The 72089-nt window shown below is 41.3% G+C and overlaps 1 protein-coding gene across 1 annotated transcript; it reads left to right on the forward strand.

The window, feature by feature from the left end:
* Positions 1-18550: 18550 nt before the first annotated feature.
* Positions 18551-47991, forward strand: SPACA1 (sperm acrosome associated 1). Its single transcript, XM_025189773.2, has 7 exons — positions 18551-18784; positions 24263-24319; positions 29652-29753; positions 30150-30256; positions 31654-31789; positions 47145-47265; positions 47581-47991. The coding sequence occupies exons 1-7, from the start codon at positions 18628-18630 to the stop codon at positions 47921-47923; spliced, it is 1023 nt and encodes a 340-aa protein (XP_025045558.2). The 5' UTR covers positions 18551-18627; the 3' UTR covers positions 47924-47991.
* The last annotated feature ends 24098 nt before the right edge of the window (positions 47992-72089 follow it).

Here is a 72089-nt window from a genome sequence, read left to right on the forward strand (position 1 = left end):
CTCCATTACAGCTGCAGTTCTTCAAGCACGCCCACACAAGCAAGAGTCTGGGACTCTGAGTCCAGGGATGTGCAAACTCTGCGGTGGGATCAATATTGGCAGTGCAAATGCTAGATATATAAGTTCCAATTATTGTTGTGCACTTTTGTAATGTTATTCATTGTTAATCTGTTAAATCCTGTTTATTTAAGTTAAGTAAAGATTGTTTATTTTAATGTAATCTATTAGATGTATATGATTTGTAGTTGTTCTGAAATTAGATCCAGATTATTGCTGGAATGAGTTTATTCCTGGAGGCTCTCAAGACACACCAGTAAGTGTGTACAAGGCCAGCCAGGTGGAAGCACCGCCATTGTATGTTCTTTCTGAGCAAGGGACAGCAGTAAGGGGATGGATAGGGTTTTCCCAACTAAACAACATCCCCACTGGGGTGCTAAGGATCTCCTTTTGGGTTAAAACCATCAGGCGCCCAGGTACACCTGTGAATGTGACCTGCTCCTGAGTAACCCGGGGAGGAAAAAGGGGGTTACATATATAATCTATGGAGTATCACATGAAGTAATGTTTTCAGTGCCAATATGTACCATCATATGTATCATCCTTATTCACTGACTTCAGAAATGCATTGAGTCTCAGAGTCACTGAACTCATGCTTGGCTCTAGGACAGCACACTATTTTTTGAACGCTTTTCACATCTTTTTGTTTCTTGATCAATTTTGTTCTCAACATCATTATCTTGTGCTAAATGAGTGGTCATTTGTTCCTTCTTTTCACCCTTCCCTTTTCTTTCTAGTGTAATTCTCCCTCACTACTTGAGTCAGCCCATCTCTGAGAATATTGGTAAGGGTCGTCTTCTGCTCACCTTCCTCTCCCCAGAGATGGTAAATCAATGTTCTGCAAAATGAAAGCAACTAAAACTAGATATCTGGGACTCCTCTTCCAGCATAGTTCCTTTCCCCCAGGTTTTTGCAAGGGGTGGGGGACAACCGATGTGTACTGTATATATATTGGGCAACAGATAGATATATATATACCTTAAACTCTCTTTCCTGTTTATGAGATGCCATTGCCTAAACAGCACTGCTATAGCTCAGTACCTCAAAATAATCTCTTGGATTATTGAACTTCAGTTATACCCAAAGGATTTAACACCTACATTAAATATAAGAAAATGTATGCCCGGTTGTAAACAGCCAAGGTTGACACTCTATTTTACAGGAGATTCATTTGACTATAGAAGAGACTCATAAATTGGAACAAGATTGGGTTGGTAAAACTCTGAACTGCTACCACACCTCAAAATCTACAGGACTCTCTATGCTGTTCCAAAGAGAACTGGCAGTAAATATTAATGATGTTATCTTGGATACTCAGGTTATCTTTTGATTGGTTCACTCGTTCTATATAAATTCAGTACAGGAGCTTAAAGTTATCCATGCAACTGGGATCTCCCTGCTTAGGACTGTTTTCCTTCCAATATCTGCTCCTTGCTACTGATCTCCAGACCTTGCATGTCTCCTGACCCCTGGCTCTTGGTTTTGCCCTGTGACTTCCCTCAGCCTCTGACCTCCTAATAGCTGACCTGGCATGACTCCTGCTCTGACACCTAGCACAGATTGCCCATGTCCTGCTTGTGATACTGAACTTCAGTTATACCCAAACCTAGTCATGTTGTTCTTGAACTAGAGACCAATCTCCATAATTAATTATATAAAAATATTGTCCAAACTGTTGGCATTTAGGCTGAAGAATGCTGTGCTCAGTAGTGTTTGTTAAAGGCCGCTTGGCTCAGATAACTCAAGCCAGTAGGTGTAATAGCATTATGGCATGATGGTGCTGAAACCCAAGCATTTCTAGCCTTGGATACAGAAAATATCTTTGTTCAGTGAACTAGAAATACATATTATATACCCGCCACCAGAGATTGAGTCTAGGGCCCTTTTTTTGTAGCATGGGTTACTTTTATGTAAGGGCTCCACATCACATTGCTTAACCACAATCATAATTTTAGACTAATTTAACCTCCTGAAAGGCACTAGATAAGGTTGTCCACTGTCCCCGCTCCTGTTTGATCTGGCCCTCAAGTCCATGGCAATTGCCATATGCTCTCACCTGTATATTTGGGGCATCAATATTTGCCATTTGGAGCACTGTTTGATGCTATACACCAGTGATGGCCCCTTGTTTATAATGGACCCACAAACCACATTGCTTAGCCTTCCATTGTTAATCCAAGATGTTGACTCACTTTTAGGCTAAACTATAGAATTAACAGAGAGAAGTTGGAACTATTTGAAATCTCCTGGCTGTTTTATAGTGGGGGCTTTCTTTCAATGCACTTTTCAGAGGCAGTCAGAGGAAATGAAATATCTGGGGATAAAAATAGTAAGGAACATTTAAAAAAAAACTTGTAAAAACTAATTTAGAACCATCCATCCCACAGTTAGAAGAAGACATTAATCAGTGGCAAGAGCTTTCCCTGAGCCTCTGAAGTAAAATGAATACAGTTTAGGTGAATATTCTACATAGATTTTGGTAGACTTGGAACAGGTCTCCTGTCATTTTTAAAAGATCAAAGCCTTTATATGGGGCATAACTCATTGTTTTATGCGGTGCTGGAGAAAGCTTTAGCCCACCATTGTTGACTTGGTTTCAGACACCTGGTCCTTCAGAATTATTACTTTGCCTTTGTCATGTTCCAAGCCCCTCACTGGTTCCAACATGTAAACAATAACACCCCCTTTCAGGAGGGCATCAAAAAAGAAGTCATGAAACCAATCCCCCTAGTGGGGCTTTTGGGATCTTCAACCTGGTGTGGCCAAAGCTCCAGAGTGCTTCAGCAGCAATAACAGCAATAGTGGGTGCTACCAGTAGTGGACTACAAATTGCTACGTGTTGCAAGTACTTCCTGGTTCCCGCCTGGAAGTATCCTTTGCCCTCCCAGAAGGAAGATTGAGTACTGAAGCTGGGAGCATGAGAGGCAAGCAGAGAGGGGGCCACCGGACTGTGATCCTGTTTTTGATTTCCTTATAGGTAGGACCCAAATGAAAAGGACTTAAAGAGTACCCTGAAAGGAGATTAAATGATGCAAGAGGACAACATTGGCTTGTCTGTTTTGGGGTTTAGTTATTGTGAGAGTCAGACCATGTTCATAGGGTGTCCATGTTATAGGAAATACACCATGCCTACCCTCCCAGTGGGAAGGCTGAACACTGAAGCTCGGAGCATGAGCCAGGAACGGAGGAGGTTGCTGGAACTGTAATTCTGGTCTAGGATTCCTAAAAGAATAAAACTTTGCTCCTGGTGGTTTGTCTAAGTGGATCTGCTCTGGGGTGACATGTACAGGCACACAACACAGAGGAGTCTCAGGTCTGTTCCCCCAAAATTGTATACAAAGCCATAGGTAGACTTACCCTGTCTTGAATTAACCTCATATGGGGATGGAGAAGAGGAGGGGTGGGTTTTATATTGCCACATAGAGAAAAACTATGTTCCCTCTGTAAAGGCTACCAGAAAATATGGATCATTTTGGCTAATAAGTTTCACTTTCAAGTCCACAAAAGCTACTTTCTGGGATAGTTCTGATTTATAGATTGCCAATCAACAAATCATATGGAGATAATGGCTGGTTGAAGACTGATAGTGAGTTCCATTCTAGTCCTACAGCATCAGGATAACTTCCTTGCCACACCAATTTGGCAATTCATACAGCTGACACACTGATTGACCTGGCACTTTGGCTTGGACCCTAAAGCTTGTCAGAAAGTGGCAATCATAAAAAATTACGCATTTTTGAAAATGTTTTTGTCCCATATTATGATGAGCAATTAAAATGTGAAATGTGTGTGAGAATGGATTTCCAGAAAAATTCCGTTTCGGGAGAACTGAAAGTGTATGTCTATTTTGAGCTCATGTGAGGTAGCTGCTGATTGCACTGAATAGGATGTAGCTGTCAAGAGACTGTCTTTTCATGCATTACTTGGCATTTCCTCTGTTTGTTTCTTTCTGTTTGACTTGTATTGATGAAGGATGCAGGTGTGTGGTCGGTTGCTGCATAATTGGAAGTGATGGTAAAAGAGCAGTGTACTAGATACACAGAGAGCAACAAGACCATTTAACTCCCCAGGGGACTAAGTAAAAATGAGTTGGTAAAAAACTGAGTGTATGACAGATACACCAAAGGTTCAAGTCATATGCTACCAATTTTCCCAAGAGGCTGGGCCAATGTGACCAGGAAGGTCATGTTAAAATACTGGACAACAGCAGTTGCCAAATATATGTTTCCAGGTTGCATAATTATTAGTCTGATTAGAGATGTTTGGTTCTATTTCTCTGACCATGTGTCTGTTGTTATCTTCTCTCTGTGAGCTAATCAGAAAAAATATCAGGTCTCTCTTTCCTGTCACACTGAGGTAAAACAGGAGTAAGTCTTCTGAAGTCTATGGAGCTAACTAGTGTAAATGTAGTGTGAGTACATAATTATGCTTGGTGTTGTTCTAGTCTTTTACTTTTATAGAAAATATCACCTTGCATAGGTGCTGGAACTAAGGGTGGTGGAAATGCAGCAGAATCCCCAGTTTTGAGTAGTTTCCATCATATAAAAGGTTTATAGTTTTGTTCAATGGTTTTCAATAGCCTCACAATAAAAATTGTTCCAGCAGCTGTGTCACCTTGATGACAACAAACATTCAATAGGAGATAGGGAAAATTTTTCTATTGAAATATCCTAATGATCTTTAAAGGATCTCTAAATGACTTCAGAATTTCAGATGCATCCTAGGGAATAACCATTGCATAAAAAAACCTCAAATGGATCTTCTAGAAGACAAAAGAATGAATTCAAAACCTAAACAACCTTCAGTAATGTGTTTAAAAGCCCAATTCTATTATTTCACTCAGTCTGTGCTTTCTTTCAAATCAGACTAATAATTATACACCCTGGGAACTGTTATATTTCATATATGTGGAACTGACATCCAGTATTTTGAGAATCCTTACACCTTCCATGTATTTTATTTATCATTTTTACAAGGAGAACAGAGGCAGCTTGATGTCAGAAAAAGATCAGAGAGACCAACTCTGTCTTGTTTAATCCTCAGAGAAGTGACTGAACTTTCCTTTGGACAGTATTATTTTATATTTCTGCTTCAAAAGTATTTATTTAGTTTGATTTATAAATTATATCATCATGTCTACAGGGCAGTAGTCCTCTGAGAATAATTTTAGTTTGCACCTCTGAGCTCATTTAATATCTGTGTTATGTGAGTGAGGATGGACTTCTAAATAAATCTGGACTTCTGCATTGTTTAATTTCTTCCCCCCTCACTTGATTCAGCAACCAGAAAACTAACTAGATAACATGCTTTTTAACAGTAAGCCTCACCTTTAATCTGGGACAGAAACTGCCTTTTTATTATATGTGCAGAGTGTCTAGCTTGATAGGTCCCTGGATGAGGCTTGTAGGCACTTCCACAATAAATATAACAATAATAATTAGAAAGGAGCACCCTGTAAAAGACCAAGTAACTTCTTTTTGAATGAGGCAGTGGCATAATTCCACACAAGATGAAAAGGTGGAACAGCTGGGGCAGAGAGGAGCCGAGTCTCCAAAAGAATCACCTGTACTGAGCTGGATAAGAGGCAAAGTCTATTGCTGATGATCCCAAAGCACTGTCACAAAGAAATTTGCCAAGTATAACTGAGGAGTAAGCAATAAGGGATAGAAGGCAGAGCTATTTGCCCCTCAGCTCTGAGTGGCAACCCTACCCATACCCCGACAGTGACAGTGGACACCTTGTGAGATCTGTAGGAAGGCATCCCATAACTATACAATGACAAAGAGCTATTTGCAAAGGTACATTAAGGATGCAGTTACAGCAGATAGCCAGGAGCTCCTTGCAGCCCAAACAAACCTGACTCGGATGAGCCTAGAGACAGAACCCATTGAAAAAGGGGAAGGAAGCTCAGGTAGGTGTATGAATGTATGTTTTTGTTTTTATAAGTTACTGCACAGTCCCCCAATTTCCTCCCCCAAACTCCATCTGCAAATGGCAACCAATCACATGGAGGTAGGGAATCCAGGAATTGCCATTTAATGTAGCTGGTTTATTTTAAGTGTGTGCATTAATCATACTGGGGAGTAAACATATATTAAATACTGAGCTTTGAAAACACATTCACAAATGCATATTTTTTGCCAGTAGATAAAATTTCTAGTAACGCAAAAATGCAAAAAATAAATTAGTGCATGGCAAACAGAAAAAATAATAATATCTGAGCATTCAAATAAAATGCTTTAAATACATTGAGAAATCTGTAGATACAATCCAGTAGCTGGGCAATCAGACTACAGGATTTTATAGGAATAACACTGTAAGCTAAACATATATAATGTAAACATTAAAAACCAGTATTTTGGTTTTCCCAACCAAAAGTCCAACACAGATTTCTTGCATGTTTAGATTCACCGGGTCATTGGCTATCACAAATTTCAGCAGCTGCTGAGATTCCTGTTCTTTTGCCTGATACAACTTCCCAAACATACTTGTCCAGGTGTTGTTATCCTTTCCTACCTGCATATTAAAGGGAAAATGTGGGCCTCAGCTGACCTGACAGTGACCTTTTTAATAACAGTAGTCAAAGTTAATAGACAAAGGACAATGTAAATACAAATGATTTGGTTACTGTAAATATGATCAAATAACATAGACAATCTAATTAGCTAGGGATTAAATTAAATAGAAGTCAATGGATTGAGTAATGGATAATTAACAGGAATTGTATTTACTTATTTTTCTTGTACTGCAGAAGGCACATCTTTGCCTTTTTTTTCCCTTCAATGCTGCCTTTTAATTAAACAAAATCATTCTCAATTTTTTACACTGGTTGGAGCATTATTTAAACAAAATAAATGGGAAGGGCAAAGACAGTAAATACTGAGATGCAGGGTTAGATCTATGTTATTAGGTAAGAGCTTGCCAGAATGGGCAGACATTAGACCTGATTTGCAGAGGTGCTCAGTCCTTCCCACACCAGCAGCCTGCAATGGGAGCTGCAGATGCTCAGCCCTTCTGAAAATCATACCTTTGTGTTTCCAATTTACACTTGGAGCGAAAAAACCAAGCAAACATTTTAAAGGCAACTCCCAATTGCTGCACGTGAGTTTATCAAGCTTCATATTTATCAGTCCAAATTCACAGTGAGGAACAGTGCAGAGCTGACTGGCATCTAAAGCAGAGATGCATCCTACGCTTTAAAAATCTTATCAGAATGTGATGTGGCTGTTCTTAAATCTAGATCACACAAGGAGACATCCTGTTGATTTTAATCCTATCCTTTTGGATTTTTGACTGTGGAAAATTAGGGAATGTTTAAGCTTCATCATTATTATATGGCAATAAAAAAACCATTGATTGCGTAAATAAATGTCAAGGTCCTCTAAAAATAGAGCTTGTCAAATAGTAGATGTCATTTTTATTTTTAAAATGTTTTATAAAAATTACATTCTGCAATGGCCTGCAGTGCTCAGTCACAGCAATCAGTATATTTTTCCAGCGTAGACACAAAGTTGGCTTTTTATATGTTCCTCTGTTGAGAATATCTACTGTTTAGTGAAAGATCTGTTATTTTCATATCTCTCACAGCTGTGAACTACAGACAGTCAAGCTGTCTAGGGATTTATCTTGCACTTATTACTATGGTAGTTGGTACCTCCAAACCAGTGGCTATCTGATTAGAAATCCAAGCAAGAATTAATAAGTATTAACAATTGTTAGGTCCCATGATGTTCCCAACTGCAAGGTACAGCAGCTAACAGCAGCATGTCTCTTCGATGCAATATGCTTCCTGAAGAAGGGAAGCTAGCAGGTTGTGTCATCTGGGGATTAGTGTCTGGCTGTGCATTTCTGGACAGGTGGCAACATGATGGCTTGTGGGCTCACATTTTCCTCACTGTACCAGAGAATGGAGACAAGCCAAGCTAGGGATATTGCAAGCAGTATGGTAATGAGGTAATGGTAATGAGGACACCAATGAGGACTATATGAAATTGGATGGCTTCCAGGATATAGAGAACAGGGAGATGGAACAAGAGACCCTGAGGCTGGAGTGCCGTGGTGGATTTTGGAAAAGATTTGGAGGGCAAACAACAATTGATTATTGGGTGAGAGTGTACTCAATTAGCAAACAGCAAGGCAACCTGACTAGCAGACTGCCCTAGACTTCTAAGTGAGATATGTTATGTTCCAGTTATGTGCCATGACTTAAAACACAACTAGCAAGGACTTAATAATATCTGAACAGGAGTCAAGTTAACAGGAACATCTATGAATAACAGCCACAAAATAAATCAACATCAATTTAGTTCTCCAGTGAATTATGTGAAACTGGAGGCAGAGTTTCCTTGTGGATTCCCAAGACTCTAAGGTTTTGCAGGCACATGTTCTTTGCTTCCTCCAAGGACTTTTAAATCCCTCTCCTCTGAGTGGAACATGTGGAGGAAAATCTGCAAGGTGATACAGAGTTTCCAGGGCTGTCTGTTCACTTGACAGCTTTCCACAGAAGGGTAGAAAACAGTTGACAGTTTGCCCACTTACCAGAGACAAAGACAATACAGTTTCAGTTACTTTCTTTGTGAAGAAAATAAAGGACTATGTAGCACTTTAAAGACTAACAAGATGGTTTATTAGATGATGAGCTTTCGTGGGCCAGACCCACTTCCTCAGATCAAATAATGGAAGAAAATAGTCACAACCATATATACCAAAGGATACAATTTAAAAAAATGAACACACATCCTTTGGTATATATGGTTGTGACTATTTTCTTCCATTATTTGATCTGAGGAAGTGGGTCTGGCCCACGAAAGCTCATCATCTAATAAACCATCTTGTTAGTCTTTAAAGTGCTACATAGTCCTGTATTTTGTTTCAGCTACACCAGACTAACACGGCTACATCTCTATTTCTTTGTGAAGGTGATCAGGGAAATAAGAATTTTATATAGATAATGAAAACACCCATTACATTAATAAAGACAGATAGAATCATAGAACATTAGAACTGGAAGGGACCTCAAGAGGTCATCAAGTCCAGTCCCCTGCCCTCACAGCAGGATCAAGCACCTACTAGATCATCCCTGACAGATGCCTATCTAACAAGCTTTCGAAGGCTATGTCTACACTGCGCTGTAGTTTGAAATGAGACACAATTTGAGCTATTCAAATTGCATTTCTTATTTCAAAATAGCTAATTTCATTATTTGGTGCTTCGAAATAACCCACTTACTCCTTGTGGAATGAGGTTTACAAGGACATTGGAATAGTGAGCCCAAAATAACGGGCTTGTTGTTAAGATAGCTATTTTGGGATACATCAGTATCCCAAAATAGCATTGTAGAGTAGACATAGTTGAATAGTTTATAGTTTAATAGGGCATATAAATCCTATTTGGGGTACAGACCATCTGTCATTATGTGTGTGCACAGTACCTAGCATAAAGTGAGTGTGCTCTTGATTTGGGCCGTCAGGCAACTACTGCCATTATTTATTATTATTATTGTTATTATTATTTATTATTGCCAAGCACTAACTGACAGAGTTAGGAAAAAGTTTTTCCCATAGGTGGATTATTCCATACTTGTCCATTATATAGGGATTCTAGCAGCTTCTTTCAAAATAATGGGCTGGGCTTAATTCAGAGGGAAAATAATTTATTCCACTTACATTCAAAGGCTTAGTGTGTGATCTGTTTGCAGGATGTACGTGATCATTCTGTTTTAGCTTGGTGATGCAGGGTCCTCTGGAATTAATTTCTTCACTGCCTTTTCACGGTGGAATTCTGAAGGTATGGTAGTGTTCTGTGTAAATGGAGTCTTCTTCCGTGTTCAGTTTACCAGTATTGATGGTAACATTATCAAAGTCAAAAGGTCGGAGTCTCTTATATCCAAGGGGACACCCAACACATGCACATTTCTTGGTCTCATCTGTTTTTCAAGATACTCCAGATGTTATTCTGCTACAGGATTTCCTCTTTAACAATATTTTAATTGAATGGGCCTGCTCTATTACGCATCACTCAGCTGCTTAATAGATCATTTTTAGAGATATGCAGTCAACAGATTCCTGTTCTTGAAAAAAAATTCAGGCAAAGCTTGCCAATAGAGTCTTAAGAGCCCACTTGTCAAGAATTGTTACTGTGATGTGGTTCTAGTATGACAAAATGACTAGAAAGCAAAATCTAGTCCAGGAATGCACTTCTTGCACTGCTGCAAACATGATTTAAAGGTAACAGGATGTTAACACAGCCATTTTGAACTACCTAGTATGTGTATCTGATACACAGCTATACAAGCCAGCAAAAAATCTATTTTAAGGCCATGGCAGTCATGAAATGATTGAAATCTGTGTCTTTCCCTGCACATCCCACAAAACCTGGAATTTCCTTCATACATAAGGCCTGATTTTCATAGGTGCTGAGTACCCACAGTTCCACTGAAATCAGAGAAATTTGCAAACAGGGTGCTAACTTCCATGGGGCACTATACTACTGTGGTGTTTGGCTTTTTTCTCTCTCCACTGATTGGCTGGCTCTTGTTTTTTGTTTGTTTATCTACTGGGAATGAGTGGGGAAACCAAAAACATTTCTTCCCTGGCCAGAAAAATGGCTGTGGCTGCTCCTGATAATGATAGTTGAAAGCAGAGATGGGAGAAAGCAGCAGCTAAGAAAAACTCTATCCATCGGTGGAAGGTGAAGCAGGCAGCCATCAGACTAGAGCAGGTGAGAAGACTGTGTCTCATGTTTGCACATCAGAAGAGGAGTTACATTCTGATTTTAGTTGTGTGAATGAGGCTCTACTATTTGAAAAGTTTTCCTGAATTATCTGCGGTGCTGATTATTGCTGTTCAATAATAACAAATCTGTATTTTTGGTTTTGTGATGTTTTGGACAGGCTATGATAGGTCACTATTAAAGAATCATTGTTTACCAGTAGTAATTGTATGACAGCAGGAGATACATATTTTCTTCTATTCTCACTTTAAGGAAATAACTGTAGTATCTCATATACCACAGAGTAGCGACTGCTGATTTTTGTAAATGACAACCACCACATATAGAACAACAAAAAAAATTAAAAAAAAATTAAAAAAAAAAAATAAAAAAACCACTGTAGGACTCAGTATGTTAGGATTTGGATGTAAACTGCAGAAAGAACAGAACTGTTCTCCCCTGGGAGGGAATCTGAGCAGAATCTCAGATACTTTTCCCTGAAATGCTGCCAACAGTATATTCATTAACTACCTGTGAATCTGTAATATAAGTAGAGCAATTTCTATCTGAGAAAAGCTTAGCCCAGGTTTTTAGCGACTTCAGGAAGATTTCCATTTGGCTCTCCCGCTGAAGCTGCTGCCTACTGTCTCAGATGTGGTAACATATGTAGAGTGCATGCAGAGAAAGTCCAAGGACCATCGGCCAATTGTTGCTCCCACTGAAGTCAACTGAAAAATTCCCATTGACTCAGGCACTTGGTGTTCTGTGATCACTCAGGGTATGTCTACGCTACCCCGCTAGTTCGAACTAGCGGGGTAATGTAGGCATACCCTCAGTGCTTACAGAGCTTATAAAATCTCTGGTTTATTCAGTCTGGAAAGCCCAGTCCTTAAAAACACCGTTCCCACCACTTTATCTTTCTTTCCTAGCCAAAACTTATTAACAATAACACTGAAAGAACCATTCAGTCATTGAAATGCCATGTATACTCAATACTCAATTTCAGATGCCACTGAAACCTCAGAATTATTGCTGTCAGGAGATGGCAAGCCCATTTGTTTCAGCTGTTTTATGTCCTGGGACTCTGTTATCTCAATCTGCTGTCATTGTTGCCAGTCTGAGACCTTTCAGGCAAAATGGCAGGTTCAGTGCCCCGTTATTTTCCTCCTTTTGAGGATTTGGAGAAGATGTTACCATAGTACGCATTCACCTAAAGTGAAAATCTCACAGGACTGTAGGGAAACCTACTTCTTGTGACCCCGCTGCTGATTATGACCATTGTTTCGCATCATAAAGACGTGTATCATTTTCATGAAGTGGTGGCAGTTGCCTGTATGTAGCTATAAGTCTCCAGAAACTGACATCAGTTTCTAACAATGCTGGTGTTCTTGTTTTCAGTTTTCTGTCCATGAAATTTTAGCAGGTAACAATCCTTGCTTCGCTGATGATGTTGTTCTGTAATTTACAATGCTTAATATGGATCAGAGCATGTCTTCAGTAGGTGCTTTGTTATTGACATTGTTTCTCACCAACTCATTGGATTGGGGTAAAGGAGACTGTAGTAGGAAGAAAGCCTAAAATATAAGCCCTTGTATGAGAGGCCAGGTATGAGGCAAGATCTGCTTACACAATTTGGGAAGAACAGGGCTGCTTTGTAAAAATACACATTTTAAAGAAGTGCTAGTCATATAAGAACATACATAAGACCATATATAAGTACTTCACAAAGTACTTACGCAAACACATCCTGATGTTAAGTGGTACCAGAATATTCCAATATCAAGAATGGTACAAAAACATTCTTTAAGAATAACAGAAACAAACTGGCTACTCCTAAAAATAAGGTGAGAATAACAGTATGTAATAAAAGCGACGAGGAGTCCTGTGGCACCTTGTAGACTAACAGATTTATTGGAGCATAAGCTTTCATGGGCAAAGACCCACTTTGTCAGATGCAAGATGCATCTGACGAAGTGGGTCTTTGCCCACGAAAGCTTATGCTCCAATAAATCTGTTAGTCTATAAGGTGCCATAGGACTCCTCGTCGCTTTTGCAGATTCAGTCTAACACAGCTATCCCTCTGATACTTGACAGTATGTAATAAAAATGCTTAAATTGAACCAATTTGTATAAGGGGATCAATGGTAACTAGTCACACCAGCGAGCAGTAACTACAGTAATTCCTCATTTAACGCTATAGATGCGTTTCTGAAAATGTGCTAAGCGAAAATATGCTATGCAGGGTCAATTTTTTTGTTAAAAATAATGGAAAAGGTAGGAGTTGCATTTCAGGTGGTGGTGGCAAAGTCAATTTTTTGTTGGTGCTCGGTTGACAATATCAACATTAGATATCTAGTATCAGAGGGGTAGCCGTGTTAGTCTAAATCTTCAAAAGCGGCGAGGAGTCCTGTGGCACCTTATAGACTAACTGAAGTGTTGGAGTATAAGCTTTCGTGGGCAAAGACCCACTTCTGATGAAGGTCGTCTGTGGCAGCTGTTTGCACAGGCCTGGGACTGCACATAGAGAGAACACATGCCCCCAAACATCTATCAACATTTAACCACAAAGACTAGTGATTATATGTCTAAATCTGTACTTCACAACAAACTGCTAAAACTCTTGCCCACTAAAGTGTGTCCCATTGCTTGATGCTACTATGTTAGAAATACCAAATACCAGGAAAAATGGGTTTGATAGGCACAGTCAACTGTTTAGATGTACTGTAGTATGTTCTAGTAGAGTTATCTCAGGAAAGTTTTTTCCAGCCAACATAAACAAATCCATGCCTGCTATTGAACCAAACAAATGCTGAAATCATTACTATGGCAACAATTCCTACTTCATGAAAGAAGCATGGCATTATCTGTGCATAGGAATAAAATAGGTAGAGGTGTTTTTCAATGTACCTACCCTTAGCCATCCACTACAGATGTGTTGACCTCGTGACATCAGCTCTCACTTCAGGAAGTTTCTATTAAAACTTAGGGAATTATTCATTGACTCATGCCCAGTGAATCAAGAAATACTATTGATCTCAAGCACCCTGTCATAGAAGATGTGGCAGTGAATTCACATTTTCTGAAAGGATCAAACATCTTTCTTGCATTCAAAGCCACCAAATTTAACACTGGGAATAAAACAGACATAGTTGCACAGGGCCATTTTAGTGGTGTATATGTGTGTGTATTTGATTATGTGTAGCTACAAACCTATGAAAACACCAATTATAACTAGTGGAACTCTATGGAACATCCATTTTTGTTGTGCTCTTATGGGAACAAGTGAGGATTTATGTTAAAAATACAAATGTTTATTGTTTCCTACTTTAATAGTGGCAATAAGTCAAATAAAAAAAGTAAGAAACTGCTTTGTATTATATGGCTAAATAGGTCTGTCAGATACAGCTTGAGCACTAACCAAGAGCACTAATGAAAACAGGGATATTTATAACACTTGATAAGCCTCCGAGATTCTGAAGGTGTCAATATTACCTGGGTTGCATCTCTCCCCTCTCAACTCCCATGTGGGCAACTGTAAGGAAAATACACCAGTGGGCTGAGCTGCATCTCCTGCTTTTATGATCCTGGGGTGCTGGTGGCTGTCATGGGTCCAAGAAGACTACTTCTCCCTACCTATTACTGACTGGGAAAAGAGAAAGTATTAGATGAAGTACAATGCCAGTGAGAAAAGCAGAGCCTGGAAGAAAGCTTCCACACACCTATTCCACGGCAGAAATCCTTTTGTTGCTGTTCTGATGCTGGAGAGTTGAGGCAGCATTGCAATCTCTTTCAAAGATACTCATTTGCCAAACCCTTTCCTATTGGAGCAGCAGCCCAGGGTGCAACCAGGCACAATAGCAATACAGGTAGGTGTGGCAAACACTACTTGGGAATCCATGGTGCTCCTCCATGGAACCACTAGCAGAGCAAGCAAGGAGTGTGTGTGAGAAGGGCAGCTTCATAGAATCTTACAATCATATAATCCTAAAACTGGAAGGGACATCGAAAGGTCATAAAGTCTAGTCCCTGCCCTCACGGTAGCACCAAACACCATCTGGAACATCCCGGATAGGTGCCTATCTATCTTGCTCTTAAATATCTCCAGTGATAAAGATTCCACAACCTCCTTAGGCAATTCCAGTTTTTAACCACCCTGACAGTTAGGAAGTTTTTCCTAATGTCCAATCTAAACCTCCCTTGCAGCAATTTAAGCCCATTCCTTCTTGTTCTAGCATCAGAGGTCAAGGAGAACAATTTTTCTCCTTCCTCTTTGTAACACTCATTTAGGTACTTTAAAACTGCTATCATGTCCCCTCTCAGTCTTCTCCTTTCCAAACTAAACAAGCCCATTTCATTCAGCCTTCCCTCATAGCTCATGTTTTCTAAATCTTTAATAATTTTTGTTGCTCTTCTTTGGACCTTTTCCAATTTTTCCACATCTTTCTTGAAATGCGGTGCCCAGAACTGGACACAATACTCCAACTGATGCCTAATCAGTGCAGAGTAGAAGGGAAGAATGACTTCTAGTGTCTTGCTCACAACACTCCTGTTAATGTATCATGTTTGCCCCCCCCCCTTTTTTGCAATAGTGTCACACGATCTCTACCCATCCTGGCTAATAGCCATTGATGGAATTATCCTCCATGGTGTCAAGTATCAGAGGGGTTAGTCTGAATTTGCAAAAGCGGGGAGGAGTCCTGTGGCACCTTAGACTAACCGAAGTGTTGGAGTATAAGCTTTCGTGGGCAAAGACCCACTTCGTCAGATGCATGCAAAGTGGGTCTTTGCCCATGAAAGCTAATGCTCCAACACTTTGGTTAGTCTATAAGGTGCCACAGGACTCCTTGCCACTTATCCTTCATGGATTTCTCTAGTTCTTTTTTGAACCCTGTTATAGTCTTGGCCTTTACAACATCCTTTGGCAAAGAGTTCCACAGGTTGACTTTGCATTGTGTAAAGAAATACTTCCTTTGGTTTGTTTTAAACCTGCTGCCTACTTATTTCATCTGGTGACCCCTAATTCTTGTGTTCTGGGAAGGAGTAAGTACTTATTTTTATTCACTTTCTCTACACCAGTTATGATTTAATAGACTGCTATCATATCCTGCCTTAGTTGTCTCTTTTCCAAGATGAAAAGTCCCAAGGTATGTCTACACTGCAGAGTTTTTTCCAGAAAAACGGCCATATTTCCGGAACAACTACACTTATGTCCACACTACAATTGCATTCTTTCAACAGGAAGTCAAAAGAACAGAGGAGTTTTTCCAACAGCGGTAAACCTCTTCCTATAAGGAAGAGACCGTTTTATGAAAGAGCTCTTTCGGAAAAAAGAGTATAGACGGGGAAGAGGGGTTTTCTTTGAAAGAAGAGGCCACGAGGAAAAAGCACAAGTGCCTAGGTGGCCACTCCATCCATAGTAATTACAACTTAAATGCGAGAGAGCATCCAATCAATGTGAATGCTATCTTTTGAAAAAGCAGATTGCTTTTTTGATGCACGTTTTTCACGTGGAAGCTCTCTTTCAAAAGAAGTTTTTCCGGAAGATCTCTTCTGGAAAAGCTTCTTCTGAAAGAAGCCTGCAGTCTACACAGAGCCTCAGTCTTATTTAACTCTTCTCATATGGCAGCCATTCCATACCCCTAATAATTTTTGTTGCCTTTTCTGAAATGTTTTCAATTCCAATATAATTGGAAATTCCCACTATGCCCATCACTACAGTAAATTAAATCATATATTTTTTAAAAGTAATAACCATTCTGGCTTCCTTCCTTCATGTCCTCCCACACAGTCTATTGTAAATAGCTTCATCAGTTCTCAGGAATTTTGTTTGTTTGATTGTTGATGTTTGAGCATGTGTGTGATGAAGTGTCTGCCCCACACAGGCCCTTCAAAAGTTAAAACCCAGCCCTTGCAGAGGGCTGGAGAGGGGGAGCTGCAGCTGATAGCAGCCAATTAGGGCTCAGCTGAAGGCACTATAAATAAAGGCTCCTGGCAGAGAGAAGACAGATACCCTCTTACTCTTGCTGTGGAGCAGGAGGGACCTAGCTGCCAGGGAAGTGAGAGGCTTCCTAATTTAGAGTAGAGCTAGGGAAGCTCTGGCAAGGCAAGCTCCCAGGCTGCAGGGCCTGAAGCAAGGCCAGAGGTTACTAGGACTGTGGGGAGGCAGCCAGGGGAGGCAAAGGAAGCTGATCCACATCCCTTGCCAGTGATGAGTGGCCATTTCAGACTTCAATTTGCCCCTCAGGTAAGGGGCTAGATGAAGACTGGCAGAGGGTCCCTGGGGCAAGGTGGATTTAGGAGATTGGGGGTTCCCAGAGGGGAAGGATTCCAGGGTATGGATGCACTACAGTAGGACAGTACCCACGTAGGAAGGCACTGCAGTCTGAGGCTGTGTCTAGACTGGCTAGTTTTTCTGGAAAATCAGCCGCTTTTCCGGAAAAACTTGCCAGCTATCTACACTGGCCGCTTGAATTTCCACAAAAGCACTGACTTCCTACTGTAAAAAAAATCAGTGCTTTTTGCGGAAATACTATGCTGCTCCCGTTCGGGCAAAAGTCCCTTTTGCGCAAAAGGGCCAGTGTAGACAGCTCAGATTTGTTTTGCGCAAAAAAGCCCCGATCGCGAAAATGGCGATCGGGGCTTTTTTGCGCAAAAGCACGTCTAGATGGGCCATGGACGCTTTTCCGCAAAAAGTGCTTTTGCAGAAAAGCGTCCATGCCAATCTAGACGCTCTTTTCCAAAAATGCTTTTAACGGAAATCTTTTTCGTTAAAAGCATTTCCGGAAAATCATGACAGTCTAGACGTAGCCCGAGGGGACATGAGCCCTGACATAGAATGGAGGAGAAGAACAAATAACAGTGGGTGAGACAGCAGCCAGAAGGGGGCATTCCAACAATAAATACCTAATTCCCAGAGTGTCCAGCAGGAGGCGCCCACGTAGTGAGCCATGCCCTGTTACAATGTGTCATGAGTAGGGATGTTAAGGACAAGAAGACTAGTCGATGTTAAGGGGGGTACTTCAAAGTGGCAGAACCCCAAACAGAACCGAGAGTCTCAGGCTCCTTGCAGTGCTGCCACTTTGAAACACCAGGGTGATGTTTCAAATGGGCAGTCCTGCACAGCTGATCCTGGGATCCTTGTGGCACCCGCCCTTTGAAATGCTGCCACAGGGCAGTGCCATATGGAGCCTGGGTCAGCTGGGAAGCAGCTTTGAACTGCTGGGTGGAGCAGGCTCCCTGAGACATACTAGCTTTGAAATGTACAAGAGTGCTCAGTGGGGGCTCATGTGCATTGCAAAGTGGAAAGTGCCTGCATGGAGCCTGGGGTCAGCTGGGGAGTCCCCAGCTGATTCCAGGCTCCACCTGGCATTTCAAAGTGTCCTTTCTACTTTGAAATGCACAAGAGCACTTGCCGGGGCTCTTGTACATTTCAAAGGCAGAAAGTAGAAGTGCCTATCAACTTCCTGGGAAGCAGGAAAGGGGGATGTCTGTGGGCAGAGGCAATGGAAAGGAGGCAGAGAAGGAGGCTGGGGGAGGGAGCGGGACAGAGTGGGGGTGTTTTTAGGATGCCAGGTTGAGAAGGGGGGAGGGGAGTTTGTGAGCGGACGGGAGGAAGGGGGCTGAGGACATGAAGGTGAAAAGAGGGCGGGGGGGGCACGCAGTGAGGGGATGTCCAGGCGCTATCATGCAGAAGCAGCCCCCCCTCCCCCTCCGCCCGCCCGGCAGGGGTTGGCGGCCGCTCCGAACGCTGCTGGGCCGCCCCTTTGTGACGCCTCAGGGGTTGCCGGGCTGCGGCGACGGGTTCCAGCGGGGCGGCTCGGCGCTCTGCTCAGGATTCGGCCACTCGGGGCGCGGCGGAGGATGGGGCGGCGGGCGGCCGGGGACGCGGGTTGCCTCGCCCTGCGCCTGGCGCTGCTCCTGAGCCTGCTGGCCCAGCAGCCCGTGAGCGCCAAGAACGACAGCGGCGTTGCCCTGGAGCAAGTCGTGGTGGAGCCGCTGGTGCAGCTCTTAGAGCCGGGTGAGGGAAGGGGCCGGGCCGAGGGGTCCCTGCAGGGTGAGAGGGCGTCTGAGGGCTGCCAGGCAGGGTGAGAGGGTGTCTGTGGGGTGCCAGCATGGTCCGGGCTTGTCTGTGGTGTGGCAGGCAGGTGAGAGGGTGTTTGGGGGGGGGATGCCAGGATGGGTCAGGGGGTGCCAGGCAGGTTGAGAGGATCTCAAGGGTGTTGATGGGCTGCTAAGTTGGGTCAGGGATGCCAAGCAGCATGAAGAGGGTGTCTGTGGGGTGCCTGGCCAAGTGAGGGGGTATCTGTGTGAGGTGCCAGGATGGTCAGGGAGTGCCAGCTAAGGGGGTGGCTCTGGGGTGCTGGGCAGGATGAGGGACTTTGGCTGGGGTGCTAGAGAGGGTGAGGGGGTGTCTACTGCGTGCCATGCAGCAGGGATACTCCCTGGGTGCTGAGGGCAAGCAGGATTTCCTTGAGTATGCAAATAGTGGGGAAGTGCAGAAAGGTCCCTGGTCCTTTTTACCTTCACCAGAAAGAAGCCTGACTCCCCTGGTGCATGGACAATAGGAGAGTAGTTCATATTCTATGCCAACAGTGGGAAGACACCCTTGTTCATTCATAGTTTATCAAGTCACACAGGTTTTAAGGGGCCCTTCTAAAGGGGGAATAAAGGAAATTATAAAAATTCCAGATTTACTTGTGATTCATGTAGCTGAACATTGGGGGCTAAAGGAATTTGTTGATTACATGTAAACTCCCTTCTCTGTTAGTTCACTGAGCAATGAGCTACTCAAGTTCACACCTAATGCCTGGTTAGGCACAAGGCCAGCTACATAATGAATTATATTCCTTTCCTCTGCCATCTGAAAATGATCTTTCCCTTTTCCATAATTTTATCTGTCTCCTTGTCCAGATAGGTTTATCTTATTTTTTCCCTACAGCATCATTTTTCATGCTGTGTTTATCACATTTCTCTGCTCTGATGTGACCGCTATCAGTGTCATTACAGAAATTGCCTATGAGGGAGGGATCAATGAAGCCAGCTGCTTTGACTACAAAACCTGAGTTTCAGCAGTGCTGGAACTAGGAATGAAAGTGTTAAGTTTATCCTCTGGACACTCAGGCTTCATGTAGCATTGTGGAAAATATTGCTAATAAGCCACAATAAGAGTAAAACATTTAAAACATGAGTGAGTGACTTTCTCTATTAGTTCACTTCACAGGCATGACTTGCAACAACTCCTATTGACATTCTCAAATAGGATTTTTAAGTGTTTATCAAAATGTACTGTGTGCATCCAGCGATGTGACTTGTAATGAAAAGAAAGAATAAAGGAAAAGATTTCTGCTCTGCATAATTTTACAAGGATTCCAAATGTAGAGAAGAACCCGAGATATCTTTGTTTTGCTTCTACTAATTGCAGCCTTAGGACTGTAATTATATATTTTTTTCTGGGGAGATTTCTCAATTTGTAGATTAGTTTAAAAAAAATCTAGGGAGGAAATGCAAGTAAAGAAAAGGTGAAAATGTATCATTACAGTGATAGATTCAGTATTATATCATTAGGTCTCACCCTGTTCCCTTTAAAGGTTTTTTTTGTTGTTGTTGTTTTTCTTTACTTTTTTAAAATTGACCTCACTGACAACAGGATTGAGTCCATTGTCAATTATTTTTGATTGGCATGGTAATTTACAGTCAATCAATTTTCAGTGTTTAAATATATTTAAAAGTTTAGATGGAATAGTATTTGAATTTTTTTTTAAAAATCCCTTTTTTGAGTTAGGGTTATTCATCTCTATTGTAAGCTTAAAAATATAAGAGTGACCATATCAAATCAGACCAATGACCCATTTAGCTCAGTATCCTGTCTTGAGACAGTGGCCAGTGCCAGTTGCTGCAGAGGGAATGAACAGAACAGGACAATTATGAGTAATCCATCTCCAATCATCCTGTCTAAACTTCTGGCTGTTGAAGGTTTAGGGATGCCAGGTGCATAGGATTATATCTCTGACCATCTTCACTAATAGCTGTTGATGACCATATCCTTAATGAACATATCTTATTCTTTTTTGAATGCAGTTATAGTTTTGGCCTTCACGATGCCCCATAGCAACAAGTTCCACAGGTTGACTGTGTGTTGTTGTTGTATGAAGATGTACTTCCTATTTTTATTTAAACCTTCTGCTTATTCCATTGAATACCCCCTAGTTCCTGTATTATTTGAAAGTGTAAATAACTCTTTCCTATTCACTTTCTCCATGCCATTCATGATTTTATAGAGCTCTATCCTGTCCTTCCATAGCCATCTCTTTTCTGAACTAAACAGTCCCCCTAATCCTTTTTGTTGCCCCTCTGTGTACCTTTTTAAATTTTGACTTATCTTTTTTAAGATTGGGTGACCAGAACTGCACGCAATATTCAATATGTGGGTGTATCATGGATTTCTGTAGTGGCATTATGGCACTTTCTGGTTTATTATCTATTCATTTTCTAATGGTTCCTAACATTCTGTTAGCTTGTTTGACTGTTTCTGCACATTCAGCAGATGTTTTCAGAAAACTGTCCACAATGACTCCCAAGATCTTTCCTAAGTGGTAACAGTTAATTTCAATACCATCATTTTGCATCACTAGTTGTGATTTTTTTTCCCAATGCGCATTACTTTGGTTTTATTAGCATTGAATTTCATCTGCCATTTTCTTGCAGTCCCCCACTTTAGTGAGATTCCGTTGTAACTCTTTGCAATCAGCTTTGGACTTAACTATCTTGATCAATTTTGTAAATTGAGTAAATTGCTAATTTTGCCATGTTTCTGTTCACTGTCTTTTCCAGATCTTTTGTAATTATACTGAATAGTATTGGTCTCAGAACAGATCCTTGAGGGAACCCACTGTTTACCTTTTTCCATTGTGAAAAGTGACAATTTATTCCTACCTTTTGTTTCCTATCATTGAATCTGTCACTGATTCATGAGAGGACCTTCCCTCTTATGTCATGACTGCTTAGTTTGGTTAAGTTTGTGAGTCATAATATGTTTTGTAATGATGTTACTGGATCATGGGAAGTCTCCTGAGAGTATAGCATAATTGATATCTGCCCCATAATTAGCAGAAGTTTGTTTGCTTTGTGTAGTTAGGCTGCTCACCTTTGGCTAGTAATCTCTGGGGTGCCTGGCTGCTCTTAAAGCATGTAGTAGTGTAACTGCCACTAAGCAGATTTGAGTCTGGGCTCTCTGGAGCTTAGTGTAGGAGCCTCTACAGCTTGAGCTATAAAGCCAGCTGGCTCTCATCTCTTGTTCTAATCTCTCACTAAGTGCCACTACATGGGTCAGTGAACCACTCTAGGTGTGTGGGTTACAGTCGCAATGAAAAAAAATCATTTTTTTCATTTGTATTTGGGTGGGAGAGTGCAATCTCTCCTTTTAGATGTGACCACACCTTGCCACAGTTGACAGATCTGGTCACCTCTAGACTGGATTACTATAATAGGTAGCCTCTGAGGTAGATATCTGGGGTAAAAAAACTTCACAGATAGTCCCCGTTAGCTGATTCAGGCTTACATTCTGGGTGAGGGTGGAGGGGCCCAAAGCTTGGACTCCAGTATGAGCAGAAACATCTACACAGCAATTTTTAGTCCTGCAGTCTGAACCCTGTAATCCTGAGTTAGTTGACCTAGCCAGCCATGACGTTCCATGATTCTTTTATCTCTGTGTAGACGTACCCCTTGTAGCAGATCTTCAACTAGTGTTTATTATCATGGTTCCATTGAAATCAATAGAACTATGACAATCTACATTAGCTGAGGATCTGCCTTTCAGTTTTCTAACATGTTTTTTTTCTGTCCCTATAAACGAGAATAAGCCATATTATAATATGAGTTATAGCCACATTTAAACACCTTTATATTTGTATTATAGATGGGACCTTGCAAATCTCCTTTGTCTTTGTTATGTTGTGCTGGTTGAGATTAGCTAAAACTCTTTAGCTAACATCCCACAGCTTTAAATGGAGGGAGGGGAACTGATAGCATGATGTATTAAGTTATATTAAGTCTTGGCTTGACAAAGCCCTGGTTGGGGTGATTTAGTTGGGATTGGTCCTGCTTTGGGTATGGGGTTGGACTTGATGACCTCCTGAGGTCTCTTCCAGCTCTATGATCTTTCCTTTTTCACATGATTTTGCATGAGATGATACTGATATAATCTTTTTTTAATACCTCTCTTTCTGATTTAAGAGAGTTAATAATAACAAACTCAATTGTGAAAGTATTCTTTAAATATTGTACATGTGCTAAGAGTGTTCTGATGAACACAGTTTATATATTGAAATAAATAAAAAATCTTGTTAGGAATATCATAGGAATTATGAAGTTTTATGAATAATGTTGGAAAAGAGGTTACAAGGGTTTTATATCAATTCATCTCTATATGAATGTGTCTGTTACCACTGTAGGATTAATCCCTTAAGGAAGGCTGTTTAATTTTTGTGCATCACTGACTGCTAGTGTGAAAGACCCATGCATTTTTCAACCACAGAAATTTTATGTAAAGCTTAAAAGAAGAGAAATATAAACTTGCATTGATGAATTAACATAGCATTTGGTGTAGAAGAGATTCCAAAACAAAAAAATGTGGAATAGAAAAAAGTAAACTTTGTATTTATAGGTATTTATTATCATTACAACATATTGGGAGTAGGACAGATTGATTATGTAGACTTATAAAAACAACCATAATAAATCTTCTTTGTTTGTTTCTTTATATTTTAAAAGATTAAAGAATTATTGCTTATTTAATGAATTGTTTTCAAAGGCACTGCATAAAGTTGTTTAAGTCCTCTATCGAGCAGTAACTTTATCTTAGCATCCTTATAAACATTCAACTTGCATGCTAATATTAATAAAATATACCATTCATTTTTTAATCCCACATGGCGATACAAACCTTTTCCTTCTACATATTTTGCAAAACTCATTTCCTAGCCTCAGAAGTACTAGAAAAATGGAAAGCCAAATCATAGTGGTTAAAACCACAATAGTTAATTAAAAGACTGTACCTGGTTGATTCATGGCTTGTGATAGCTGTCTAAAGCTGACCTTAACATGTAACGGGAAAAAATCATGTGGGAAGGCTTACATTTGCCAGAAAGAACTAGGAAATGGGCTGATTGAAATATTCTTTATAGAGAATTTTGCTTACCTCTTTTAAGGGAAGACCTATATTGTGCACAGATACTTTTGTACCTCTCAGGGTATTCAGTAGGCCAATTTAACGTAATGGGTTGACTTATAAGGAAAATTCATAATCTTTTCTCAAAAATCCGATTAAGATTTAAATATTAGTTATTTACACTTGGTTTTCTGAAAAAGACCAGAGAAGACTTCAGTAAGTGAATTTCTTGGTAACTGGGCATTATTCCTTCCTCCCATGCTATCTAGATGACCTGCAAGCAGGTTTCATTCATTGTATTAGAAATGTAACTTCAGACTTTGTGTTTAGGTTTGAATGCTACAGTATCCAAGGAAGTAGAATTTGGAGTATGCACAGTTACATGTGGTAAGTAGCAAAGCAGATGAATAAAGCAGATTCTAATTTGTTTTGGGGGAAAAAGTGCTAACTGTAGCAATTTAGCAGGTGTAATTTTGTTGCTCTCCCTCACCTCTCATTGATTTCAATTTCCAATAACTATAATTAACAAAAACAATCAAGCTGATTGTCATTAGAAGTTTAGGTCAGATCTGTTGTTTTATTAATTTCACAGCCTGCAAGCTCCTATTTTAAAACTAGTTCCCTACATTTATTGGCACATGAGCTGCCTTCACCAAAGTAACAATTTTCTCTATTTGTGAACATCTGTGAGATGCATCAGAAGATGAAAGATCTTCTGATGCATCTCACAGATGTCTTCCCACATGTAGTATTGCCAGCTCTATCAAAAAATTGCTCATCTGCAGTAGTCTATTCTGTATTCCACATTTATATAATTTATAAACTATATAATGGAAAGAGGTATCCTGGAGAAAGATAAGATAAAAATTCAATAGAGACTCTCAGAATTTTTGTTTCACCAGTCTGGACATATTGTAAAGAAGACATGTGTGGTTTTACGGTGGTGATCGGGGCAGGGATGGTATGGCTTTTAGAAAAAAAAAAACATTTAGCAGAAGACTCAAAAATATCATTGAATTTGTGCTGAACAGAATCTGTTTCGTATAGTATCATACTACCTGGAAAGAAGAAAGGAGGAGGGGAACCACTAACTTTCTAATCTATTAACTGTTCTCCAGCATATCTGTAGTATTTTTTTTCCTGACTAGTTGTGAATGTCACAAATGATGGGGCTTCCACAGTTCTCCTTGGGAAACTATTCTATAAGATAATACATCTTGCTATCAAAAAGCCTTTTTTCTGCTATTCAGTTTAATTTTTCGTTTTCTCAATTCCATCATTTACTGCTGGTTATACACCTCACTTCCTCTCATTATAAATCACCTTAAATAACCTCATTTTCTTTCATGCTTGCAGTCTTACATTATTTAGAGACTGTTATCATGGCCAGCCTTTTCAGTGGACCTCCCAAATGTCCTTTCTTTTGAGAAACTTAACTCAATTTAGTCCCAGAGTTATCTGTGTTCCCAACAAATGTGATATCCCTTCACTTTTGTTGATGTCAGTTATTTACATCTTAAATAAATAATCATCAGTTAAAGGTTGCACTTAAGTATTATTTACACTAGAAACCAAATCTCATCATTTTGAATTTGGATATTATTTTGTTTCCCTTGTTTTGGGTCTTGGACACACATTATATTCAATAGTTGAGTGTTGGCATGTTGAAAGGTATACAGGCAGTCCCCGACTTACGCAGATCCGACTTATGTCAGATCCGCACTTACGAACGGGGCTTTTCTCGCCCCGGAGCTCACGGGCAGCGGGACCGCCCAGAGCGCAGCGGTCCCGCCACCGCGTCCTCCGGGGCGAGAAAAGCTGCTTCAGGTCTCCCTGCTGTGCTGGGGGGGACTCCCCAGCACAGCAGGAAGACCCGAGCAAAGCTGCACAGGCGGTGGGACCCCGCTGCCCGTGTGGCTTTGCTCCTTTGCCCCAGAGCAAAGCCGCACAGGTGGCGGGGTCCCCCGCCTCTGCGGCTTTGCTCCTGTCTCCCTGCTGTGCTGGGGGGAAGTCCCCCCCAGCACATCAGGGAGACCCGAGCAAAGCCGCACAGGCGGCAGGACCCCGCTGCCCGTGCGGCTTTGCTCCTTTGCCCCGGAGAAAAGCCGCAGAGGCGGGGGACCCCGCCGCTTGTGTGGCTTTGCTCGGGTCTCCCTGCTGTACTGGGGGGGACTCCCCCAGCACAGCAGGGAGACAGGAGCAAAGCCGCAGAGGCGGCGGGACCTTTGCGCCTCCGTGGCTTTACTCGGGTCTCCCTGGTCTGCTGGAGGGGGAGGGGGCGCAGCTAGTGCGCCCCCCCCCCCCCAGCAGACCAGGTTTTTGTTGCGGGACGCCTGGGATAGAGCAGCTGGGGTGCTGCCAGGTTGGTCCTGCGGGGACCTACCCGGCAGTGCCCCAGCTGTTCTGTCCAAGGAGTCCAGATTCAGCCGCTGTTGAAACTGATCAGCGGCTGATTCCAGGAAGCCGGGGGCAGAGCAACTCTGCCTAGGGCTTCCTGTAGTCAGCCACTGATCAGTTTCAGCAGCGGCTGAATCTGGAGCCAGTTCCGACTTACATACAAATTCAACTTAAGAACAAACCTATAGTCCCTATCTTGTACGTAACCCGGGGACTGCCTGTACTCTTCAGACCATACAGCCAAATTATACAGTTTTAACTCTCTTAATCTTTACTTATAAATTAATCCCTGCATCCCTCCGTAATTTTTGTTGTTGTTTTAACTGCCTCCAGTTTCTTAATATCTTTCTAGTAATGTTGTGCCCAGAATTCAACAACTCTAATCATAAAAACTTATTTCCTCATGATAATGATGCTCGTTAATATTTTGCTCAATTTTGCATTAGTCTTGTTTGCTGCTATGTCTCAATAAGTGTGTCTGATTTATTTTGTCTACTATTACCACTCTTTCTTTTTTTCCTTCCCACTAATATTTACTTTTTGTATTTTTCCCCCAGATATCTTATTAACTTGCATTTAGAAATATGGATCTTGGTAAATCTTTCTAATTCAACATGACCATATTTCTGTCTGAGTTAATTTGAATAACTTTTTAAAATAAGATTTAATCTGATGAGTATTGCAGCAGATCAGGGATGAGCAACCATGAACTGGGTTTCCACTTGAGGCCCCGTGGTCCCCATGTCTGCTCCCCCACCCCCACATGCCTCTTGTGCACTGGGGCATGGAAGCCCCATACTTACCTGCTTCTCCCTCTCCTTCCCAGCATTTTTGGACCATGTGGCTCATCTGATTCCTGCTACATCCCTACTCCTCCCCCTCCCTTCCAGAGTTGGAACCCTGCAAACAGCTGAATCACAGCATTCCAGCTCTAAGGTGGACGGGAAGGAGCAGGGATGGAGTATAAATCAGGTGATTTGCTGCTTCTCTGAAAGTGTTGGGAAGATGGGAAGAGGTGCAGAAAGTATGGGTTTCCGAGCACCCAAGCGTGTGACAGATGTATGGGGGAAGAGGGTAGCAAGGGGTCTGTGGGCTGAAGGAGGAACCTCTGTGAGCCACTTGTGACTCACAGGCTGCAAGTTTCCCACCACTGAAGTAGATTAACTTCTGCAGAGTTGGCAGCTGCTAATAGGGAGGGGAAAAGGGAAATTATTTTTTGGGAAAATTAGTTTTTGGCTAAAGAGGAGGGGCCACGGAGTACTGAAACTACTTGCAGGTATCAGGATGGGGTTCTTTTGTCAACTTTTTGTGTTTGATAGGGTGCCACAGTTTTAATATTCAGGTAGTTAAAACAGGCATGTTCTTTCTTACTAAATGTGTTAGCATCCAGATTTTTTCAAACAAGCCAATTTGATGTTCATAGGTTTTCGGCTCACCCCCGTTTCCCCTCCACCCCCAGACATACAGCTCTAAAGTTAGAGGAATGTCTTTAATAAAAGTGTCAGTTCATTGTCATTTATACCTCTATCTCTGCATCCTTGAGATGAGATGTTCTCAGCAGTGGAGAATGATCCCTGTTTTGTGACAGTTTCAGTAAGTATTGTTGTCTCTCTCTGTCAACTGAAGTATTGTTTCATGATCTATATGTCATCTGTGAAATATTCTAAATTCTATCAGTGTGTATCATACACATTTAAAGGAGGCAGATACATCACAACAAATTACTATTCACATCAGTGGGGTTAATTCAGCATTCAAATCAATTTCCCATTTATCAAACTGTGGGAGGGTTTTAACTCCTCTTTCCCCATACCTCTGCAGTTTAGAAAACAACATGCTGCTAGAATAATGGTAATTTTTTCAGTGTTTACTGGGCCTAAACATACTATTCCCTCCACCCCCACTCCCTATGTCATTTCAGGGAACTGTGTACACATTGTTTGGCAAAAGTAAATATACCATTTATTTTGAATTTGCAATGGTTAAAATGAGGCAGTGTTCCCATTGAAATACTGATGTTTGATTTAATTGAATTTTATACAGACATTTCTCTCAGCCTTCAATATTTATAATTACCCACTTCCCCTCCCTATCTTCAGTAGAATCCTTCGTGTCTTAGGTGGAGTTCTGAGGGTCACCATGAGGAGGTCTGAATGGGATTCACTTCAGAGCCTGTCAATAGTCACCCAATACTGGTTACTGTTAAGCGATTCAAGGCTCTCCTTCCTCTGGGAGGATCCTGTCCTGTGAGGAGCACAGCACATTCAGTCTCTGTTGCGAACAGTGGGAGTGAGGGTGCATAGTACAGTGAGGGTCAGGGTCAGAGTGGACAGGCTATGTCTGCCATGCTCCCAGTATTAGCTAAATTGGGCACTGAAAGGCCATGTTCATGTCAGCTTTGATGTTTGATTCACTGTTTTTGTTTTCTTAGCAATATACAATATACTTCTGTTTATCCAAAACCCTATTGCCCAAACCTCAGCATTATCTGAATCCCATCCTTTTCCCAGCATGAGATACAGGAAATACATGCCCTCTGTAGTGTGTATCTTATGTGAGGGACAACAAAAAGGTTCAGTGATGTGGAGGTTCATATAATAGAGCAGAAGCCTAAGCCAGGACTATTAAGAGGTTTAGTAGGACTAACGCCTTTCTACAGGGAAGGCCACTCTGTTGCTGAATGACTCCTGAGGCAGCACAGAGCATCCACTGAAACCAGTGGGAGGGAGGGAGTAGGGCTCTGACAGCAATACTGCAGAAAGGGGTCCCTATGCTGTTGCAGGCCCAGTGATACTCAGTCCGTGCAGGTGCAAGGTGTTAAATGGGTGTGGTGGGGAGGCAGTAGTCCTGGTGGGAAAGAGCAGAGACCCCAGCCAAGCCTGCAAAGAGAAGAAGTTAGATGAGCCCTCTGAATCCAGGGGGACCACCCCACTACTGTTGCCTGAATGGCTCCTTCCCTTTTGATTATCCAAACAAAATCTGTGTCCCACATGCTATTTGGATAATCTGGAATATACAGTATAAAATTTAATTTCATTTTGAATTATTCTAAAAGGAGATTAAGAATGATACATTGTGACATGGTGACTCTTAGGAGCTGTATGCTTTACAGGACTTCAGGAGTTGAAAGTGGGCAGAAGTAAGTTTTGTCAACCAAATCTTAAACACAAATATGGGATAGACTTGGCAGAAGTTCTGAGGATATCTTTCTCCTGATGTATGGTAGATAAATTAGTTTAATATCTAATATAAAGAGGGAGAAAATAAAGAATGATGGAAGAAATGGAAACAAACTTTTTTTTTTTTTTTTTTTTTTGCAAAGGTATTGGCATTCGAGAAGTTATATTAACCAATGGGTGTCCTGGAAGTGAAACAAAATGCATTGTACGTGTAGAGGAGTGCAGAGGACCAGTAGATTGTGGGTGTAAGTAGAATCCTATGATAGAGATCTGTAGAGTGAATGTGTTTATTCAAGGGAAATATCTTTATTCTTTATAAGTGTGGTGGAAGTGGAGTGAAATGATTGCATTCTATTTTCCAGTTACCCTATTGAGCAATCTAGTAACATTTCACAACTCACTTTAGTACTGATGTGTGTTTGATTTTAAATCTCTTTAAAGTACCATTTTTCTGCACTTATTTTCTATTTTGTCGATATATATGTAGTTGTAAATATTAAGCCAAAGTGCAGATATTTTAAATAGTTTTAATTGGAAGAACAATTTCAAATCAACATTATTTGATTAGATAAATTATATATGGTATTTACAGATGTGTTTCAGACAGGTGTTGATGTATATATTAAATTTTTCTTCCACAGGGGGTAGACCAATTTCTGAAAGCCTTGCTAGTGTGAAGATCCCATGTATTTTTATACCTCCAGAGAATCGATTTACATATGTTTGGAAAATGTTAATTCCAGACCAGGTGAGCAATTGAACTTCACCTTGGGCAAGAGAATGATATATTCAATATGTTTACCACCTGCTTCAGTCATCTCGTGCCAACTTCTGGTTTAATTTTTTGTTTGTTTGCTATCATAATACAAATGAAATCTTTCTTTTTGTCAGTCTGATGGCACAAGAGCTTTTGTGCCCCATTACTTTGCAGAGCTCCCATTTCCCTTCATTTATTTAAAGTAAGAAATAAGTTCTGTAATGTATTTTAGAAAGTAATCTTTGTTGTTCTTTCTTGAATAAATAAATGCAAAGTAACACACATTGGAAAACATCAACCCAACTATTACATAAAAATGATAGGGTCTAAGTTATGTTACCACTCAACAAAAAGATCTGGGAGTCATTGTGTAAAGTGCTCTGAAAACATCTGCTCAATGTGCAGCAACAGTCTAAAAAGCTACCAGAATGTTAGGAACAATTAGGAAAGGGATAGACAATAGACAATAAAACAGAAAATATCATAATGCAACTATAGAAATCGTATCACATGCCCACACCTTGAATACTACATACAGTTCTGGATCCCTATCTCAGAAAAGATACATTAGAATCATAGAAGGTACACAGAAGGGCAATCAATAGAGATTATTAAAGATATGGAACAGCTTTCATATGAGCAAAGATTAAAAAGACTGAGATTTCTCAGCTTGGAAGAGAAGCTATGAGGTGATATCCTATAGGTCAATATAACCATGACTGGTGTGGAGAAAGTGGATAGGGAAGTGTTATTTACTCCTACACATAACACGAGAACCAGGAGTGTCACAATGAAATTAACAGGCAGCAGATTTAAATGAAATGCAAGTAAAGATCTCTTCACATAGCCCACAGTCAACCTCGTGGAACTCCTTTGGGTGTTGTAAAGATTAGAAACATAATGGTGGTCAAAAAAGAATTAGATATAATCATGAGGGATAGGTAAAGCTAATAACCATGATGGTCAGGCCCATACTCTGAGTGTCTCTAGTCTCTGATTGCCAGAAGCTAGGAGTGGAGGACTGGACGGATCACTTGATAATTGCCCTGCTCTGTTTGTTGGCATTGGTCGCGGTCAGAAGACAGGATACTGAGCCAGATGGACTATGGGTCTGACCCATAGCTGTTCTTGTGTTCTTAGAACTTGGGTTCTCAACCTGGAGGGTATGAACAAGTGTCAATGGGTCATAACCACACTGCCCTTCTCCTTTGGTGAATAGGAGAGGGGTTTCATTAGATGTGATGGATTTTGCCAGTGGGGGAGGAATCTGGGTATGGAACTGCTTGAGTAGAATAACCGGTTTTCTATATGACTTTGATATAGAGCATTTCCCCCATACAAAGCAATTTGAAAAAATCCATTTTGTCTTTTCTTTTTAATATGGATAGCAATCACTCATTCTTCCTAATGATTCGGCTATTCTGGAGGTGCACAGGGATACCCATCCAGTAGCTTTCCAGTGTGATACAAGAGAAAATAATGAGTTAATTGCCTCTGTAAAATATACAGTATATACAACTGCTGGTAAGTCCAGAGTAGCTTCTAAACCTGTTATAAGATTTTGCTTTTGTTTAATGAATAGCTATAAGCCTTTGCGAGACTGTACCTCAGCACAGTATCAGAGCAGATGCCATAGAAATACTTATCAATAAAAGAAGAATACAAAAGAAAACATGGTTATGGAAAATATGAAGTTTTAATAGTGGCAAAAAGTTATAGGCTAAAATAAATCATTTCTCTTCATTCTGTTAATTTGTTACTTTGGCTCACTCAATCTGCACAGATCACAGGAATTTTTTCTCACAGAGAGAAAAAGCAGGACAGGCAACCAGTTAAATGGAAGCCCCTTTACTCCAGTAGGTTACATTTTGTTCTCTGCTTCTCAGATTCCCTGTTAAATTCCCTGATGCAGTGCAGAAGTAGGAAGGCAGTCATTTGAATTTTAACATGCTTAACTACCATCTTGATTTTTACTATGTATGCTGGATTTAGAAAAGTTTAAAATTAAAAAGAAGATTTCATAAAATGTTTATGTGCAACAGCTTTCTTTCTTCCTCTGCTGCAGGTAATTTTTGCTTACATTGTCAGGAGAGACAGTGGTGGTTCCTTTTGCCTTTCAAATTTTGAAAGGCCTGCTGGAGAGTCCAGCCCACTCAATCAGTAGAAAAGGGAAGGACCTTATCCACATGAATAAAGTCTCTTTCTGGAAAAAAAAATTGGATTCAGATGGATCAAGAGCCAGAAAGGGCTATTTTATTGAGAGTGAAGAGTCTAGTTTAAAAATGCGCAGTTAGCAAGACTGAATTATCCAAATAACCACTGGACATGGGATTCAAAACCTACTCCCCCATGGTTTCATGTTCATCTAAATTGATATTTAATCCAGGAAGGAACTTTGCTTACATAAGTTAAGGTCTTTTCTTTTTTCTTCTGCAAAGTGTCCAGGATTTTTTTTCATTCTTAAACCCATCTGGTTCCTGCAAAACTTGCACAGCTCTGGCTTTTTCAGGTTATATTCTACCTGCAAGTATCCAAATTCTGAATTCTGTTTACAGAAAGGAGTGGTTTCCTTTGACCCTGGATCAACACAGTACTTAATCTTGTGTTTAGATTTAGGCACCCAAGTAGCCCCACATCATGCTTGAACTTAAATACATGATTAAGTTGCTTACTGAATGTGGGGTATACTGAGGTCTGTGCAGCAGAATGTCTCCAAGGATTAAGAATATCTATTCAGAAATGGTTAGTTTAGGTATGGAATTAGAAGACTTCCAGCAAAGGCTGACTCAAAGATTTACTACCTCTTTTCCTTGGAAAAAAATAATCAAGTTTCACTCTTCAGAGAACAATGGACAAATCCCATGTCATGCTTAGTGTTTTCCTCTAGATCTTCTTTAAAGATATACAGTGTGCTAGTGAGTGTCTTACTCCCCGCAATATGGATGCTGCTGGTATGACCTAAAAACTGAAGGTGAAAGAGATCATCAGCAAAATAAATCGTTAGGAATTACACAGTTCTCCAGAGACCTTTTTCTTGTGTGTCCAAATCTGCTGCCTGGTGGCTTTCTGAGATCCAGCAAGATCAGGATTTCTGCCTGTACCTTTCCACGAAGATCAGAATTTTTGAAAGGCCCCTTTTGTTGTTAAAAGCTGTAGAAATATGCCACAGGATTCCCTGTATTTGGATGCATACATTCTTAGCTTTTTTCTGATAGTTTGCAGAGCTCTGTTGCTCAGACTCTGGAGGTGGGGAACATTAACTTCACATCTTAGAATGCCTATCCCACCCACTCCAAACTTGAAAATGAATTTTGGGGAGACTTTAGGCATTACTTTATAAGACCTCTTGGAGAAGAAAGTACCTCTTCCTATTCCAGAAAATCGAAAACTTTCTCCTTAGAGTGGATCTTTTCCTTGGGCATTTGTTAATCTTCAGTGAGGTAGAGACCTAAAAGCAATTTTTTGGAGGGGATGGAGAATGAGGAGATATAGGAGATATAATTGTTAATTTTGCAAAGCCAATTACAGACTCTTCTTTTCAATATCCATATGTAACTATTAAGGATTTCAGACCAGAATGGAATTGTCACTAGGGGGAGGGTCTCAGGTTGACTTTGTCCCAGTGGATCAGTTTTACCTGGGATAACAGTTGGCTTTATCCAGTATTTCCTAGAGTTACTTTTTCAGATTCCTCCAACTAAGATGATTTCTCACCTTTCCTTTGAGGCATTTGAATCCACAGAAAATAAGTTTCTGTGTTTTCTTCCTTGATGTGGTAATGACCACTGATAAGGTCATTTTAACATCTTCTAGACTGCTACCTTATATGCTGGTCCACAGATGTAGGGTTCTTTGCACCTGCCCTAGTTTTCTTCCGTCAGTGCTTTCACCGTTTCACATCAATCAGAATATTTTCTTGCCTGTTTTTTCTCAGCAATGTAAAACTAGGAAAGGGAACATTTGGCATATCCAGGATCTATAGGGCACTCTTTAGGCTTGTGTGGAGTATAGAACTCTTTAGAAATATGATTTTCTTTGGGCCTGAGCCAATTTCCATTAAAATCAGTGGGTATCCTTGATTCCCATACATTTTAGAGGGCATTGGATTGAGCCCTTTGTAGTTTTCAAGGGCCTCAAGCAGGGATTGTTATTGCTAAGTAGACCAGGAATCATCCAGAATATCAGAAGTGCTTTGTGTGCTCAGGATCAGAGCACATCCTACCCAGGTCATTCCATTTTTAGGTAGAAAGAGGCAAAGCCTAACTACAGTACATGATCTGTGTCAGGTGGCTTTCTGGTGATGTGTGCACACTTATCAGAAGCACTGCCAACTAAAGGGTCTTGTTTTGGCTGACACAACTTTGTTCAGCTTTTCCCTCAGAGGATCCAAATATGATCTTGGAGAGAAGTGAATAGGATCATAAAGGGCATTTTCCCTTTCCTTCCACTTCCTCTAGAGAAACGGAGAATAAGCTGCAAGGCTGGGGAAGGGGAGTGGAAATGCTTCAGCTTGGCTGGTTGGGTTTCCTGCTTGTTGCTGCCAGGGAAAGGAAACCCGTGTGCTGGTCAAAAGTTACAAAAAACAAAATGAGCAGGTAAGATGAAAACTTATTTGTCTGGCTTCACTCCCTTTTCCCCTTTTTTGTCTTGTATGCTTGTGTAATTTGAATATTACAAGCCAGCTTTTCAACCAGTGTAAATAAGCATGGCTCTGGTGGAAGCAATAGAGAGAACACTGATTCACACCAGCTGAGAATTTGGTCCCATACAGGTATAAGAATTTTCTTGTTTAAAACATGCAGCACAATCTCTTCCACTTCAAATTTTAGGATCTGCCTTAGGAAGGTGGGAGAAGTATCTATTTTGGAGAAGGGCAGGAAGAGACCTGGAGGAGTTACTCACTAGGAACATATGTCACGTATTCCCAAGTGGCTATGTGGAAAAACTTGGTGTAATGTAACGCTGCCTATAGAAAGCTTTAGTTTGTACTCAGCAGATTACCATAATTCTCACTGACCTTCTATTGAACAATAACAATGCTTTTTCACAATGAGCTGTCATTGCAAATGGGGTTTTCTACTTTATTTTCAGCAGTTCCTGACTGATTGGTTCTGTTCTTCTTGTGTAGCATCCTGGGGACAAAAAACCTTCACTTATTTTTCCTTAAATAAACATCATTATGGCCATTGCAAGGAAAAACCACCCATTAGTAGCTGGAATTGTCCCTACAAAATCACTGCCATGAGATACAGTAAAGCATTTTATTCATACGCCTTCCTGTTATGTTGTTAAGTTGCTTTTGAAGATTCCAGTGCCATAAGGCAGTTTATTCATATTTTCTAATTATAGTTCTGTAGGGAGGGAGGATTTTGCGGGGGAAGGGGTGAAGATAGAGAATGATTCTCCTCGTGGTGCCATGTGAAGGGAATCAGTCTGCCAAGATCCAGACTGTGCCCCTTGTTCCATCACCCTGGTGAGTGTGTTTATTGGCACCAGCAGTGGAGGAGGTGGAGGCAGCAGCTTGCCAGCCATCAGAAATGGCAGCCTCACCCACATGGACAGTAGGTTGTGCCGTGGTGTTTCTTTGGACCATTTCTCTTGAGTTCAGTTCACTTCCTATTCAGACAGAGTGTGCTTATTTCTAACAGACTACACATATTACATATTATTGTTTTCTGTTGCATTGTATAGTATTGAAATAGGGAATCCCTATGACTGTATTTGGAAATCCTGGTCTTTTGTATGTATGTGTAAGAGAAAGAGAATCTGCTTCCATATCTGGATATGCACGTGAATTTTAATATGTGAAAATCTTGCAGATGATCCACAGGAGGAATTAAGATGTGTGCACCAAGAGTTCATAAGTACAAAAACATTGGAGTAAGAAGCTCATTCCTATCTAATGTAACTTTCACCAACCTCCTCCCCCCCTAGCTAGAAAGCTAGGTCTGAAATTCAGTGGAAATAATACATATATTCTGCTGAAGTGTGTAAACAAGCACTGTGTTAATAGAGAGAATATGTTTTATCATTTTCATTGTTGGAAGGGTGGGGGAGAACCTGCAGTGCCTGACTTCCTGGATCTGGTCCCTGAGGCTCGGGGCTCCCCCCTCCCCCCCGCAGCATTGGGGAGCCTGCATTGGTGCTCCAGCCCTTTCCCACCCCCACTATACCACTGTGAGTCTAGAGCACATAATCTACTAGCCTGGGGGTCAGCAGCCCCCATCCCGAAAAAGGTTCCCCATCCTGATCTTCATCTACAACATCATGCCCTAGGAACAGTGCAACTCATTGAAAAGAATTTTGGGGGGAAAAGTGCAGTTCCAGTTCTTAGAGCGATGTCCCTATTGGTGCTCCACTTGCAGGCATGGTAGAATCCCTCGCACCTGGATTTGGAGATCTTCATCAGCAGTGCCCATCGAACTGCACATGCACCTCCCTCCCATGCTGTGGGTGGGATGTATATATAGAGCAGTGCAGTCTGTCCACCCCCCAGTTCCACCTCTGTTGCCCTTGGTCTGGGACGGAATCCATATCAGAGCCAGCTTCCCTGTTTCCCTCACTAGATAGTGCCTCATGAGTTAGTGTAGTGTACTTAGTATCTTCCTTTTCTCCTTTTTTCTTTATTTAAAAAATACTGTTTTTTAAAGTTTACCTTCACCGTGTTTTCATAGTTTAGGTTTCCATTTCCCTGCTTCCTGTCCTTCCCAACTGGGAAACCTTTTTCATTCACCCTTTAGCCCAGATCTCCTGGGTTTAACAGGTGCTTTTCTTGTGAGGCCACCTCTCCAGTAATGGATGGCTATTCATAGTGAATTTGCTCTCTGAAAGTGAGACATTTCCCACATTAGTGTTCCCGCTGTGTTGGCCTGAAACTCAGAGCAAGAAAAGACTGGGTCATTATATTAAAATTTCTGCTCATGGAGAAATCACTGCAATTGGCATCAGACCCAAGCCTGGACTTTTCCCCAGAGAGGCCTGCTTGTTCTATCAGATCATTTGCTGATTCTCATGTCCCATTCTCTGTTTCTCTCTCAGATGAAAATGAGCTCCCTCCTCAAAGTTTGAGGCATATACTCCCTGGCAAGATTTGTTGCCTCAGCATCATCTGGAAGGGACATAACTGCATGAACCTTATAAGTACTTGTAGTACTAATGTGAAGAAGCAGTTTAAAGACCCTAACCAAGTAGACCTATAGCAGTTGGTGCTGTTTCCTAGCTCTGGGTAATGAGACAGGCCAACTTCAGTAGGTACAGCATTGAAAAAAATACTGGCATTGGCACTCTTTATGACAACAACAAGAGTGTCAATACCGAGCAATCCCTTGGCACTTTCAAAATCATGGTTACAGGCCAAAGCACCAGCCAAGTTATCAGCATGGACCAAATCATTAGCACCATCTATGGACACTTCAGGGGAATATACTCTTCAGCACTGAGTCGTACACTGGTAACATCTACTGGAAACCCACTGACCACTACACTTACCTTCATGCCTCTAGCTCTCATCCCAGACACATTTTTCAATCTATTGTATACAGCCAAGCCCTAAAATACAACCGGGTTTGCTCAGATCCCACAGACAAGAGACAAACACCTACAGGATCTTTATAGAGCATTCCTAAAACTGAAATACCCACCTGGAGAAGTGAAAAAACAAATTGACAGAGGCAAAAAAGGACCCAGACATGAACTACTCCAAGATAGACCCAAAAGAGAAAATAACAGAATTCCACTTGTCATCGCCCACGTTCCACAACTCAAACCTCTCCAATGGATTCTGTTTATCCACAATCTACAACCTATCTTGGAAAATGATCCCTCACTGTCAGAGGCCTTGGGGGAAAGGCCTATTCTCTCTTACAGACAACCCCTCAACCTGAAACGTATTCTTTCCGATAACCACAGCTACATCATAAACATCCAGGAACCCATCCCTGCAATCAACCATGGTACCAACTCTGCCCACATATGTATACACGCAAACTCATTACTGGAGCCAACCACATACGCCACCAAATCAGAGGCTCATTCAACTGCATAGCCAGTCATTTAATCTATACCATCAAAAGCCAGCAATGCCCCACTGCAATATATATTGGACAGACTGAACAGTCCCTACGTGAAAGAATTAATGGACACAAATCAGATATCTATAAAGGGAACATACAAAAGTCTGTGGGAACACACTTTACTCTCCTTGGGCATGCATTAACAGACCTTCAAATGGCTGTTTTGTTACAAACCAATTATAGGAGCCAAATACACAGGAAGGACTGGAGCTTCAGCTCATTCGCAAGTTCAATTCTCACACCTCTGGATTAAACAAAGATACTGGATGGTTAGGTCATTACCTACCTATCAAACAATGAGGGTGACAATAATTCTTTGTCTTTGAAGAATCTCATGATACCATCTAGACGTTTCATCAGTCTTTAAGTATTTCCTGACTCTATGTTGTTTGCTACTTAATGGTTCTTTTCTGCCCCCTTTGACTATCTAGTCTTTAGGTGCTTATAGACTAGACTTTCATAGACTCATAGGGTATGTCTACACTACAACGTTAATTCGAACTAACTTAGTTCGAATTAGTTAATTAGTTAATTAGCTAATTCGAACTAACGGATCCAGACTAAAAAACTAGTTCGAATTAGCATTTTGCTAATTCGAACTAGCATGTCCACATTAAGTGGACCCTGAACCGGGCTTAAGGATGGCCAGAAGCAGTGCCGGCCGGGCATCAGAGGAGGACTTAGAGCATGGAGATGCTGTCTCAGGCTAGCCAAGGGCTGTGCTTAAAGGGTCCTGACCCCCACCCCGGACAGACAGTTCTCAGGGGTGCCCCGCTTGCAAAGCAGACCTGGCTTGGATTGCCTGGACTACCCACACTGGGCACATCACAGCACTCGGCCATCAGCCCGGCTGCACTTGCCGCAGGCTGCCATCTGGAGAGAGGGGGCAATTGGGTGGCTGCAGGAGAGCTTCCCCCCCCAGAAGCCCGCAGAGCCAGCCCAGTCCTCCCCATAGGGGGCTCGTGCCCCATTCCTCCCTCACCTCCTTCCACTTACCCTTCCCTAGCCCCTCTTCATGATGTACAAAATAAAGATAACGTGTCTTCCAAAATAGAATCTGTCTTTATTGAACAAAACTGGGGGGGACTGGGAAAAGGAGGTGGGAGAGGGGAAGAGAGAGGCTGGGAGAGGGGAGGGCAACTAAAATGATCAGGGGTTGGGAACAGGTCCCATATGAAGAGAGGCTAAAGAGACTGGGACTTTTCAGCTTAGAAAAGAGGAGACGGAGGGGGGACAGCATAGAGGTCTCTAAAAGCAGGAGTAGGGTGGAGACGGTGCATACAGAAAAGTTTTTCATTAGTTCCCATAAAGAAGGACTAGAGGACACCAAAGGAAAGGAATGGGTAGCAGGCTTCAAACTAGTAACAGAAAGTTGTTCTTCACAAAGCAAAGAGTCAACCTGTGGAACTCCTTGCTGCAGGAGGCTGTGAAGGCTAGAACTGGAACAGAGTTTAAAGGGAAGTGAGATCAAGTCATGGAGGTTGGGTCCATGGAGTGGTATTAGCCAGGGGGTAGGAGTGGTGTCCCTGCCCAAGGTTTGTGGAAGGCTGGAGAGGGATGGCATGAGACAAATGGCTTGGTCACTGTCTTCGGTCCATCCCCTCCAGGGTCCCTAGGGTCGGCCGCTGTCGGCAGACAGGCTACTGGGCTAGATGAACCTTTGGTCTGACCCAGTATGGCCATTGTAAGCTCAGGGCTCAGGGTCGGGGGTCTCAGTGGACCCCCTTGATTCTCTTGCACACCTGCTCCTGGGTGGCCAAGCTGGCAGCTCTCCTGCCCTAGCCGGCCACTTTCCTGTGCCTAGTGCGGAGATCGTGGACAAGGTCCACGATGTCTGCACTAGCCCAGGCGGGTGCCCACCTCTTGCGGTCCCAGGCAAGCTCCCGGGAGCTGCCAGCCTGGGAAGAGGGGGAGGGCTGGGGGGCATCGGGTGGGTGGCTCGATCCGTGCCAGGTGCAGGGTCTGCTGGCTGGGTGCTGACAGGCTTGCACCTGGCACGGGCACCGTAGCCAGCCCGTGCCCCTTTAAGGGGTCCAGAGCCGGGAGGGGGGAAATAGAGTTTCCCTGGTGTTGGCCAGAGTGGCCACCAGGGAAACCTGGGGAGGGCTAGTCTCCCACTAGTTCGAATTAAGGGGCTACACACCCCTTAATTCGAACTAGCTAGTTCGAACTAGGCTTAATCCTCGTGGAATGAGGATTACCTAGTTCGAATTAAGCGCTCTGTTAGTTCGAATTAAATTCGAACTAACGGAGCGCTAGTGTAGCGCCTAGGAAAGTTAGTTTGAACTAATGTCCGATAGTTCGAACTAACTTTGTAGTGTAGACATACCTATTGACTTTAAGGTCAGAAGGGACCATTATGATCATCTAGTCTGACCCCCTGCACAGTGCAGGCCACAGAATCTCACCCACCCCTCCCAGAATAATCTTCTCTCCTATATCTTTCCCTTGATATATTTTTTACACAATGCGTTTTCTTGTTCCCCCCCCTTCCAGTTTTCCCTCCTTCTACTCTCCCTCCCCTCTCCTGTGTTTGTTTTGGTCCTAGACATCCAACACTCCAGTCATCTGAAGAAGTGGGCTGTGCCCACGAAAGCTCATGATATCATCTACATGTTTTGTTAGTCTATAAAGTGCTACCAGATTATTTGTTGGTTTTTTAGTTTACTGGTAACAATGATAGTTTTCCCCTTTCCACAATGCTTTATGTAGTCTAAAGACCTGCTTGTACCTAATAGTCCTGAGTCTCCGCTTCTCCAATCTGCCCCAATTTCCACTCTCTTCTCCGAACTCATGACATTACTACCTTTCTCTATCAAGAATGGCACCTCCTTTCCTCAGCAATGAGGAAGAGGGAAAAGAGAGTTCAATCACTTCTTCATCTACCAGGCAAATCACTGCTGCTCTTCCTCACTCCATATGGACATCCACAGTCCATATCTGGTCCACAGCCTTTCATGGTCAGGCACACACGACACCATGTGTGATCTCCTCAGGCATGCCTTTATACAGTATATCTCCCGCACAAACACCACCTCTGCCAGCTCTTATGCATGACGATAAGAATCAAGGACTTGCTACTTTTGTGAAAACAACCCAACAACATCCTTGTCAGAGTTATTTTCCTCCAACCACCACCAATCATAATCCTAACAACTGGTGCTCCCCAACCAATTTGGGAGGCATATCTCCATGATCATACAGGGTATGTCTAGATTACATGCCTCTGCTGACAGAGGCATGTAAAATAGGCTACCCAACACAGAACGCCTTTGTCGACCGCTCCCTTATGCCTCGTGTAATGAGGTTTACAGGAGCGGTCGACAAAGGCGTTCTCTGTCAACTGATCCGCGTCTTGACTTGCGCACTGTGCCGACGATCAGCTGAGCCGGCACAGCGCGGTGACCATTTTTATTTTAATGAAGCTGGCGATATTTAAATCCCCGCTTCATTGACTATGTCGGGTAGCATATTTTACATGCCTCTGTTGGCAGAGGCATGTAATCTAGATGTGCCCACAGTGTAAGGCAGATGTTCATTAATCAGATCCACCCTACACATCAATCTCTTGAACTACGAGCAGTCTGCAAGGCTTCCAACATTTCCTCCCTCTATTCAAACAGCGTGTCATCTGAATCACAGACAGCTTCACCTTCATGTACTACATCAGTAAGCAGGACAGAACAAGGTCCCATTCTTTGTTTTGATGCACGCAAATCAGAGAATTGGTGTGTCCAACAAAATGTCACCATGTTAGGAATGTATTTCCCTGCACCCCAGAACACTCCCATGGACGCATTGAACAGGAAATTCTCCCACAATTACGAGTGGGAATTGGATATGCAAACATTTTAGCCCCTCTTCAACCATTGGAAATGCCCCACCATTGATCTCTTTTCACGCAGCGCAAAGACAATTTTGTTCCAGAGTGAGACTGGGACACAGATCTCAGGGAGACACGTTCCTCATAACATGGGATACATGTCTCCATTAGGCCTTCTTTCCCTTTCCCCCTCCTATTCAGAGTACATTCCAAGATTCAGGAGTACAGAGGTCATGTCATACTTAGCTCCAACAGGGCCACAACAAGACTAGTATATTTATCTCTTCCACACAATGATATACCAATTGATCTCTCTCCATCCAATGCCACGGCGCTTTTCACAGGACTCAGGATGCATCCTCCATCCAAATGCAGAGATGTCCCTTCTCAAAGCCTTGCTTCTGTGGGGTTTCACAATTCAGAAGTAGCCTGTTCAGAGGCAGTCAAGCTGGGTATGTCTACACTACCCCGCTAGTTCGAACTAGCGGGGTAATGTAGGCATACCGCAATTGCAAATGAAGCCCGGGATTTGAATTTCCCGGGCTTCATTTGCATAAGCGGGGCGCCGCCATTTTTAAATCCCCGCTCGTTCGAACTAGGTAGTTCGTGCCGCGTGTAGCCGCGCGGCACGGGGTTCGAACGAGCGGGGATTTAAAAATGGCGGCGCCCCGCTTATGCAAATGAAGCCCGGGAAATTCAAATCCCGGGCTTCATTTGCAATTGCGGTATGCCTACATTACCCCCCTAGTTCGAACTAGCGGGGTAGTGTAGACATACCCACAGATACTTTTGAATATAAGGCACAACACAGCTAGACGCACATAAGTGGACTAGATTGTTATGCTGGTGAGCCTCCCACCAAGTTGGTGCAGCACACACTCCCCTGCCACTTATTCTGGACTACATGCTACACCTTAAACCAGGAGTGGGCAAACTTCTTGGCCTGAAGACCACAAAAGGGGCTTTGGACTAGGCTAGGGGTTTGGAAAGCTGGAAGGGGTGAGGGATGAAGGGGTTGGGGTGCAGGAGTGTCTCTGGGCTGGGACCGAGGTGTTCAGAGGGCGGAAGGAGGATCAGGGCTGTGACAGAGAGTTGGGGTGTGCATGGGGAGTGAGGGTTCTGGCTGGGGGGTGCAAGCTCTGGGTTTAGTCTGGGAATGAGGGATTTGAAGTATAGGAGAATGCTCCAGGCTGGAATTGAGGGGTTCACAGGGTGGTAGGGGATTTGGGGCAGAGATTGGGGTATAGGAAGAGGTCGGGGTGCAGGCTTGAGCAATATTTGCCTCTAGTAGCTCCTGTAAACAGCAGGTCCCCCTTCCATCTCCTATGCAGAAATGCAGCCAGGTTGCTCTGTATGCTGCCCTGTCCACAGATGCCATCCCTGCAGCTCCCATTGGCCTTTGTTCCTGGCCAATGGGAGTGACAAAGCTAGTGCTTGGAGTAAGGACAGAGTGTGGAGCCTCTTGCGGCTCCGACATGTAGAATCGGGGAGGGGGGGGATATGCCACTGCTTTCGGGAGCTGCACAAAGCCATCGCACATGTGGAGCAGGGCAAGCCCCTGACCCTGCTCTGCCATGGGAGCTTGAGGGCCAGATGAAAAGGTGTGTTGAGCCACAGGCTATAGTTTGCCCACCCCTGACTTAAACAATCAGATCTATCCACCAGATCCATTCAGCAACATGTGGCAGCAATCACTAGTTTTCACTGCCACATAGTTGGTCATTCTGTTTTCACACATCTGATAACCAAGCACTTTCTGAAGGGACTCTATAACCTTTATATCCACATATGAGATTCAACCCTTTCCTGGGTCTTCTTCATGTCCTATATTTTCTGAGTAGGCCCCATTTGAACCAAATGCAACCTATTCTTCTCTGCATCCATCAATGAAAACAGCCTTCCTCGTCCCCATCACTTCTACCCATGAGTTGGCGAAATTATGGCCCTTATGGCATGTCCACCCCATACACTGTTCTACAAGGACAAAGTTTCACTACATCCACATCTGACATTTCCACCTAAGATTCTAACATCTGTTCATATCAACTAGCCTACACAACTGCCTTCCCAAACTCTTACAGTAACCAAAAGGGTCATACTCACCCGATATGAGACAAGCATTAGCATTTTACTTGTACAGCATTAAACCCTTCTGAAAAATCATCGTGATTATGCCTCTCCACCACCAAAAGAGCTAGAAGTCCAATAGTATCTAAACAACATCTTTCAAAGAGGTCGTTGTAGTATATACATTTATTTTACAAACTCCACAACACACGACATCCTGCCACATTCAGAGCACATTCATTATCCACCTCAACAGCCTTTCTCAATAATGTTTCTTTGCTGAAATTTGCAAAGCCATCACGTGGTCATCAACAGACACTTTTCCCATCACTACACTATTATACACAATGCCACAGCAGACACTCTCCTAGGACATGAAATCCTGTCATGGACAGTAAACATTGGTCTGAAGGCCCAGCCTTCTAATTAGGGATCCTGCTTTCTAGTCTGTTATAAGTGGAGCGTCTACAGGGACATCACTTGAAGAAAAAGAGGTTAGTTGTCTTGTGCAGTAACTGAGATTATTCAAGATGTGTGTCCCCATAGGTTTTCCATTACTTGCCCTTTCCTCTCTTCTTTTGAGCCAACCTTCCCCCCCTGCTGTGGGCAGAGAAAGAATTGGGAGTGGTTAGTCCACTCAACACTATATATATATTCCCTGCTCCTGGTGTGAAGGGGTGCGTGCATGCACGTCTGTGTTCTGATGAAAAACAACAAATGGTCTGGTAGCACTTTATAGACTAACAAAACATGTAGATGGTATCATGAGCTTTCATGGGCACAGGCCACTTCTTCAGATGACCAGAGTTATGAGATATGAAAACTCAAAATAAATAGGAGAGGGGAAGGGGAGAGGAGAGAGAAAGAAAAAGGGAGTGGGATGGGAGACAGAGCATCGTTAAGTATCTGGAGAATAGGTACTTAAACCTAAGAAGATAAAAATCAAAGTCAATAGATAGATTCCCAAGACAGGAAGGATACCACTCAGAGAGCTGTTAGCACCTTCAGTGGTTATTAAGTAGGAAGATCCCCACCAGCCTATATCACAATTGAGTCCATTAGCATGTGAATTGAATTTGTGGATTGTATGCACAGAGGGTGCTACCATACATACCAGTGAAGTCCTTGTTGGGAAACATCTCTTGAACCTAAGTAACATTCTCATTTGATGGGTTTCCTTTGTCTGGAAATTGGGTTGGAAGAGCAAGTGCTCCAGGGTTGATGAATGTAATTTACGTAATTAGGAATCTATTTTTTAAAAAAGAAGTGATCAAATAAATTACGTCATTTAAAAATGTGTGGATAGAACTTTATATCACTGATATTTTCTGGAGGTAAAAACTAACAGTGACAACTTAGTCTTGGGTGTAATCTCTTTAATTCTGAATGAATAAGGGGCAGATTGTGCTGTCTAGGCTCAAATCCATATGGTGGACAGTTCATAGAAGCATTGTCCCACTAGGAGCTCAGAGAGGCATTGTTTAATACCTCCCAGAGCTCCTCAGTGCACCGTGTGTGGCACAGAGTATATGCTCCTTTCAACAGCCCCTTTGTGGCTGTCTAGCTCTGATAATTGTATGAAGGGAGAATGGGCCATGTCCTGCCTTGACCCCCTTGTCTTTTACAGTGGCTCGCACCTTCTAGAAAAATAGAAGGGTAGTTCCTGTCCTTCCTTTCCCTGACACATCTGTGTAGGGTCAAGTTGCAGTCTCTCTTTAGATACCAGATTCCTATCAAACATGTGGGTGTGATTTTTCTTCATTGGAATGATGGTTGCACTGGTCTAACTGAGGCTATGTCTAGACAGCAGGCTTCTTTCAGAAGAAGCTTTTCTGAAAGAGATCTTCCGAAAAAACTTCTTCTGAAATGAGTGTCCACATTGCCAAAGCACTTTGAAAAAGCAATCTGCTTTTTCAAAAGGTAACATCCAGACTGAATGGATGCTATCTCGCATGTAAGCTGTGATTACTATGGGCAGAATGGCCACCAGGGCACCTGTGCTTTTTCCTCCTCTTCTTGAGAAAGAATTCTCTCTTCCCCGTCCACACACACCTTTTTCCGAAAGAGCTCTTTCAGAAAAAGGCTTCTTCCTTAGAAAGAGGTTTACCAATGTTGGAAAAACTCCTCTGTTCTTTCGATTTTCTTTTGAAAGAACGCAATTGCAGTGTGGACATAATTGAAATTTTTTTGGAAAAACCACTGTTTTTTTGAAAAAGCTCTGTAGTGTAGACCTAATTTGCAATCTAACCAAAATGATTTAATGTACTTTTTAAATTTTTTAATGTATACAGCACACCTACCTTTACCTTAGTCTATTCAAATGTTATAAAAAAATTCTAAAAAGCAAAATAATATTTTAATAATTTCTTTTCATAACAACACCCAGGTGTTTATATGCATCAATTTGCTGTGACTTTTCCTAATCACCGTCTTTTAATAATTTTAATAATTTGTACTTATCCTAATTCCCTCCCGTTTGTTGCCATTTGTCTAGTATTGTGCTGGACTATTTGCAGCCTTAATGGGAAGTCCTCTATACAGTCCCAATATCTAATCTGCTTGTGATGGGACCCCCCACTTTAGCTGCCGCTCATAATTAGATTAGGTTCTTATTTCCTTCCAGCATATTGCATTGCATGTTCTAATTTAATTTGCTGTCCCTTACTACTCTTAGGCTTTTTAAATGCATTATGTATCTGGTTATCCCTTGCTTTGCATCTTCTATACTCTCACCTATGCAAAGTGAGTGTAAAATGTATCCTTATTTGGACTCATTTTTCATAGGACTAAATGGTTACACAAGTTTTATGGCAATGAAGAATCAGGCCCTATTCCCTTTCAGTTGTTTCCCTTCCAGTTAACAGCCTGTTGAACAAGATGTCTGAGCAATAATGATCAAGGTATTTCTTCTCTTTAGAACTGGAAACAAGACGATTAAGAAGACCAGACACTGATATAGTTCTGGTGTTTGTTCTGATAACTGGAGTTATTGTTTGTGTTGGAGTGATCTTTGCGTTAATCTTCGTAATTCTTCACTGGTAGGTGGACAGCATACAAATGTGATTTTTGTGCTCTTTGTTTAGATTATAGTACTACTAACTGCAAACCTGACACTCAGATGAGATAATTTAATTTTTCTACACTGGTACATTTATGTTGCTAGCGGTCAATATATCTGACAATGACAGCTGTTCTTTTTACTAGAGTAGCTTAAAAAGAAGTAGTCTGCTTAAAAAGAAGTATTATAGATTTTTGACAGGAAGAGACTTTAATATAGTATACTCTGTATAAGGAAATGGGAATTTAAATCTACTTAAATGTACATTATTGTTCAATTATTATGTCCATTTCAGGGGAGCTGTAAAAGCATTCTGGGCCTCAAAAATTGGTAAGGGCTCCAGAGAAGAACAATCAAGCTCTCAAGGTTCAATGAGAACCATAGAAGACTCATCAGGACCAGGCTCTGTATTGCCATTAGGATCTGTAGTGGCATCAGGATCAAGAATAGCATCAGCATCTGTGTTAGCATCAGGATCAAGATTAGCATCAGGATCAAGATTAGCATCAGGATCAAGAATAGCATCAGGATCTGCATTAGCATCAGCACCAACACCAACACCATCACCGTCACAGATAGATACTACTGGACAAGAGGAGGAGCATTTCCCAGAATGGAACAATGAAGAAGAGAATTAGAAAAATGAGGCTGGAATATATAAAAAGATTATCTAAAAAAGATGATAATAAAGTATGTTTAAAATACATACATTGCAAGTTTTAATTTGTATTACAAATATTAGATATATAGAGTTGAATTTTAAAGTTGGTGTTGTAAAAATACATTAGATAGATTGAAAATCAGTGTTAACATGTATGTAGTTCAGTGATTTTAATAATCAGAGCCTTTCAGGTCCAGAGAGCCAAAAGCAAAATTTTCACAAGGAACTTGTAAATAATGTATTTAACATTTTAAATGTGTTAATATCAAATAGTCCATATGAAGCACATCCTTTGTAAAGTGTCCCCTACATAATTTCATAAAAGGGGAAGGATAAAAAAGAGCAAAGATATGATCCTTCTTTTAGCACTGCATCATGATGTTGAGAACAACATTAAACAAAGAACTAAAGGTCATAAAGAGAAGAAATTATTTAATTGCCTATAAACCAATTTTAGGTGCCTGAAGAAGAGAAATTGAATTGCTTAGTTAAGAGCATAAATTTGATCTAATTGGTATTACTAACACCTGGTGGGATGATTCAGACTATTGGAATGTTAAAATCAATGGCCATAAATTATTGAGGAAGGATCAAGTGGGTGAAAGGAGAGGAGTGGTACTGTGTCAAAAATGGCATTACCTGTTTCTGAGTCACTGATAACTCAAAAGAAAATGATCTTGAATGCTTATGGATCACTGCCTTAACAGCTAAAAGCACAAGATGGGGTATTAGTCGGTGTCTGCTACACACCACTAAATCATTCTAGGGAACAGGATGAATGGATCCTTACATGACTGTCTATAATGTAGGGGGGGGGGGGGAACTGTGTAATCATGAGGACTTTAATAGGAGTAGCTGGAAGCCTCATGATGCCACTATTAAAAAATCCTTAGAATTTCTAAGTATTATAGACAGCAATTTCCTAATTTAAAAAGTATTGCAACAAACAAGGAAAAATTCTACCTTATCCTAACAGATAAAGTCAATTTAATTAATCACAGAACTAAAAAATAATGGTAGCTTAGGAATAAGTGATCAAGACTTGATCACATTTGTAATGTGCAAACAGAATAAAGTCTAAACCAGTGATATGCACTTTGTGCTTTAAAAGGGCTAGTTTCACAAAGTTGAAATTAACACAGCAGACATTAAATGGATTAAAAGGTGGCTGAAAGAAATCAAAATTTAGTTGTAAGTGGGGAATTATCATCCAGTGGATCTGTTTCTAGTGAGGTCCCACGTGGATTGGTTCTTGGCCCTATCCCATTTAAAATTTTTATCACTGACCTAGAAGAAAACATAAAATCATCAGTGAGAAAGTTTGCAGATGAAGCAAACATTGGAGAGTGCTAAATAATTAAGAGGACAGGTCACTGATTCAGAGAAATCCAGCTCACTTGGTGAACTGGGCTCAAGCAACCCCTATGCCTATGGCTAAATACAAATATATACATCTAGGAACAAAGAATATAGGCCATCTGAACACAACGAGGGTGGGTATGGGTGAAGAATGACTCTCCCCTGGAAAGCAGTAACTCTGAAAAAGTTTTGGAGGTAATGGTGGATATGAACTCCTAATATGTTGCAATAGTCCAAAGAGTTACTATGATCCTTGGCTGCACAAACGGGAACCTCAAGTAGAAATAGAGAGGTTATTTTACCTCTATATTTGGTACTGATGTAACTGCTGCTGGCACGCTATGTCCTGTTCTGGTGCCCACAATTCAAGAAGGATGTTGAAAAACTGGATGCCGACAAGAGTGATCAGAAAGGCTTAGAAGACATTCCTGATAGTGATAGACTCAAGGAGCTCAATCTACTTTTCTTCACAAAGAGAAGGTTAAGGGATGACTTGTATCAGAGGGGTAGCCGTGTTAGTCTGAATTTGCAAAAGTGATGAGGAGTCCTGTGGCATCTTATAGACTAACAGATTTATTGGAGCATAAGCTTTCGTGGGCAAAGATCCACTTCATCAGATGCAAGCGATGACTTGTTTACAGTTTTTAAGTACCTACATGAGGAACAAATATGTAGCAATGGGTTTTCCTGTCTTCCAGAGAAAGGTATAAAACGATCCAGTGTCTGGAAATTGAAACTAACTACGTTCAGACTGAAATAAAACATACATTTTTAACAGTGATCGTAATTAACTGTCGGAACAATTAAATAAGGGTCATGGTGGCTTCTCCATTCATGACAATTTTAAATCAAGATTGGATGTTTTTCAAAAGGCATGCTCTAGAAATTTGGGGAAGTTCTATGGTCTCTGTTATAAAGGATATCAGACAAGATCATCACAATGGTCCTTTATGGCCTTGAAATCTATGAAGATGTGAAAGATGGTCACTTTTCTTGTTGTTGACAGACACAGAGGCAAAGATAGGAAAAGTGGGGAAATAAGGCTTTTGTTGATGTTCTCAGGATTTCAGTTAGCAGGGGAGTCCCAGACAGAAGCTCTAGGTTGGCAAGTGGGTCACAACAGCAGTTACTCTGGTCTCTGGCTCATCTCCTGGTCTGAGATCTGGTATGTCATCCACTGAGCTGTCCCTCTTATTTACCAGTCTCTCTCAAGCTGGATGGAACTGGATGGGTTGTCTTGTCTGATGGTACTTTTGCCTTGTGGCCTCAGAATCAAATGGAAAACCGAAAGAGAGACTAGTAGTGGGGGAAGATAGGACAAGAAGAAAAATATTAGGGGCTGAAAGGAACATAAGGAAAGGGGAGACAGAATAGGATCTCAAGTCTGTCAAGTTGAAGTATCTGCTGGTGCAGCAGTAATGACTAGGTGTCCCTGCTGAGATCTGAGCTTTACAATAATGACAACTGTTCAGACCACACATGAAGGATGAAGTCCCTGGAACACAGTACACTTCTTCCAGAATCCCCCAGTCAATCTGTGCATCCCTGCCTCTAAAGTCCTTTTTTTAAAAGGTCCTGAAAGAGGGGCAATGGGTAGAATGGTCCAACATCTCATTATTTTGTTCACCATTTAGGCCTAACTTTGAATGCATCAGATTTGGTTAACTTCCAGTCTCCCACTTCGTTGGTTTACCAGGTATAGCTCAACACAGTCCTTGAGTTCATCAATACAGTAGTAGTAAGGCATTTGGTACAGTCTCGCATGATATTCTTATCAATAAACTAGGTAAATACAACTTAGATGGGGCTACTATAAGGTGGGTGCATAACTGGCTGGATAACCGTACTCAGAGAGTAGTTTAATAATCCTGCTGGAAAGGCATAACAAGTGGGGTTCTGCAGGGGTCTGTTTTGGGACAGGCTCTGTTCAATATCTTCATCAATGATTTAGATATTGGTATAGAAAATACGCTTATTAAGTTTGCAGATGATACTAAGCTGGGAGGGGTTGCGACTAATCTGGAAGATAGGGTCATAATTCAAAATGACCTGGACAAATTGGAGAAATGGTCTGAGATAAATAGGATGAAGTTTAATAAAGACAAATGCAAAGTGCTCCACTTAGGAAGGAACAATCAGTTTCATACATACAGAATAGGAAGCGACAGTCTGGGAAGGAGTACGGCAGAAAGGGATCTAGGGGTTACAGTGGACCACAAGTTAATTATGAGTCAGAAATGTGATGCTGTTGCAAAGAAAGCAAACATGATTCTGGGATGTATTAACAGGTGTGTTGTGAGCAAGACACGAGAAGTCATTCTTCTACTCTGCGCTGGTTAGGCCTCAATTGGAGTATTGTCTCCAGTTCTGGGCACCGCATTTCAAGAAAGACGTGGAGAAATTGGAGAGGGTCCAGAGAAGAGCAACGAGAATGATTAAAGGTCTAAAGAACATGACCTATGAGGGAAGGCTGAAGGAATTGGGTTTGTTTAATATAGAAAAGAGAAGATTGACGGGGGACATGATAGCCATTTTCAGGTGTTAATGATTTTGAAATAACATGTCTTATTCCAACATCTGTAAACCTCATTCTACAAAGAATAATGCCTATTCCAAAATAGCTATTTCTATTCCAAAATAGCTATTTATAAGGCGCATGTAGATGTTCCACTTCTGCTATTTTGAAATAGCCCCTCACCAGGGCCATTCTAAGTTATTCCTCCCAAGTGCCTCCTGGGGCTGTGAATCGAGATAGCATGGCTACGTTAGGGAAACCTGGCCCAAACTAATTTTGAGGCTTCCCTCTAGTGTAGACATGCTATTTCAAAATAAGCTATTTCGGAATAACTATTCTGGAATATCTTATTCCGAAATAACTGTGCAGTGTAGATTTAATCTATGTTAGGGGCTTGTCACTTTGCTTCTCACATGTGTGTAGGCCCTGACTGATTTTTCTGTGGCTCAGTGGCCCCCGACATAAGAAAGGTTCCCCACCCCTGCTCTATGGGATTGCAATATTTGTCATACAAACAAATTCTGTCATCTGCAGATAAAACTTACTTTGTCATATTGGGGACCCTTTAAAATTTTCCCCCAAATAATTACAAATTAAAATACATTTTAATATCAAATTCATTGGATAAGTGAAATCTCTGAAAAGGGGCTATACAAAACAACAGTTTTGGCATTTTACATCGTTGTGACTTTTAAAAAAAAATCATTTCAGATACTCAAGAATAGACAAAATTGGTTCTCAATTAACAAAAAGATTATTATTTTAAAAAGCACACAAAGGATATACAGAGCACAGAATTTACAAACTATCAGCTAAATCTGCACATCTAAGCTAGGTAGTCACATAAGATCCAGGAACCTTAAACCATTAGTGAAGAGCTTGTATATAGGGGGAAATGGTGATCTTTGGGTTTTGTTCTTTCTTAATCTTACTCACTCTAAAATTTCCCACAAACACCTGCTGTCTACAGAAAATTAAATGCAAAAGTCCAGCATTAAATATGAAACAGTACCTAACTGCTCCATAGTTATAGTTCCAGCTCAGTTTCTCAAAAGTCAGGAAACTTCAAAAGTGATATTGCTCTGGCAAAGTTCTTGCATTCTGACAGCCTATATTATTTTATCATGTTTTTTCCCATCCTAAATATAAACCTTAATGTATTTTTTCTTTGCATTAGTGCACTTTATAAAATATACAGGATGCGCAACATAGCCTTTTAAATGTAGCCATAACAACCTTAATTTTTTGAATTTACTTTTGATCCCACAAAGTGAACATTGCATTAATATTTTTTATTTCTGCCAGATAAGCTGAAAGATATCCCAAAGTAAAGGTTTGTCTCTATTTTTATAGAGGAGAAAATAATGCTCAAAGGTCACAAATCTGATCAAACTTTTATTTCTAAGTTAGGGTGCGTCTACACTGCACTATTATTTCGAGATAACTAGCATTATTTCAAAATAACAATGTGAGCGTCTACACAGCCATTCTGTTACTTCAAGATAATGTGTGCATCTACACAGCCATTTCCTTATTTCTAAATAATTTCAAAAAAACAGACAGCGTATTCTGAAATAGCTTTTTTGTAATAAGGTGTGTGTAGACTAAGGATGTTAAAGAACAATTAATTTACTAGTTGAGTATTCGATGGAATTTCCACCAACTATTTGACTCGTCGATAGGCACTTCCACATTCCTCCTTTGAAATGTGCATTTAAAAATTGGAACTCCATGTGCCAGCTTTGAAATGTACAAGATGCTACAGTGGGGGCTCTTGTGCATTTCAAAGTGGAAGCACCCGTATGGAGGCTGGGGTCAGTGGGGGAGTCCCCAGTTGATCCTGGGTTCTGTGGAAATGCCATGCGGAGCCCGGGATCAGCTGGGAGTCCCTCAGGGACCCTGGCTCCATCCAGCGCTGTCGCTTTGAAGTACTTATCCACTCCCCTTTGCTGCCTCTATCTGATAGAGGCAGCAAGAGTGGGAGAATCAACTAGTCGACTAGTCCTTAAGATCCTTAACGTAGCTGTTCCACTGCTGCTATTTCAAAATAGCCCCTCACCAGGACCATACTAAGTTGTTCCTCCCCAGTGCCTTCTGGGGCTCTAAATCAAGATAGCATGTCTACATTAAGGAAGCCTGCCTTGGACTAATTGTGAGGCTTTCCTGCAGTGTAGATGTGCTATTTTGGAATAACTATTCCTGGGGGTTAACAAGCATGCGGATAAGGGGGATCCAGTAGATATAGTATACTTGGATTTTCAGAAAGCCTTTGACAAGGTCCCTCACCAAAGGCTCTTGTGTAAATTACATGGCCATGGGATAAGAGGAAAAGTCCTTTCTTGGATTGAGAACTGGTTAAAAGACAGGAAACAAAGGGTAGGAATAAATGGTATATTTTCAGATTGGAGAGGGGTAACTAGTAGTGTTCCCCAAGGGTCAGTCCTGGGACCAATCCTTTTCAACTTATTCATAAATGATCTGGAGAAAGGGGTAAGCAGTGAGGTGGTAAAGTTTGCAGATGATACAAAACTGTTTAGGATAGTCAAGACAGAAGCAGACTGTGAGGGACTCCAAGATGATCTCACCAAACTCAGTGATTGGGCAGCAAAATGGCAAATGAAATTTAATGTGGATAAGTGTAAAGTAATGCACATTGGGAAAAATAACTCCGACTATATGTACAGTATGATGGGGGCTAATTTGGCTACGACAAATCAGGAAAGGGATCTTGGAGTTATCGTGGACAGTTCTCTGAAAACTTCCACACAGTGTGCAGCGGCGGCCAAAAAGGCAAATAGGATGCTAGGAATTATTAGGAAAGGGATAGAAAATAAGACACAGACTATCTTACTGCCCCTGTATAAAACTATGGTACACCCACATCTTGAATACTGTGTACAGATGTGGTCTTCTCACCTCAAAAAAGATATTTTGGCCTTGGAAAGGGTTCAGAAAAGGGCAACTAAAATGATTAGGGGTTTGGAACGGGTCCCATATGAGGAGAGGTTAAAGCGACTGGGACTTTTCAGTTTAGAAAAAAGGAGACTGAGGGGGGATATGATAGAGGTCTATAAAATCATGAGTGGTGTGGAAAGGGCCGATAAAGAAAAGTTATTTATTAGTTCCCTAAATAGAAGAACTAGAGGTCACCAAATGAAATTAATGGGTAGCAGGTTTAAAATGAATAAAATAAAGTTCTTCACACAGCATGTAGTCAACCTGTGGAACTCCTTGCCAGAGGAGGCTGTGAAGGCTAGGACTATAACAGAGTTTAAAGATAAGCTAGATAATTTCATGGAGGTTAGGTCCATAAAAGGCTATTAGCCAGGGGATAAAATGGTGTCCTTGGCCTCTGTTTGTCAGAGGCTGGAGAGAGATGGCAGGAGACAAATCGCTTGATCATTGTCTTCGGTCCACCCTCTCTGGGACACCTGGTGCTGGCCACTGTCGGCAGACAGGATACTGGGCTAGAAGGACCTTTGGTCTGTCCCAGTACGGCCGTTCTTATGTTCTTATGTAAAATAGCCATGAAGTGTAGAAGTACCTCTAGGCATTTTCTCTCTAAACATGTCTTACAATGTCTGCTGTGTTTGTGTAATTTAAATTGTGCTGAGGACTCTATATTTTTGATAGTTAGCTGAATTCAAAGCACCAAACCAAAGTTTTGCTTGGTGCAGTATGTATGCATAATATTTGCATTTCCTCCTGTTAGCCATGTGTAATGAAAACATTGATTCACAATGGCCTCAAGTCAGGAAAGCACCTATATTCAGGACAGTTTAAGCATGTTTGTAAATTTCACTGAAGTCAGCAGGATTTAAGCATATCGGGCTCTGCTATGGGTGTGAAACCCAGCTTTAAGGGATACACTAAAAATAGAGGGTAGCCACTCAGAGGGTCTCTCAAGGGCACTCTGAGGGTCTATCAAGGACATTACCATCCAAGAGCATATACTCAACACAGCTAGGTCCTCCTACCGCAGATGGTGCTGTGTCTATCCTATATTTTTAGCATTATGACTTGATGAAAGGTAGCTGAATATGAATCCTGGAGCTGGGAATCACTCCCAGATAAAAAAAAAAAGTAGACATGCCCTAGCAGGGAAAGTACTGAGAACTCAGTTCTTCCTGATTCTGAACTCCTGGGGGCCGGAGCAACTCTTAGAGTAGTTTAGACCATTCTGGGCCTGTATCATGGTACGTCTACACCGTAAATGAAGGAGTCATTCCACAGCAGACAGCTGCACCCACTCTAGCATTATTTTATTCGAGCTTGCTCAGGTAAGAATAACAGAGAAGATGCGGTAGCACGGATCCCAGTATAGACCAGCCACTAAGGTATGCCCCCAGCACTCCCTGCAAGCTTGTCTGGGGAAGGCCAGCCCAGGCTAAAACCTCATGGCTTCACTACCACATTAGGTGGTCCTCAGAGGACAGCCATAGCTGTCTTCCTCATCTCCTGTGGTGGATGAATTCTCCTGTTGTTGGATTCAGGGCTTTTAGAGCTACTTTACAGTGCTGTTACCCACCATGAAGATAAAGGAACAGGAGTGAGAATCTCACTTACATTTAAAGTTAAACATCTACTTAACTTCTGGGGAGTGATTTCCTGAATGGGAGCCAAATTGACTATTTTATCCTCATCATCTCATTTACCTTGCATTGTCCACATGCGATTAATCACGGTGCAACTTTTGTTTTAATCTAACAGGATTTAAATTCTTTTTTCTTTTCTTTTCTTTTCTTTTCTTTTCTTTTCTTTTCTTTTCTTTTCTTTTCTTTTCTTTTCTTTTCTTTTCCGTTGATGATCCTTTTGGAATTCATAACTTGTCTGTATGTGATCCACCATCTGTCTCAAGGAATTTAGCATACGTTTATGTGGTTATTCAGGCCTCGATGTATGTTTCATTTATGTCTGCTCTAATACTATATATAATGGAAATCAGTTTTTCTTTGACAGCTTTACTGATCCTAGTTGGAAATGAATTTTTTATGTTGAATCGCAAAGATTTTCAATGTATTTTATCACTTCATTTAGTTGAACGTATTTAACAAAATACTAGACACTCAAAGATTTTTCTTTGGTGTTATGCACAGTAGATAACTTAGCAGCATAAATAAAGGTCATTTTTAAACCAGATGCTCCATAAAATGAAATTTAAAAAACCATGAGTTGAAAACAGATTTAGTTCTCTATGATTAGCAGTGATATTTTCAGCCGTGTGCTGAAGATACACGAGGCAAATAAATTGATTTGTATATCAGCTAAATGTTAAGTCAAATACACAGTAGGCTATGCTGGCTAGGCAATTAAATTTTTAGAAATAGTAGAAAGCCTGAGTTTGGCAGTTTACTTGTTTATTTAAAATATGTAGACTATTTTTCAGGGGTACTTTAACGCTCTCAGCTTCTGCTCACTGAGAGGCAATGGGCATAAATTGCAGCAAGGGATGTTTAGGCTAGACATGAGGAATGTATTATCAAGGGGGTAAGCACTGGAATTGCCTAGGGAGGTTGTGGAATCTCCATCACTGGGGATTTTTAAGAGCAGGTTAGACATCAAGGATGATCTAGATGAGGCTTGGTCCTGCAGCGAGTGCTGGACTTGATGACCTCTTGAGGTTCACTGAATTCTCTGATTCTACGATTATGGGCATCTCTTCAAAAGACCAATTCTGTGCTCTTGATTTTCTATACTAAAATTTCACATTAGCTGTTTAGCAATAATTTACTTTTTGAGTGAATAACTGTATCAGAGTGCAAGGAATGGAAAATTCCTTATAGCAGTTCATCACAACCCTGCTTTAACAGGAGATTGTGTTTATGTGTTGGCAAAGCACATGCATGCCTGAAGCAGACAGAATCAGAGTTCAACACATTTATGAGAAGCTGGTATGGGCAACTGGTTATTGGAAATTACTTAACCAATGTGTGTTTTGTACTGTATCTTCCCTAAAGTTGTGTGCTATCTATCCTAAAGATACAAAAGAGACCACAGCTCCAATTCGACCATCTAATGACCATTTTGAAGAGAACTGGGCTTTAACCAATGAACTCTTATGTTTAGATTGCTTTTTGCAGGAGTGACATTTTCTTATTATGTATTTGCATAATGGGGCCTGAATCCCGACTGGGGCTTCTGGCTGTTACCACAGTCTAAATGAGCAATTCTCAAACTATGGGTCATTTTAATGGCTCAAAGTGGGTCATGACCCAATTTTAAAAGCTGGTATTAGACTTGTTGAGGTCAGGGGCTGAAGTCCAAACCTAAGCCTCACTGCCTGGGGCTGAAGATGAAGCTGAGGGGTTTTGGCCCTGGGCAGCAGAGTTCAGACTTTGGCTTTGCCACGCCCCCACCTGGAGCTGGTGCAGCTCAGGCTTTAGTGCCCCCTCTTGGGGGTCGTGTTGTAATTTTTGTTGTCAGAAGAGGGTCACGGTGTTGTGAACTTTGAGAACCCTGGATCTAAATATTAAATATTCATATCTACTTACTGTCCACAAGAAACAATTAAGCCCCTGGGCTAAAACAATATTATCCATGGAAAGTTAGTAGTCTTATTCTATGCAGGGCTGGTAGCATTGGCTGTTGGTTTCCATTATGAGACCCTGTTTTCAGATTCTTATCACTTTGCTAAACTTTGTTGGAGCTGAAATTTTCCATGCTGGGTGTCTACCTTGGCTGAATTTTTGCGAAAAAAGTTAGCTAAATTGATCAGCCATTTCTGAGAGTGACATAGAAGGGAAATATCTTGATTTGTCCACATTAAAAAACTCTCGTTCTTTTTTGGTGAATGGCTGCAGTGCCACCATGCTTTGGATCAGGAACTTAACATTAGGTTGGGTATGGCCTTTGTGCCAAAGGAGATATCTTTTGCCATTCCCATGAAAATCTTACCCCAATAAAATCAGAGTTCACACATGCTCAACAGAGATTTGCTAGAATTTAGCTGAAATCTCTGGATAGTCTGACTTCACTGAATATGCTCAAACCTCTCACAATTCCTAGTGCTGATCCGAGTGTGTATGTCCCATCCCTACAGGACAAGTGAGCATGCTCTATCCCCTCACTCTTCCAAATGTTGCTGACCAGACAATGCATGTACTGTACCATCCTCTTACAGTTTCCATCTGAGTCGACTGTCATTGCAACTGTAACTGAGTATGCTCCCAGCCAGTGCTCTGGGGCTGAGAAAAATTAATGTCGAAGTCTCTGGCCTGGGATGGGGCCAGACATTGGAACTGAGGGAATGGCACTCATCTTTTTAGTGATGCTGCCATGCTGGGGTCTGTGCTGGAAAGCAGTAACTCTAAAAAGGATTTAAGAGTCATGGTGGAAATACAACTGAACATGAGATCTCAGGGTGATACAGTGGCTAAAAGGGCTAATGCAACCCTTAGATATACGAACAGGGTCAAAGAGTAGGAGGAGATTTTTCCTCTCTATGTGGCACTAGAAGATTTACCCAGCATTGCTTGGGTCCTAATTCAAATAAGTTTTGTTCTTCATTTAAATCATTGCTCTGTAGTGGGGCTAGGGATGAGGGTTCAGTATACAGGCTACCCCAAGGAGAGAGGACAACCCCAGCCCGCTCTCACCACAGCAGCTTCAGGCCAGGTGAGAAGTGCATGTCTGTGGCTGCTGCAGCTCCAACAAACACAACAGATGGAGGGATGCATGTCCTTAGGGTGGGAAACAGACACACAAACAGACATACAAGCTCTCTGAAATATATAGTAGGTAGCTGTCCCTTTCTCCACCTCTCCCTCCTGTTGGCCCAATGAGGTTATAGCTGTCCTGGTCCCTATCTCTGGTCCCTTGTTGCCCCTTGTGGTCATTCTATCATATACCTGTCCCTCCTACCAGACCCTTTCCTTTCCATGTTATGAAAACAATCAAATTCCAGGCACATCCCATTGCCCTGGCACAACCAATCCCTGGTCAGATAAGAGGAAACTGCCTACCACATTTGGTGGTCCTAACTCTTACTGTTTAGGAGGTGTTCTTGAACAAACAGACTCACAGATGGATGGATGGACAAACACAAAATTTCTAAAATATATAGTAGATTGGTGAGCTTGAGATTGGAATGTCACGTACATTTCTAGTGTTCACACTTTAAATGGGATTTTGATAAATTGGTGAAGGTGCAGAAAATGATCCACAGAAACAATTCAAGGGCCTGAGAAAATGCCGTTCAGTTAGAGAACTGAAGAGCTCAGCCACTTTGGTTCATAAAGAAAATTGAGAGAGAACTTGATTACAGTATATAAATACCTTCATGGGAGAAGGTATTTCTCACGGTGCAAATAAGTGACGGTCACATCAACACCACCCTATACCGAAAGCCTACCGACTGCAATGCTTACCTGCATGCCTCCAGCTTCCATCCCGGACACACCACACTATCCATTGTTTACAGCCAAGCACTGAGGTACAACCGCATATGCTCCAACCCCTCAGACAGAGACCTACACCTACAAGATCTTCAACAAGCATTCTGTAAACTACGATACCCACATGAGGAAGTGAGGAGACAGATTGACAGAGCCAGACATGTACCCAGAAGCCTCCTGCTACGGGACAAGCCCAAGAAAGAAACCAACAGAACACCACTGGCCATCACATACAGTCCTCAGCTAAAACCTCTCCAACGCATCATGAGTGATCTACAACCCATCCTGGACAATGATCTCTCACTTTCACAGGGAGGCAGGCCAGTTCTTGCCCACAGACAACCTGCCAACCTGAAGCATATTCTCACCAGCAACTACACACCGCACCATAATAACTCTAACTCAGGAACCAATCCATGCAACAAACCTCGGTGCCAACTCTGCCCTCATATACACACCAGCAACACCATCACAGGACCTAACCAGATCAGCCATACTGTCATTGGTTCATTCTCCTACACTAACATAATATATGCCATCATGTGCCAACAATGCCCCACTGCTATATACATTGGCCAAACTGGACAGTCCCTACGTAAAAGAATCAATGGACACAAATCAGATGTTAGGAATGGCAACATACAAAAACCTGTAGGGGAACACTTCAATCTCCCTGGACACACAATTGCAGATCTAAAGGAGCCATCCTGCAGCAAAAAAAACTTCAGGACCAGACTTCTAAAAGAAACTGCTGAGCTACAGTTCATCTTCAAGTTTGACACAATCAACTCTGGATTAAACAAAGACTGTGAATGGCTTGCTAACTACAAAAGCAGCTTCTCCTCTCTAGGAATTCACACCTCCAGATCAGTTACTAGAAATGGGCCTCATCCTCCTTGATTGGATCCACCTCGTCATCTCCAGCCTGATTCTGGCCTGCATATTTATACCTGCCTCTGGAAATTTCCACTACATGCATCTGACGAAGTGGGTCTTTGCCCACGAAAGCTTATGCTCCAACACTTCAGTTAGTGTATAAGGTGCCACAGGACTCCTCGCCGCTTTTTCATGGGAGAAAATACTGGATACTAAGAAGCTATTTGATCTAGCAGAGAAAAGCAAAACAAGAACGGATGGTTGTAAGCTGAAGCTAGACAAATTCAAATTAGAAATTAGGCACACATTTTTAACCATGAGAGTGATTAATCATTGCAACAAACTACCAAGAGAAGTGGTACATTCTCTGTTTCTTTGATATTTTCCAGTTAAGTGGATGCCTTTTTGGAAGATATGCCTTAGCCAAGAACAGGTTAATAGGCTCAGAGAAGGGTACCAAGATGGAATGTAATAGTCTATGGTTTACTGCAGGTCAGACTAGATTATCTAATAATCCCTTTGGGCCTTACATGCCGTGAACTTTGACTTTTCATGCTTTCTGTTGAAATAAAAAATTTCTTCCACTAAGACTAGTAAGTGCTGTCTGTACAAAAAATAGGCAGCCTTAATAAAAACCACTGAAAAAATTCAACACTGGACAAATAAAAACAAGATATTTAATTATATATGACTTGCCTTTCAAACAAGAAAGAAAGCTGACATTTTGACTTTCACTGGCTGAGGAACTGCTGTGAGGGTCACTTAAACCTGAAACACTGATGGCATTTTGAAAGAACTACATAGCTCACCTAATGAACATTTCATGAGACAAGGGACTTACCTGAGTTTTTGTAATTGCAAGAGTCTGTAGGTTTTAAAACTTAAAAAATATGGTGTTTTATAAATAGTTACAAGGAGGTAGACACAAGTCTATCAGTAAATGTGTTTGTGCATTTTCTCTCCATTACATCGTATTTGAGTTTTTTAGGTTGAGTAGGTTGTCACTCACATGTGGACCTGTCACTCACTGGTACACAGTGTAAAATAACTTAAGCCAAACACCTTACAAAATTGTAAGTATATTGTATTTATGCATTTACTTTTACCAACCAAACTTTTAATCTCAAGGAATTAAATCATATTTATTTGACCAGATGTATTTTTCATAAAACCTGTTGACCAATATATTTCTGTCCTTTAATTCTTTGTGTTGACTCTCATCTCAGACTTTCCTTTATTCTGATAATTTATTTGTAATTCTTCATGGAAACTATTCCAATGGATGGCATCCCTAATCGCTGAATTAACATGAGTAGGGATTCAGACTCCTTTCTCCAGCTTGACTCAATCCTCTTGTCCAAAAGGCCATGACATTGGCAGAGTAACTTTGGAATATAAGGATTGATGAGGTTTATCTGTGTGGGTAGTCTGCTGTCCCACTATTTACTTGCATATGTATGGGGTTCTATGATATATAGATCATGGGGAAATCCCTCTCCCCTGCCAATGGACAGAGCTGGTTGAAAAAGAGAAAGCTATTTCACAAAAAATGTCAGCCTTATTTCCATTTCAGAAGCTTTGAAATGCAACAACCTGTCACTTTTTTGTAAAAATATTTTTCAGAATTTCCAAATGTTTAAACCTGTGAAATGTCATTTCTCCCCATTTTCTTTTCTTTTCTTTTCTTTTCTTTTCTTTTCTTTTCTTTTCTTTTCTTTTCTTTTCTTTTCTTTTCTTCCAATGACTGCAGTAACATGAATAATCAACCAGGCTGCGTGGCTCCATTCCTTTCCTCCTTCCTCATCCCACTTATTCCTCAATTTTTTTCTCAGTTCTTTTCAAAATTTTCCTAATTCTTGAAAAGGGATGGAGTAGCAAAGGAAAAGTGAAGCTCTGTAAGGGTACGTCTAAACTACATGGCTCTGTCGACGGAGCCATGTAGATTTGTTTTTTTGGCAAAGGCAAATGAAGCCGCAATTTAAATGATCGCAGCTTCATTTAAATTTACATGGCTGCCGCGCTGAGCCGACAAACAGCTGATCAGCTGTTTGTCCGCTCAGCACGCTAGTCTGGACGCTCCCCTGCCGACATCAAAGCCCTTTGTCGGCAGCCCCAGTAAACCTCATCCCACGAGGAATAACAGGGCTGCCGACAAAGGGCTTTGATGTCGGCAGGGGAGCGTCCAGACTAGCGCGCTGAGTGGACAAACAGCTGATCAGCTGTTTGTTGGCTCAGCGCGGCAGCCAAGTAAATTTAAATGAAGCCACGATCATTTAAATCATGGCTTCATTTGCCTTTGCCTATCTGTCTAATCTACATGGCTCCATCGATGGAGCCATGTAGTCTAGACACAGCCTAACACTACTTGTCTGAAACTTTTCAAGGGTTAGAATGGCAAAGGTATAGCATTTCATTTTGCCTTTTGCCACTCTATCTTTCCAAATGTTGAGGAAGGTTTGAAAAGTTGCAGTGGAAAAAAGGCTGTGGTGGGGGAGGAGCATAGTTCTTTATTTTATGTAGTCAGGGGAAAAAAAGAAGGGCAAGCAAGAGGAAAAAACAAAAATCAGAAGCTTCAGAAGTTTCAGTTTTCAAAAACTTTGAAATGAAACAACATGATTTCAAAATACCTTTTCCCCCTACAGAGAAAAACATTGCAACATTTAAAATAAATATAAAATAACATATTAAAATAAAATGTCAGTATAACATTTAAAATAACATTTCCCTTAACAATTCATTTTCAGCAAAACCCCATTTTTTAGGAAGAACAGTCACAAAATTTTAGCCAACTCTCTCAAGCAGCTACTTTTACTGTTTGTGAGAACAAGCACAGTAGTAGTTTGGTGTCCCTGCAGTAGCCTTCATATTCATAGTGAGTAAGTGGCTACAATCAAGAACTTTAAATATTGACAACACACCACTGAGATGCCTTTTCTTTTGACTGTACTTTATATTTTAAAAAGCAATGGGAGTGGGGAACCCTTCATTAGGATGTCTGCTACCACTGCCCTGGCCTTGTCCACTAATTTCTTTATGTGTAGAAGTATGCAAACCAAGTAATCAGATCCCCTACTCAGGGTGTAAGTGAATCCTTTTGGGAGGACAGGGAGGATTTTTTCTCCCTTTACAAAACTGCAGTATTGGCAGGTGGGATAACAATGTTTCAACTTGGGAAATGCCCAGAGGGACTCAATCAAAGCAGGAATATTCATGGCTTTGACAAATCTGTATATTAAATAGACTGGAGCCCTCTCTAATTTACTCAGATTGCTTCCTAAATCCAAACAATAGCTCTGTATATATGTAAATGTCATAGGCTGCTATGTAGTATTGCTGGGAACTGTTAAAAACATTGCTGCATTGCATGCTAGGGATTGCTGAATTTCAGTGGAGGGTGAAGCTGCAATTGCTGGGTTTTAATGTGTTTGGGTTTCGGAAATGCTTTGGGGGTCTTTGGTTTGAGAGCCACTTTATGAATGGGAGGTCATTATCTGTCAGTGATTGGTGGTACAGACTCTATGATTACAGCATATCTATTTTGGGTTATTTTTATCCTTGATAAAAGCTAGTACCTCTTTCTAAGCATGATCTGTCTAGTGATAGGGACTTATTCTGATCTTACTTGGATTTGCTTTACACTCATGTAACTCCATTCCTTTCAGTGGAATTTCTGTGGATTTACATCACGGTACCAAGGCAGAATCAGTCCCACGGAATCCTAGAAGGGACCTGGTATGGGTCTTTGCAGCATCTTGTAATTTCACCTCATATTCTGCAAGATTGGTTCATCAATGTGTTTCCACAATGTCAAAATGTTTTCAGGAGAATGACTTATAGCTATCCCTCCTCTCCTCCCAGAAGACACATCCTTCTCTGGAAGACTGATTCATCAGGGGTGCTTGGGATGTAAGTTGTATTGTCAGAATTTTCAACTATGGTGGTATGCCACGTTCACGTCTTGGAACGGGGTGCAGAATGCTTCCTTTCAATTGTCTCTTGTAAATGCAAATAAAATCCACCTAACCTATCCCCAGCTGTCTGTGGCCCCAAAGCACTAATCTCCCAGTTGAGTGTTGCCAGGACATAGAGAAGGCCCAGCTGTGTTTGTGTTCCTTATGCTGAGGTCCGGAATGGGTGAGAGTGGCTTGGAGGACATTAGAGCAGCTCTGTGCCACTCAGGCATTTCTCTTACTAGTGGAATCCTCCACTTTTGCAGCCATGGAAGGGCTGAGGCTGTCTGTCTGAGTGTGTGTTGCGTACCTATATAATAGCACACACACTCGAGAGTCACATCCTTTGTTGCTGTGGTAGGCCAAGCTCACTGCCCACACCAGCGACTCCTTCATGATTCGCCACAAACTCTCTGTGTGCCACACTCCCACCCCCTTTATTTTAGGGATGCCTTGCACTCCTCCCTGTCTCCCTAGAGCAGGAGCTCTGTATACCCTAATCCCATCATCACATGCCAGTGTCTATGTATGTCCTTCTCACCTAGATGATTGTCTCCCATCCTCCTCACCCATGCGAATGTCTCTTTGTGCCCCCTCTCTTTCTATCAATCCCCACTTTCCTGCCACAGTAGTTGTTCGGCAGGGATTCTAGTCTTTCATAATACCACCATAATATCCCCCCCACCAATTCTCTGATAAAAAACATTAAAAATGTTTCTGTGATTAAAATGAACTTTAATTTCCCATAGATATATCAATAAAACATTTTGTTCAGATGATATATATCTACAATTTTAAAGCAAATTTCTAAGCCTACTAGTTTAATCAATCATTATGATAAAATAAACTTAATAGAATTACAGAATGTATTTCTTATATCTACCAAATCCTTTTATATTTTTAGCAAATTGGTTTTTTAAATGTACAAACACATATAGTGACCACAGATCCTACAGGCTGCACTATGTTCACTGTAATGCTTAGGCTGTAAGAATAAACAAATTAATAATCGAAGTATATGTGTAACCAACAGACAGAAGAAGCCAGCTTTACACCAGTGGAGAGGGAAAATGCCTTCAGACTGGTTAGCAACAGAAGAATGGTCTGTGAGACAGCGATAACGATATTGTAAGGACAACGTGCCACATGAATAAAAGATTCTGATATTAGGCTTAAGCAGATTTAGGATAAACCTTACAAAAGTGCATGAGTGACTTGGGAGCCTGGAAAAATATAACAGTTAGAATATATTATCTGAGTGCACCTTATGCATTTGCTATTCGTTATTACCACTGTACCGTCTCATTGCTGTCCGGAGGGGATCTTACTTTTCCATGATAAAAACAAAACAAAATTCTCCTATAAAAATAAAATCCACATTTTTAGCAATTAAAATGAAACACTGAACTTTGGTTTCATTAGCCACAAAATACACAGGTATCAGCAGAACAGATCTCACATATGCTTTACTGATATATATTTAGAGTTGTAAAATGCTGGAATGATCTAGTCGCAGTGCATTGTTTCTTTGTTGTCATCAATGGCCCTGCTGTTTCAGTCTCTTGTTTCAATTTCTGGCCATTCAGCTTCTGTTTAGTGCTTTCCATGTGTTCCAAAATTATCTGCTTTCAAAAATAACCTACAGCCTTGCTGCGAAAGGTATAAAACAATGTGGATTTTGTCCTTCCCAAATTCAGTGACATGGGTTTTTTCAGGGGTGATTTTTAGTTTTTGGCATCTTTTTATAACTTTAATTACACATGTCTGGAGGCTAACATGAAATTTGAGATGCATTAAAACTTGAAGCCCTAAACACTGTATACATTGGGAGCAGTTGATTGGAGTATGTTTAGCTATATACACTTGCAGTGCATTCAAAAATCAACCACAAGAGGTGAAGTTGTGCACATTAATAAATGAATAACATGGGTACTTTCAGTAAAATGTAGTTAATGTGTGTTTTTATTTTTTCACAAAATGTAAAAACTAAAGATTGTAAAAATTCATACTATGTATTTTTCCATGGCAAATGGATTTCCATGATCCTTGGTGTTTTGGGTGAATAAGAACTAAGAACTATAGGATCTGGCCTGTAATAAGGAAAATGTTTGCCGAATAGTTCATGCTGATCTTATAATAAAGAGAAACTACCATAGAGCCTATGCTCTCATTCCATCAATGGGAATTTTGTCCTGAATAGGATCAAGATTAGACCTATGTCATAGACGCACAGAAAGGAGGGGGTGGAATGTCACAGTTTACGTGAACTAAAAAGCTAGGTTAAAATGGTGCCAAACTAGTGACTTGTCAGGAAATATAAAGTTAACTTGATACTTAAACATCAACTCATAAATCTGACTATGTTTGTTATTCTTCACAAAAATCAGGAAATAAGAAGAGTGTTAGTTTTAATTTTGAAAATCCTGGCTCTTGCTGTTTGGTGTCTCAGAGATAATATTCTCTAAACATTGTGTCTTTAAAAATTTAATTTCCTTCTTCTTATTTCCAAGTTCCTGTTGTTTTGACTTACAAGCTTCTGTTATGTGTATCCTCTTGGATCCCAGACTGCTTGCTATTCAGTCTCTCACTCACCGACGTCCGCTGATTATTTACACTATGAATTTACAATTGTTCTTTCTTCACTTTTATTTCTGCAAAAGGTCTCAATTCCCACACATATAGCTAGCTTGCACTACTTGTTTGAAAGCAGAGAAGTGAGTTGCCCCCCAAAAATCTGTATTTTTCCCTATGCCCTTCCTTATTCCCATCCTACTAAAGATCTCCACTTCCTCAACAGGACACATGAGCATAGCTCTAGTAAGATCATCACTGTTTCCTCTGCCTATTACACCCGGCATCAGAGAAGAGAATTCCTCTGCACAGAAGCAACAATTAAAACATCCTTTTCACAGACCCACAAGACTCAGCTCAAACCTTTTGCTGCGGTGCTGCCAAGACTACTTTTGAAGACTCAAGTTTTCAGCCCCTACTATGTCAAAGACTTCACTTTTGCGGTCCTCCCTCCCTATGCACAAGAGTTTGGCCCCAATCTTACAATGGGTTTTGTGAATGGAGGCCTGTGTCCACAAGCAACCCTTCTGACTTCAATGGGGCTCCACACAGGAGCATGGTTTGCCCACAGAGACCTTACTGCAGGATCAAGAATTTAATCCTTAAATAGTTAACATGTGGAGTAATGGATGACAACACTTATGTTGTCTTTGGGCGTTTGGCTCACACAAAGTGACAGAATCATATTTCACACCATAGCTGTTTATTAGGTTGCTTCCTTCAACACTTCTTCGATGTGATCTGTGCATTATTCTTCATTATTAGAGATTTTCATGCACAAGCCAGCCTTTTTAGTTATGCAAAGATGACATCACCTGCTGTCCTCACATGAGCTATATAATCATATTCCTTATAGAATCAATAAAATCACATTTTCACAACAAAAGTGCTTCTATTAGTTTTCAACTTTGCTTACCCCCTTCCATTGAAATCTAAAACAAAATAAGGTAAGTGACTCAGAATGTGTTGAAATTATTTTCTAATAATGGGTAGATAGTCTTGTTTGTTATTTATGTGCATATAATTCAGAGAGAGCAATTAACATCTTAATGAAATCTTTACATAGAATAATAGGGTTTTTATGAAAATAGGATTGTGAGCATGATTTGTTGCTCCTAGCAAACAAAACATAATCAGTTTCTGTTTAACAATGTACAAACCTATTAACATATGAAGAGTGCACTCAGATAACATTAGCACTATAACACAAGATAAGAACAAGCTTAACTCAGTCCCTTTTCTTATGGTGTTGCAGCACAGATGGGACCAAACTCTACTGTCATTTACACCACTACAATCTCATTGGTGAGGCACACAGCAATTTACTTGCTGAAGATTTGTGATTTATCAGCCTCTGTAAGATTTTACTCTCCATAGGTTTTCACCCCTCCATTTTACTTGCAAGGTTAGATTCAAAGGAACCTGAAACTTAACAAGGAATTCAGGCTGGGTCTACAAAGGGGATTTGGCTGGATTATACCCACTGGTGACAGGCATCAGTACAGATGCACTGGCACCAAACCCTGGGGTAGGCAAACCTGATATTTGCACTGATGGAGGTTATCCTGGTTTCAGGCAGAAGTAGACTACAAAAATGCAGATCCCAGCAAGTAGTAGTGCCAGCCTGTCTATACGAAGGGTTAGTCCTAGACACCGACGCTGATGGCTGGAATCGGTGTATATCCATAGTACAGACAAGGCCTAAAACTGAAACCACAGGTTGGAGTTTGCAAAAGTTTCCCATCCCTCCCTAGAATATATGGGACGAGGGAGCAAGAGGTTTGCTTGAAACTTGGCCAGGGTTCATCTGAATCAGCCTGTAGATCCACTGGAACATGGCCTGCACTCACTTTAGATGTGCAGGAGCCACTGCAAACCTGTGAGGGTGTGTCCACATTGCAATTAAACACCAGCTGCTCTGTGTCATGCTCAGGCTTCAGGGCTGATTAATTGTGGTGCTGTTGTTCAGCCTTGGGTGGCAGTCCAAGCTCTGGAACCCTTTCCCCTTGCGGTATGGAGTCAGCTAACACCGGAGGGTATTTTTTTTCAGTGAAGACCCATCCATAGGCACCTTTGAAATTTAATCAAGCTTTAAATCTGGACAGGTTGAATTCCTCTGCTTTGCTCTGTTATATCATAGTCTTTGTATTGTTTACAAATCAAGACCCAGATTTTCAAACATGGGTGCCCAAGTCCATATTTACACACCTAAATGAGGCCAGGAAGGCTTGGAGGAGGAGGGTCACAGGCTGTGATAGGAAGAGACCCAGGAAGCAGACTTGGTAGCATTGGCGCCCCTAGACTACATAGCCAACCTGCTAGCCACGGGGTCTTGGGTTGGAGCCTGTGGAGCAGGGAGGGCCCAGGTTCCTCTGTTACTGGCCACATAAACTCTCACCACTGGGCAACACCTCTGGCCTAAATGAGTCCTGCGTGCAACATTTTAACCATAATATTAAGCAAAAAAAGGAGATTCAGTGACCCAGATTCTATGACACTGAAACACCATCAATTGTTCATTAAAAAAAAAAAAAAATTGGAGAAAGTGAAAGATTTCAATGTTTCTATTCAACATGACATTTAAATAAAGGAAAGGAATTTTTGACATTGAAAGGAAAGACATTAGAAATGGTCAAAATGAAAATATTTTGTTTCAAGTCAAACAAAATGCTTCTTTCCAACCCCAAAAGAAAACTTTTTGATTCACTGAAAATTAGAAAAACAAATCATTTTCAGTTTGACTTGGCCTAGGGGTATGTAAGCTCACCACCAGGGAACCAACGGCTAATGAGCATCTCGCAGCCCAGAAGTCTCCACCCAGCCACACTTGCTGGGCATGCGCACAATAGAGGGTGAGCTGAAAAGGAAGGCCCAGCTCAGTCAGCATGGACAGAGCAAGGGAGGAGTCCTACGCTGCTAGCTCCTTCTGAGAGACTAACAGCTCTGCCCCAGCTGTGACTTGGAGGGGCAGAGGCTGTGGTAGGAAGTGACCCAGGAAGCAGACTTGGTGGTATTGACCCCCTAGACCACCTAGCCAACCTGCTAGCTTCAGAGACCTGGGTTGGAACCTGGTGGAGTAGGGAGGGCCCAGATTCCCCTTCTGTCGGCCACACAGATTCTCCCCACTGGGCAATAGCGCCAGAGTCAGACCTGGCACCCGGCATTTTGACAGACTCAAAATTAATTTTTTATAATTTTTTTTTTTCAAAATTTCCTGTGGGGGGGAAAAAAAGTTCTTTGCCCCCATGCTAGCCAGGAACACACATTTAGTGAAATTGTGATTAGAGAGCCATCTACTAATCTTACTTTGCGCTTACGTATATGTGAAGGGATGCATGTTGCACCAAAGCTATATACAAATATTAAATAATTAATCCTCACAACAGCCCTGTGAGATGTGAGTCAGAAGTACTGTGTCCAAATTCTCACAGCAAGTCATCGATAGAATCAGGATTTAGACTTGGGAGGACTTGGCTCCCAGCTCTGTGCTTCATTGCCCTGGCATTCATACTGCCCTTGAAAATGGGCTATGGTTTCACCCACATTGACAGATTATTCGAGCTAAGCAGCTGCTTGTATATTATTTGAAAGATGCCTCGCTCCCAAACAGGCTTCTCTAGGAAGCAAATAAGAATTCATCTGAATAAAGCATTCAGTACTGCCACACCAGTAATCCCACATTTACTGTGGGTATATCCTGTGGCACAGCCAAACAATTACTGGGGCTAGTCACTTATTAGACAAGAGCTTGATCTGTCATTCTCTATGATATATTACCTTAATCATACAAGTAATGCGAAACTGACCCCTTCCCCAATATCACATTGAATGTTTAATATCAAAAATGGCATAAAGCCTTAGCAATAAAGAGAAAACTAGTGAAGAAACTGGGATTCCTTCCAGAGGTATCTTATTGTTTTGTGGACTGTATGTTCTATATATGATTTGATGTTATTTTTATGGTTCTGGGTCAACATGTGATGGGTTTTATTCATCTCTTTCCTTTTAGTTTTAAGGTGTATGATAACTATGAAAAAGCTAAATCTGCAGAAGGTGGCTTTTGGCAGCTCTACTGGGTATTCAGGGAAAGATCAAACTCTGTGTACTGCTAACAATACTAATGTCATGTTTCACAGACAGACTACGGTAACATTTGATATTCTGCTGGAAAGTTGTGGGAAGTGGCGGTTCTGTTAAGCTCAGTTCATATTCTAGCATACCTTTGGTCTCCAGATACTATAAATGTGGTTCTGTTTTACTTTGTTCTGGGTTTTGTATGTATGTATGTACCTTGATGCTCACTGCAGGTTTGCCTGTGAACTTTGAGGATACTCGCTGTTGTGTTTGTGTATTCTTAAAGAGAGAAAATTATCCTCAAAATAAATAAAAAGTGCATTCCCTCTTCCCTCTGCAGATATTTAAACAATATCCATAGTTAATCATAGTTTCTCTCCTGAGCTTACAAGAACCTAATTGAAC

This window comes from Pelodiscus sinensis, chromosome 3, assembly GCF_049634645.1.
Source record: "Pelodiscus sinensis isolate JC-2024 chromosome 3, ASM4963464v1, whole genome shotgun sequence".
In the NCBI taxonomy this organism is placed as follows: domain Eukaryota; kingdom Metazoa; phylum Chordata; order Testudines; family Trionychidae; genus Pelodiscus; species Pelodiscus sinensis.

Excerpts from the sequence above, each read along its gene's own strand:
- SPACA1 (XM_025189773.2), top strand. The coding sequence starts at position 18,628 with ATGGGGCGGCGGGCGGCCGGGGACGCGGGTTGCCTCGCCCTGCGCCTG. Across the intron at positions 24,320-29,651 it reads AGTATGCACAGTTACATGTG|GTATTGGCATTCGAGAAGTT; the intron begins GTAAGTAGCAAA and ends TTTTTTGCAAAG. Across the intron at positions 30,257-31,653 it reads AAATGTTAATTCCAGACCAG|CAATCACTCATTCTTCCTAA; the intron begins GTGAGCAATTGA and ends TAATATGGATAG.